Source organism: Pinus tabuliformis, chromosome X (assembly GCF_031772625.1).
Source record: "Pinus tabuliformis cultivar Carrire ecotype Pingquan chromosome X, CPIR1, whole genome shotgun sequence".
Lineage (NCBI taxonomy): Eukaryota > Viridiplantae > Streptophyta > Pinopsida > Pinales > Pinaceae > Pinus > Pinus tabuliformis.
The window spans coordinates 519,073,689-519,145,777 of NC_142308.1; the positions used below are offsets into that span (position 1 = coordinate 519,073,689).

At 35.7% G+C, this 72,089-nt stretch overlaps 1 pseudogene; it reads left to right on the forward strand.

Moving 5' to 3' along the window:
* The first annotated feature begins 25,761 nt into the window (after positions 1-25,761).
* Positions 25,762-28,231, forward strand: LOC149140967 (L-aspartate oxidase, chloroplastic pseudogene; annotated as a pseudogene).
* Positions 28,232-72,089: the final 43,858 nt, after the last annotated feature.

Below are 72,089 nucleotides of genomic sequence, written 5' to 3' on the forward strand. Positions count from 1 at the left end.
GTAGAAAATATGGGATTTCATTAAATTCAAAAAAGTCTCTTTTCGCTCTTAGTGAAGGGAAAATTTTAGGATTCATTGTGTCAAAAAATGGAATTTACAATGAACCTGATATAATAAAATAAATTTCATCAATTTTCCACCATATAACAAAAAAATAATGCATTCATTTTTTGGATAGATCAATTTTGTCAAAAGGTTTGTCCTTGATTTCTCACAAATTATTTTTCCATTACAACAAATGATTAGGAAGACACAATTTTTAAATGGGTTCATCATGAAAAGAAAGCATCCATTTTAATCAAACACATAATTATCAATGCTCATTATTTAAAAACACTAAATTTCTCTAATGATTTCATATTATATACCATTACTTCCTCAATTTCTTATGTCATTGTTTTGACACGGATTAATAATCAGAAAATTGAAGCACCCGTTTATTTTTTCAGTTCAAACTTTCAGGGTGCTGAATTGAACTATTCAGAGGTAGAAAAACATGAATTTGCTGTATATAAATTTGTAAAGAATTTTAGACCTTTTATTTTAACAACACACACAAAATTAATAGTCCATTCCTACCAGTGAGGCAATTACTAGTGCAGAAATAATTATGATAAAAGAGAGATAATTGGGTAACAGCACTGCAGGCGTACGATATTGAAATTAAACTAGCCAAAATTGTCAGAGGGTAAGGTTTCTGCAATATTCTTATAGGAGAATCCAACATACCAAATGAAGGGGACATAGGAAACAATGGACACATTTATGACGTAAGTGCAATTGATTCTAAGTCCCAATACACTGATTTAATTTTTTATTGGAAAAATGGATATGCTCCTCCCGAACTCAATCATAAAAGAAAAAGAGATTTACGATTAAAAGCAAGTGATTATGATATTTTTGATAATGTGTTATTTAGGAGAAATTGTGATTCCATATTGTTAATATGCATTGAAAAGTCTAAAGCACAAATAGTTTTGCACGAACTTCACGATCGACCAGCAGGTGGACACTTTGGAGGAGATACTACTGCACACAAAATCTTACATGTTGGATACTACTAACCCACTCTATTGAAATATACCCATTCATATGTAAGGAAATGCAAAACATGCCAAACTTCTTTTGGAAGACAATGGAAACCAGACTTCCCTCTGCAGCCAGTTAACATCGAACAATCTTTCTAACAATGGAGACTGGATATCATAGGTGTGATCATTCCTCATTCTTCTAAACAACATAGATATATTTTGAATGCTACATATAACTTCACTAAGTGGGTGGAAGCAATTCTGCTAAAGGTGGTCAATTCTGAATCTATTATTGAATTTATTGATCAATTTATCATTACAAGATTTGGTTTTCCTTTTGCACTTATATTTAATAATCCATCTTATTTTTTGGGTACTAGTATGGCTGAATTTTAAATTAGGAGAGGTTTTAAACTCAAATATTCTGCTAATTACTATCTCCAGGGAAACGGCTTGGTAGAAACCACTAATAAAAATTTCCTTAGAATAATCAAAAGAATTTTTGATCAAAATCAAAGAAACTAGCACAAAGCTTAAATATTTTCTCTATGGGCTGATGGGATAACTCAGAATGCCTCTATAGGCACTTCTCCATTCAACTTGTATATGGGAAGGAAGCCATCATTCCATCACATTTAGCTCTTCCTTCATTATTCCTAGTTCAATTTATTGAAGAAACACCTTCCTCTTCCTTGCAACTAAGAAATTCACAAACCCTAAAACAAGAAGAAGAAAGGGAAAAGGAAAAACCCACACACACCAGACATCAACAGATGGTGAAAGCCTCTTTTGATGCAAGTTTAGTCACACAAATATCTTTCCACGTTGGAGGTCTAGTTCTCAAGTGGGACAAAGCACATGAAGAAAAAGGGAAACATACCAAATTTCAAAAAGTATGGCTTGGTCCATTTCAAATTGTGGAACAGATAAGCCCATCTACATTTATACTTCAAGATTTATTAGAAAATAGAGATTCTCTTCTTGTAAATGGGCTCATCTGAAAGAAATTATTTTCTTATCTATATATATATATATATATATATATATATATATATATATATATATATATATATATATATATATATATATATATATATATATTGTAAAAGATCATTTCCATTGTATATCCTGCTACAATTATTTTCCTTTTACAGATTTTGTTAATAAAAATTTAAATAGTACTCTATTGATTTCAAACATCTCTTGATATTTTTTTATTTTTCAATTTGAAGGTAGGAAATTTTTTTAAGAAGTTGTTACCAAAATTGAAAACTATATAAAATTATAACTCTCAAATTTTTTCCACTAAGTGGTAAAATCTTTAAAAAAGCTCAAAAGCTTATATCCTTTTACTCTACTTTCAGTGAAAAGGGTTATCCATAAAAAGTAAAGACTTTCTTACGACTAAGCACTTCCAACTTGGATTTTTCATCCAAAACTCTTAAGGAGTCAATGATCCTGCCCATCCATTGAAAATGGATTTTTTAGAGTGCAATTCTAAAATATTATAAATCTAACAAGATAAGAGGTCTCATCATGAGCCTACTTACCATGATCATAGGGAACCAATTAAACTAACATTACCACACTCAACACCAAATTGAGGTAATGGCTTATGATTTTTAATTGTAAGACAAGGGGTCTTATCATGAGCTAGCTTGTTCAGTTTTAATTATTACCGATGAATGCAATTGTCGTTATCTGGCCACCAAACTAGGACAATGACTTTTTAGCATAAAAATAAATAAATAAATTACCTCTAATTATTGCGCTATTAAATGGATGGGACACTGGATTGTTGTTGGTTAAAATGTAAAACTGAGGAGGCTAAAAACACTTGATGGGAGTTGTGGCTCTACTTATGACAAACAAGTACATTACAAACTAAATCGTAAAAGTACCCCTACTTTATTTTTATAAATTGATTAATGATAGATGCAAGTAAATAGATGTTTTTCATTCATTAAAGGTTTTCAAAAAAATTAAAATTCAATGAGTTTTATAGTCAAAGTAATTTTATTTACCTCAATGTTTTGAAAACTAGTTTCCACTTCCTAAATTATCTTTACAGAATCTTGGAAGAAATTCATCATTTATCAGAGATAACTGGTTCTTTTAGTGAATTGCCAATTGTTGTACTGTTCAACAAACCCCACTTTAATATATTATAAATTTCCTATGAAATTTATTATATTAAAATAGGGACCCCTTAGTTTTAAAAAGCTTGTGATTTTATTTCTTTAAAAAAGAAAATAACAAAAAATGGAAAATAAACATAAAAAATGTTAATAAAACCCTATAATAAAAGTTTAATATTTAGGATTTTTGAACTAAACCAAAGTATTAATCCTTGATTATAAAAACCCAAATTTTAAATAGCTCCCGAGACCTAGATCACACTTAAGCTTTTAAAGCCCTAAGTATTAAAACATAGGTTATTTAAACAAAAGAATCACAATAATCTAAGTTTTTTTCTTTACCTCTGCCCCACATTGAAAGTAAACAATACACTAAGTCGAGACCCCTACATTAATTCCCTTGCGATTGCGATATGATATCGAACCCGACGAGATCATAAGCTTCACTTCATTAAAATCTTGTGTCTGCAAAATCACAAGAACCATTTCCCAAGTCTCATTACCAATCTATTATTAGAATGTGATAACCTGAACCCGACGGAATACACTCCAGTTGCTAAAACCCTGCATCCATGAAATCACAAGTTCCATAAACTTGACGACCATGCCATTGACTGTGATATGTGATAAAGCCCTGGACCCAAGGGGATTATGCACTACAATTCATAAATTCCCTGTGTCTGCAGCTATCGCAAAAATTCCCAAAATTCATAAGTCAATACTCCTACCTCATGCCAATTGTCATATGTGATAAAGCCTTAGACTCGATGGGAGTATCCACTACAATTCATAAATTCCCCCTGTCCATGGCAATAAAAAAAAAAAATCTAAAAAGGCTTAAGTCCATACTCCTCCCTCATGCCAATTGTGATATGCGATTAGCCCAGACTCAATAGGATTACAATTTTCATTTCATACATCCCCCATGTATGTGCAATCGCAAAAGCCACGGAACTTAATCCATTCTTCCTCCGCTCTGAACGTCGATTGCGATATGGTTTGAGAATGCCCCATTTCGACTTTTTATGGAGTACTCTCGTCCTAAAATGTGATTGTGATTATTCTGACTTCTATCCCCAGTCTAAAAGCAATTGTGATTTGGTGTTTCTTGCAATTTGGTCAAAATGGATAAGATCTAATCTTCCTGGATCTGCGACAGAGAAGATCTTGCCCCCCCCCCCCCCCGCGATGCTCAATTTTAATTTTCTCAAAGGGGGATCCGAAAAATGGTTTTTCTGTCTAGCCCTATATCTATGTGTCACTTCTTTATTCTTTCGGACTCCCCTCTTCACAAACTACTCACCACTTTGAACCCCCTCTGAAACAACTGTAAGCGTCACCTTTCATCAGTGTCTGTTTTGCAATTTGTGATAAGACCCCTTCCACTGCCATATCATCTTCCATGTCATCTTTCCACATGGATCTGCCACATCATAGTGATTTCACCATCACATTATCCCACATATCCCAAAGCGCAAGTCTTTCAACCACTTCTTATAATCTTCCACTCCATAACTGCGATTGTGATATCTCTTTGTTTTGCAATTTGTGATAAGACTATAAAGTGTGCCCCTCTTATCACAGACCTCACTCTACATTCCTCTCCATGATCATTGTTTTCGGCATTTATTATGCTCTACATTTTTCCTGATTTCCTGCAAAACGTGATTTTTTTCAAATAAAACTTGCTTATCACTCTCATTTAATTTTTACTTATCGATACCTATTTTTCGTGTCCAGGATCATGACAGAAGAAGATAATTGTGCTAATAAGTGGTAGTTCAGTTCCAACAGATGGACAAACATCTAGATAATATGATGGAACAAACAAAGCCTATGAAGACAACAAATCACATTCATAAATTTCTACGAAAAAAATGTTTTTCTTTAAGTGTTATTGAAGGGATCTCTTTGAATTCCCTCAACGCTCTTCACAATACATTCAATTCTTTTTGTGCTATTTAAACTTACTTGTTCTATGAAATTAAGCACCTGAATTTTATGAATAAACACTTACAAAGCTTACACTATTGTACTTTCATTTTTTTTAATAGAACGACTGGAACACTGCTTTAAGAATTTTCATAAGGAATTTTTGGAAGTTGCATTTTTGTATTCTCGAAATCATCTTTGTGAGAAGGACTAAACAGCTACTATTTCTTTTATGAGATGAGCAACATGCATCTGGTATTTCTATCTTTGTACCTATGTTTTGTTCATAATTAAATAATGAATTTATCTTTTCAGTTTCCTTATTACATGGTATTTAAAGAACAATGTTACATGTATTCATTTCAGATCATGTTTCCATTTATATTTTTAAATACATGTTAAGCAATTTGATTTGATTTTCTAAATGCGATATGAGTTATACACATTATTTGATTAACTATTTAATCAAGAAAAAAATATTGAAATATTTTCATTTCCATTGGTGTTTGAGCAATTTATATTGTCATTTACTAAGGAGAATCATTATAGATCACATCTAGATAAAGGTTAAACATCCCAGATTATAGAGTAGATTAATGCACATGTTTTCCATTTGATTCATTGATGCAAATCCATCTATTTCACTCCACTATAAGCCTTACACATTCATTCAATCACCTTTTGTTGGGAAACTAGTCCCATTATCCCTAGTCGGAGCCACTACCTCACTGGAAAAGGAGTTGCCTTAAGGTGGGCACTGGGTGGTTTCCCCATGTTGACGCAGAAATTTTCAAGGCCTCAACACCTCCCAATTGGCAAGGTAATTAGCAACAGGAACTTGACAGATTGAGCTATCCCTTGAGGCTACCATGCGGGTATTTTATGATCATGTCATCAACAAATTTATTCTCGCAAGTTTGTTTCAAAGGGTAGGACTCTAGTGCTTTATGTTCAAAATTTTCCATGTATAAGTTTGCAACGATCGGTGAGAGTGGCAATCCCATTGGAAATCAAGATATCTTCTGATAATAATTTCCTTGGAAACTGAAAAAAGTGAAATGCACACAAATCTCAACTAGATTCACTATTTTAGCATCACAAACATTCTTAATAACTTTAATGGATTCGTGTAAATAATTTTGATAAACATGCACACACCATATCAAAACTTACAAGGATGTTATTCATATCCACTCTCTCTTTTTTTTATAATTTTTACAAAATCATTGGAATCTTTAATAAAAGAGTTAATGTTTCCAACAAGGGGTTTTAATATCTTCACAAAATATTTGTCTAATTTACACTTGTAGGAGGTAATGATATTGACTATTGGCCTAAGAGGGATACCCTCCTTCTGAATATTTTGGAGCCCATTATGCAAGAAGGTGTTAGCTTCTTATTCAACCTCATCAAGCTTGGATTCATTAATTTCCTTCATAACTTCATCTATCAATTTTGAGATGTGGTTGGTGTTGTGTTTCCTATGTCTACCACATTTAATATTTTAATTCATCCTAAGAATGTAGTCTACCTTTTCCATAACAACTAGCAGCACCACCTTTGTTTGCCTTTAGGACCAAAATTTTTTCGTTGTTGCTAAGGTATCTGAAAGTTGTTTGTTCTTCCTTATTTAAATTGTCATTTAGTGGTTTAGATTTTTCCATTAAGAGAGCACATTCTTCTCTTATTCCATCTTTTTCGTCCAAACAAAGGTTTTGAATATCCTTTTTTCTGTTATAAATGATGCTTTCCATTGAAATGTTTTTTGGGGGCAATGGAAAACCATAAACCTTTTTTGAGAACATTTATTTTCTCAAAGCTTAATTATTTTGATTATAGACTAAAACCCTTCCCCCTACATTCAATTCTTGGTTTGTGGATGCTCCTCATGTTACACGGATCCCTTCATTCATTACATCTAGAAGAGTTGATTATGTTTTTTTCATCGCACTTCCAATGGTTCTCCTTAATATTAGAATTGTTTAAGCTAATCCCATTTCCAATGAAATAATATTCATTATATATACTACTTGAATCTATATTTTCAACCTCGTTATTTCTATATTTTCAATCTAGTTGCTTCTAAGTTAGTTATTAGTAAAGAGAACCTGGTCATTAATTCCAATTGATTATACAAAATCATGAAGGTCCCATTTCATGTTTTTTCTCAAATAAAATCCATTGGTATGATAATCAATATCAGAATCAGTTACAGTGGTTATTATCAACTTGATTGTTAAGATATAATCACTTTTAGTATGTCCTCCTACGTGGCTCCCACGTCACCATGTTTCTCACCTAATTGGTTGCGAGCTTCCCACCAGTATTTTTAATTTAATGACATTCTATTGGTTTTCAGAATTATTTTGTTCTACATCATTAATATATTCTACATCAAGATATGTTTATATGGAACTAACTTTCTCATCAAGGGCTTATAACAATACTTTTTCCTTCATATAGTTGAATACTACTTTTACAAGAGGGGTTTTTTTCTACCAAAACAACTAATATATTTCTAAATATATGGCATGACATCTAATATATTTTCCTCTTAAAAACTACTGTGAATTGGTTCAAGATATTTTGGGACTAGTTTTAAAGAGCTTTTTGATCATATTTCTCATAGCACTAACATTGAATGTAGTTGAGCCATCTGGATTTTCTTATTGCATATTTGTCGGTGTTGAGGGAATAAATTCATCTTGGTGGGGTATGATATACTATGAACTTATGCACTTACATGTATGAATTCACTTGTTTCCATTGTCATGCATATGTCCTATAAGATAAATATCTTACATTATGCCTCCAAGAAATCGACCACAGAACAATGTTTTTGGAAACATTATTTATTCAAAAATCTAAGCTATCAATGCTTAGATCTAATCAAATCATTTCTAATCAACAAGAAATTTTTAAGAATAAACAATTATATTTTATCGAAGATTTTGTTGAGAAATTAGAATTTTTTTATATTAGGTAAATTTATGTCATTTGATAATTGCTTGTGAAATTTGTTGGCCTATTATTTCTTTTAATATGTTCTTTCCATCAACAAATTACCAAAACATATTATAATCATAATAGATAAGGAACACAAGGTGTAGGCCCTCTAAGCTAGGTCGAAAACCCCATAAGAGGGGAAGCCCACAAAAATTCCTCTTTCTTATAGAATGAGATCAAACTAAGACATCCAAGGCCCTCAAACAAGAATCTGTTAGAAAGTGTAACTAGGTTCGGTCTTCATTTAATGTATTTGAGTCATCTCTTAATGTACTTGTCAAAAGAATAAAGAAAATTATTATTATTATTATTATTATTATTATTATTATTATGACTTATTAAAGTATGTGTTTCATGATTGGGTCACCATTTTTTAGGTCAATGTCCCCATCGGGACTTCTATCATATATTTTGAGTTAATAGAGCCATTGTACTTTTAAAGAGGCCCTTGATAGGCTTCTAAATCATGTAAAAAGGTTAAGTATGGATTCAAATATGACTTATGTATCCTCCACACCAAATCAGCATAGAAGAGATCAAGTCAGCCTAAGGACTGATCCAAAAACGGATCCTGGATAAACCTCTTATGTCTAGAAGACTTCATGCAAGAGGTGAAAGGTGCCAAATGGAAAAAATCCTTTGTAAATCAGAGGAAAATGAAAATCGCAGGTTGCCCTCAGAAATAATATCATTGCAGAGATCTCCTCAGTCTGAATCCAACACAACTTGAATGGGCAAAAACAGATTTCAAATGAAGAAGTTATGATGAAAAGATTCTCCCCTTATTCCTTTGAAAATGAGGCAAATTCTTTGAAAAATGGGCTTAAGGCCTTAATGAAGAAAATCACGTCACATAAGGCCAAGGCTTAATGTTGGGTGGAAGGCACCCCTGATCCGCAACCTGTGATGATCGAATCACTGGGTCGGATCAGAGGCAGACAATGTATACAAACAAAGGTCCCGAGCCGATGCGACTTGCAACTACAATCGCTGATATCGGCGGATCGATGTTGGAAATCCCAAAAGGAAAGGTCCCAGGCTAGTGCGACTTGCGACTGTGATCACAGATATTGGCAGATCCCTGTTTGTGATCCCAAAAGGGAAGGACCCTAGGCTTAGTGACATACAATATGAGATGGCCAGACCCGATGGGGGCAATAAGCCAGATTTGATATAATTTCAAATCTGAGAAGTGGGATTTTGCCATGTTTTTAATGTATTTTTGATACAAAGGGGAAAACCTTGGAACCAGGCCAATTTCAGTATTTGATGTGACTTGCAAGTAGACCCGATAGGAGAATAAGGTGGATTTCAGGACTTTTGAAGTCCAATATATTGTGTTTTATGTGGATTTCCCATGTTTTCACAATGTTCTCTGTGTAAATAGAGAACGACTGTTACTATTGATTTCATGCGCCGATTGCCCTCATTTGTGGCAGAAACAGGTGGTTTCTTCCCTGTGTGCATTATATAATGATTATTACAAGGCCGAACTTTTACAGACCGAAAGGGAAAACCAACAGACAACGCAATTTGGTTTTTAAGCTGTGAATGTCAAAGACTATGGGTTATTGGGCTGTTGAAAGGTGGCCAAGTTCTTGTTTGCTGCTAAATTGTTGATGGTGGCCAAGTTTCAAAAGCTGAGCATAAGCGGGTAGCATAGTAGCCAAGGAACTAGCGCAAAAGTAAAAGATTAGCTGAGGGAGAGTTTGGGGTCACTTGAAGTTCAAGTGAAAATCCAGAGAGCGTGAAGGTTAAGGAAGGCAGAAAGAAGCCAAAGCCGAAGAGCCAAGAGCCAAGAGCAAGAGCCAAAGAGCTGAGAGTCAGAGCTAAGAGCTACAACTAGAGCCAAAGAGCCAGAGTTAGAGCCAAGACCCAAAACTAGAGGCAAAGAGCTAGACCCAAGAGCCAAGAGCCAAGAGCTAGAGCTTCAAGATCCAAGGGAATTAAATGGTATCTAAACCTATTGTTTTTGTCTAGAACAGCAGGAGTTGGGCCAAGAGCTTGTAAAAAAGACTAATACCATAATCCTAGAGAGCCTAGTTGAATTAACTAGAGCTCACGGAGATGTAGCCCAAGAGTTTGGGTGAACTCCTAACTAATTTGTTGTCTTATGTGTCTGTTTTTACTGCTGCATTATTTATTATTATATGCATTATTATATTAGTTTAAGCACATTCACATATCAGCACAAACAACAGATTTTAAAGCAAATAATTAGCTAAAAACAAATACAAGCATACACCCATATTTTCAAGCATTTCTTAATTCCGCATTGGTTAATCATTAAAGACTTCGGAAAATTCAAGCTTTGGAAGTGGGAGAGGTTCTTGTAAGCTAGACAAGAAGCCTAAGAGACCCATTTTCAGATCAGGTGGTATCAGAGCTTAAGTTTGATTAACCCCACCTTCAAAGAAGGATTATATTAGAATGCTTGATTGACAGAGCAAAGACTGCTTGTCTGAAAGGTGTTTGAATAGCAAGAGATTGATTGTATGATTGTTTACGGACTGACTAATTACTGAGTTTGCAGAAGGAAGAAGAGCTAAAGGCATTCTTCTATTCCAAAGGATCTCAAGGAAATCCAACACACAAGAGGTTTATTGCAAAAGGTTGCTTAAATAAGCTCTTTATTTATCTTGTTGAAGTTTTTTTGTTCATTGGCATAATGAAAACTTCTTACAAGTGGGTCCTCAAATTTTGCGTTCTTCACAAGATTCCTTGATGGAGACATGAAGCAAGAATTTTCCACCATGATGGATATGGTGAGAGAAACGTATGAGGATGGAAGGAAGAGCGGTATGCTTAGAAAGTAGCTGAATTCCATGAACGAAGAGAACCAGTTTCTTGCTGACAAATTGCAGGAAATGGAGAGGCAACTTCATATTGCAAATATGAACCTAAAAAGGATGCATGAGTTGGAAACAAAACTCTTTGTTAGCCAAGAAGCCTTAGTCAAGTACCAGCTTGAAGAAGAGGTAAGCCATTCCGGTTTGTCTTCAAATTCTTCTTAGAATGCTTGTATTGGTTCTTTTGAAAAACACACTAAAGGCATAGGTTCCAAGCTAATGTCCAAGATGGGCTATGAAGGAAAGATATTGGGAAAGCATGCATAAGGTATTGCTGAACCAATAATGGTTGAGGAAATGCCTAAATATTTGGGTCTTGGCTATGGATAGTCTTATGGAGAGAATTCCAAAGCTGCCATGAAATCCTTTGAAACAGTCCAAAGAAGGAGTTTCACTTCATGTCATCTACCACAGAAGTTGTATCCAAGAGGAATAAAATAGATTGAAACATCAATTGCAGGATGCAGGTTTTTAGAAGCACACACTTGAACTAGAGACTTAGGGAGGCTTTAACAGCCTTGAAGAGTTTGATGGTGTTCCAAAGGGAGCCACTTCTTCATTTTCTTCACCTCCTCATGAAGGCAATAAAGGTCAAAGAGTCAGGTATAAATCTGGTCCTAATTATATTCCTTTTGATTAATTTGCAAAGCATGATAAATTTCCACATATGTATTGGAAAAGAGTTGCATGTTCCTTTTGTGGTTTGGATAACCATGATGTTTCTAGATGTTGGAAGAGAATGGCAACATACAAGAAGCAGAAGAAGGAAAAGAAGGAAGAAGCAAAAGGTCCATTGGACAAGGCAAATCATGCTATCAAGAGGATGCACATGCAGTGCACTTACTGCCATAAGCAAGGGCATCTTGCTACAAAGTGTTGGACACTGAATCCAACAATGCTTCTACCAAATCTTAAGAAAGTGGAAAGAGAAGATGGCATAAATGGAAGTGAGGATTCCATGAATGATGTGTCTCAAAATGATTCACATGTTGATGTTGATGCATAGGCAAAGGTAGTACCTTCGAAAAGGATTGGTAAGGAACAATTAGAGTTCTTATCCGATTAAGATTGCATGTTTATTGATGCATCTACATTATACTTCATTACAACTTCGAAAGTGCAGTGTGCTTAAGTGAAAGTTGAAGGATGAAATGCATGCATGAGCACAAGGATGTTGATGATTTCCTTGTTTTTGAACATGTATGTGCAATTAACTTGCAGGGTTGATTACTTTGACATGCATGTGATGCCATTTTGACTTGAAAGAAGTTGATTTGGTCTCCAAATGGGGATAATGATGAAAGTTTCATCTTTTGAAAAAGAGTCCTAATGGTCTTTTTCTACATGCTTGACTTAAGGGTCATCTGTTTATAGGAATGTTTTGTGGGTTTTTTGTCTAGTCCATAATTTGTATGCAGATGTAAGACATGGAGGTGTTCACAAGATGTGAAAATCTGTTTCTTTTGTTGACGCAAGAGTTAGCCCATCTAGCTGTTGTCTATATGTTTGTTGTTGTTAACAGTTGTTGTTGGTAGCTTGTCAAAAAGGTACAAATGAAAGTTTTGTGGAGTAGATGTACTTCACATTTGTTGAGCCACCTTGGATCAATGATCAAGGAAAAGAAGCTTAAACTACCTTCTATGACCTTTTTAGTAGAAGTTTTGTAGGAGGGCAAGGAGGAAGACAATTCTTCTCAAGAAGACCAGCCCATCTAGAGAAGGGAAGTGGTCAGAAACTTTGGTTCAGAGGCACTATGCAAAGGCAAGTGTAGGACAACTGAAAGAAGAGGGTGAGTCATTCTCATTTACTTTTCAGATCAGTATATCAATCTTTTGGAGACCAAAAGTTCTTTTAGCGGAAAGGCATGATCCAAAAATGGATCTTGGATAAACCTCTTAAGTCTGAAAGACTTCATGCAAGAGATGAAAGGTGCCAAATGGCACAAATCCTTTGTAAATCAGAAGAAAATGGAAATCACAGACTACCTCCGAAATAATCTCATTGTAGAGATCTCCTCATTCTGAATCCAATGCAACTTGAATGGGTGAATACGGATTTCAGATGAAGAAATTATCATAAAAAGAAGCTCCCCTCGTTCCTTTGAAAATGAGGCTAATTCTTTGAAAAATGCGCTTAAGGCCTTAATGAAGAAAATCACATCACATAAGACCAAGGCTTAAACTCGGGCGAAAGGCACCCCAGATCAGCAACCTCCAATGATCAAATCAGTCGGTCGGATCAGAGGCAGCCAGTGTATACAAGCAAAGGTCCCGGGCTGATTTGACTTGCGACATCGCCGATATAGGCGGATTGTTGTCGGCGATACAAAAAGGAAAGGCACCAGGCTGGTGCAACTTGCGACTACGATCATTGATATTGGTAGATCACTGTTGGCGATCCCAAAAGGGAAGGACACTAGGCCTAGCGACATGCGATATGCGATGGCCAGACCCGATGGGGGCGGTAAGCCAGATTTGATATAAATTCAAATCTGAGAAGTGAGATTTTGCCATGTTTTTAATGTATTTTTAACACAAAGGGGAAAAGCTTAGAACCAGGTCATTTGCAATATGCTATGTGACATGCAAGCGGACCAGATAGGAGTATAAGGTAGATTTCAAGACTTTTGAAGTCTGATTTATTGTGTTTTATGTGGATTTTCTATGTTTTCACATCATTCTCTGTGTAAACAGAGAACGACTATTACTAATGATTTCAAGCATCGATTGCCCTAATTTGTGGTAGAAATAGGTGGTCGCTGCCCCTGAGTGTGTTATTCAATGATTATTGAATGCCAAAGGAGGGATTCGAGCAGACATGGCCGAAACTTGCAAAGCCCAAAAGGGAAAACCAACAGGCGGTGCGATTTGGCTGTTAAGCCATGAATGTCAAAGACTTTGGGCTACTGGGTTGCTGAATAGTGGCCAAGTTCTTGTTTGTTGCTAAATTGTTGATGGTGGCTGAGTTGCTGATGCTGAGCATAAGAGGGCAGCATAGAAGCCAAGGAGGCAACGCAGAAGCAAAAGAGCAGCTGAGGGAGCCTTTGGGGTCACTTGAAGTTCAAGTGAAAAGCCAGAGAGCGTGAAGGTTGCTGAAGGCAGAAAGAAGCTAGAGCTGAAGAGCCAAGGTCTAAGAGCAAGAGCCAAAGAGCCAAGAGTTAGAGACAAGAGCCAGAACCAGAGCCAAAGGGCCAGAGTCAGAGCCAAGAGCCAAAACCAGAGCCAAAGAGCCAGAGCCAAGAGCCAAGAGCTAGGAGCCAGAGCTTCAAGAGCCAAGGGGATTAAATGGTGTCTGAACCCACTGTTTTGTGTAGAAAAATAGGAGTTGGGCCGAGAGCTTGTAAAAAAGACTAATACCATAATCCTAGAGAGCCTAGTTGAATTAACTAGAGCTCACAGAGATGTAGCCCAAGAGTTGTGGGTGAACTCCTAATTAATTTGTTGTCTTATGTGTCTATTTTTAATGCTGCATTATTTACTGTTTTATGCATTGTTATATCAGTTTAATCACATTCACATATTAGCACAAATAACAGATTTTAAAGCAAATAATCAGCTAAAAAAATACAAGCATACACCCATATTTTCAAGCATTTCTTAATTCTTCATTGGTTAATCATTAAAGACTTGGGAAAATCTAAGCTTTGGAAGTGGGAGAGGCTCTTGTAAGCTAGACAAGAAGCCTAGGAGCCCCATTTTCAGATCAAGGACAATATTCAACCTCATATGGAGCTTATAAATACATGCAAGTCAAATTCCTTTGGAGCATCACCTCCCAGGCTGGTTCGATATCTAAATAGTAGTTGGAGAAGTGCGAAGTAGGACGAAGTGGGTCTAAGGAAATGAAAGGAAGTGTGATTTTGGGGAAGTCTAAGGAGAATAATAAAATCAAACTTTTGGTGCCTCTCTCTCTCTCTATTTCATGCCCTATTTTGGGAGATCAAAGTCTTCCAAGTTTCACTAATGTCGAAAGTTTCCTAATGCTAAAAGCTACTACCTATTCAAAGTTGTTGGAAAGAGGTCGAAGATCTGGGAGGTTGACCTGGTGTGGCGAGAAAGTTTGTTCTTTGTATAGTGTGAAGAGTCTCAAAGAATATTATTGGAAGTAATAATTTTCTTTATTACTAAAATGCTATTTAACATGCTAAGCTAGATCTGTTTCTTCAGCTTGTCCTGACGACGAACCACACTAGTTGGTTCGAAACGTGTCGATAAATGAAATTTTATGTGATTTACGCTGAAGAATCTCTGATAAAAATAATTTTCTTGACTGGGTTTCCCCTCGATGGGGGTTTTTCCCTTGGATAGTGCCTACATCTTCTGTCTTTTTTTTGTGATATTCATACACACATAATATGGTAATTTCTTGGTGAAATATAATATAATAAAGATGTAAAAATAAGATAACACATTGACAAGAAATGATCAAGAAAGGAGAATCAAACCCTAATATAGCTTATTTGATTTTCCAACATGGTATCAGAGCTAAGGTGAGGAAGAGTCTAACATCACTTTATTGCCATGGATTCTCCCTCTTTGAGGAACTACATAACAGTAGGTATCAAAACTGCTGGAAGCTGGATCAACAAGGTCATCTACAACTTATTCAAGAAGGTTAAAATTCAAGGATCCTTGGATGCTCTTACAAGTTCTCTTAATGATGACAATGCATGGATCACTGATAGAGGAGAATCAAGACACATCAGAGAAGAAAGTAAACGAATTCATACACTACCAAAGGAGCCATCTTCTCATGCAGCAGAATTGGGTGAAAACAAGAGCTATGATGTTACAGGCCTAGGATCAACATCGCTGAAGCTAGATGATGGAACGAAGTTGTACCTCAATAGAATTCTATATGTTCTAGGTTTGAAAAAGAATTTTCTTTTTATTTCTATTTGTTGATGGAAAATCACTGGTTTGGTGAAAAGACTCTAGCATTGATAAAGCTAGGGTTATTGGAGTTCATGAAGGGAGTCTTTATAGACTCATTACACCAACCTTGTCAAGCTTTAGTTCGTATGGAAATAAGTCCCATTGAGATGTGGCATAGGAGGTATGGTAATCTACAATATAAGGTCCTCCCTACTCTTAGTATACTCGTTCATGGTATTTTGAATATGAAGTTAGATCACGAAGGTGTGTGCAATGGATGCTATTTTGGAAAACATACAAGAAATCCATTTGATAATAGTGACTCTAGGTCTAAAGAGATATTAAACATCATCCATTTTGATATGTGTGGGCCCATGTCTAACAAATCACTTTGAGGTCATCTCTAATATGTGACATTTGTTGATGACCATTCTAGAAAGACATGGCTCTAACTCCTCAAAAAAAAAATGAAGTATTTAATAGGTTCAAGGAGTTTAGGGCTAAAGTGGAAACCCTAACTGAAAGAAAGATAAAAAAATCTGAGGTTTGACAATGGTGGGGAATAAAATTCTAATGAATTTATTGCATCCTCTAAGACGGTAGGCATTAAGAGGGAGCTCACGTTTCCATATTATCCTGAACAAAATGGATTGGCTGAAAGGAATAATAGGTCAATTGAAGAAGGAATTTGAGCTATGCTCCTTGATCAAGACCTACCAAAATTCTTATGGGGAGAAGAAACACTAATAATCGTATACATTCAAAATAGAATTCCTCATAAGAGTCTTGATAATACAACACCCGAAGAAGTATTCATTGGAAAGAAGCCAAGTGTGGATCACCTGTGAATTTTTGCAAGTCCAGCATATATCCATTTTCTGAAAAACAAGTGAAAGAAGTTGGATTTTACAAGTATCAAGGGAATATTCATTGGATATAGGATCTCTTAAAAAGCATATAAAATCTATGTTAAGGAAGGAAGATATATTGAAGTAACGAAGGATGTCATCATTGATGAAAATCTAGCATACAAGAAATCAAAAGGTATTCCTATTGAATTTGATGATGAAGAAGTTTCCATATTTGAAGAAGAAGAAGTTCATCATGAAAACTCTACTACAAATCTCAAAGAAGGACCGAGTCAACCTATTCAATTGGTGGTCATTCCAACCACAAGGAAAATTCCAAATTGGTTAAAAGCTAAATTAGAAGATGTTGAAGTACACAAAGCTGTGAAAGGAACCTTCAAGGAAATAAAGAGACCATAGATATATTCTAATTATGTTGCATATATGACGAAATTTATTGAATCCGAACCATCTATATTCAAGGAAGATACGCATTAAGAGGTTTTGAAGAAATCAATTATCAATTTTTTGTAGATTCAACTGCTTATGTGATTTTCTAAAACATAATAAAAGAATCTACTCTACTTTTCAATAGAAACCAAAATTGATCGATGAAAACAATAATCAGAAAAGGAAGAATATCAATCATACATAACAAAATATTTCTCTGCAGAAAGAAATTGCTAAAAAACCCTGCTATCTATATTTCATTAACCAAAATATCTAAGAATAAAATATAATGCTTCTTCCACGTGAACAATTCCTACACTAGTAAAATCTAACTCTTTGCCTCATAAGCCAACTTAAGCCAACACTTCGCTAATTCTGCTTCCTGCGAAGCCCCTAGTTCCTCCAACATTAGAACTATTTTAAGTGACTATAACTCAATTAGACTAAGTTATCTAATCACAAATCAAAAGAACTCAACCCAAGCCCCTAAAATTTAGGGATCACTCTACATGACTCTAGATAGACTTCCAACTCTAATTTACTAAGCCAACTAAGTCAACTTAACTTAATTAACTACTACAAGCTGCTACGAGAAAAGAACTAACTCAAATTTACTGATCCAACTAAGTCAAATTAACTTAGTTAACTACTACAAGCTGGTATGAGAATAGAATTACAATTTAATTCCCAATTTAATTCAAGGAAAAATTAAATTAGAATTTTCTTCATGTTATTTCTAACATTTCTTGTTGCTATTTACAAAACTGCCTCTCAACAAGAAAGGAATTCAACTCTATCCAGAGACGATACCTTTGGAATGTTCTGCTTGCAACACTTATCTCTAGTGTTGTTGCTACTGCAACTTCTGAAACAAAAGAAACATCCAAACTGAATCAATATGATGCATCTCTCACTAGAGGCTCTTATTGCTACTAGCTCTGCCTCTATCGACTAAAAAATGTGGGCTTCTGCTTACTCTGCATTTGTGCCAATGACACTATATTCAACTTTTCTCTGTGCTCTCCAGTATCTAACTCCTGCTAGCCTCTAATATATGGCTTCATATGACTTCATCGACTGCCACTGATCCATCCTGCTACTGTGTACTATGGGATCCTATAGAAAGGTAATGATCAATGAGACAAAACCTCTCAATGTACCCTGCCCAAATTTCTACACTCGTGGGACTTTTACTTCACATCACCCCACCTCTCACCTGGGGGTATGGCTGCATGTGCTCCCTTTTCTCACTTGGCCCAAAATTTCCCTCCACTGGAGGTCTTTGCTTGAGTGGATGCCTCCAATTGGTCTCCTATTTACTTATCTAATTGTCTCTGCTCAATAACTTTTTGATGCTGCATGTTTTGAGGTAATCCATGCTTCCGATCTGATTTTAAATTTCCGATATCTCCCTCATCTGAACTCTGATTTAGTCAATTTTATTTTTAATTTGGGTAGTTTTTGCAAGGAATCTAGATCTGAAATTTGTTTTTGAAAAATTTTCACGAAAGTTTTAAGATCTTCTCTCCAAAATCACCACCCAAAAAAATTCTTTCTCTCATGCCATGTAGGTATGATATTAATTAAGTCAAGCATATTGGCTTCATAGTCTCTGATTGGGGTGGTAGCGAGACCGATGGAAGAAGCACTATCGAAGGATGTTTTCGTCTGGGAGCCATTATGATCTCATGGATGAGTAGGAAGCAAGATCCCATTGTGTTGAGTAGTATTAATGAAGAATATGTGGTTGCATGTAAAGTAGGAAAGGAGGTTGTTTGGTTAAGGAAGCTTCTGAAAGATTTGTTTGAGAAGTCTTTGGGTCCTACTGTGATTAATTGTTACAATCAAACTTGTATCAAGATGTTCAGAGATCCCATGTTTCATTCTAGAATGAAGAATATTAAAAATAAGTTCCATCTTATTAGGAACTTGGCACAAGATGGGAGCATGAATTTGGAGTATGTCTCGACAGATTGAATATGTACGTACATACTAACAAAGGCTCTTCCTAATAATAAGTTTGAGTATTTGAGAAACTTCTTGGGTTTGATAGACATTGTTGAATGTATTGATGATAAGTAAATGGAAGTGATTTGTTGAGGCTTTGCAAATGAAGCATTTCCTGCGAGGACATATGGCCGACACTTTGTGTTGATGTCTACGTCCCAAAATAGGGAGTGTGGCATGGGTCATAGAGCCTTGACAATGGATATGCACCTAGGTCCTTGGGTTGATGGTTAGAAAGTAATCCTAATGGTACCTAGAGGGTATGAAAGCTTGAGTCCACCTTATTCCAACTTGGATAGATTTCCCTAGTCAAGAATCTAATCCATGGCACTGTAATGCTAAAATTGTTGAGAGACCAATGGGTAGATTTCCCTAGTCAGGAATCTAGTCCATCACATTGTGTTGGCTAAAGTTCGTCAGTGTTCAAATAGTTTGAGATCTTCTATTATATTTGTGTATGATGAATACCTCCCTAGCTACGAGGGAGAGTTGGAAATTGTAACTACATTCGGTCTTCACATAATGTATTTTAGACATCTTATAATGTACATGTCAAAAGAATAAAGAAAAAAAACTATTATTATTGTGAGTTATTAAAGCATGGGTTTCAAAGTGCCCATATAGGAATTCTAGGATTTATTCCAAGTCAATAAAGTCATTATACTTTTAAATAGACCCTTCTTGGGCTTTTGAATCATATAAAAAGGTTGAGTATTGAGTCAAATTTGATTTATGTATCTTCCACACCAAGTCGGCCTAAATGAGATCAAGTTTGACTAAGGACATTATTCAACACATATGGAGCCTATAAATACTAGCAAGTCAATGTCATTTGGAGCATCACATTTCAAGTTGGTTCTATATTTCAAGAGTAGCTGGACATATGCAAAGTAAGACGAAGTGGGTCTACAGAAGACAAAAGAAGTGTGAGTTTGGGCAGTCTAAGGAGAAGAAGAAAAGCAAACTTTTGGTGCCTCTCTCTCTCTCTGTTTCGTTCCCTATTTTGGGAGATCAAAGTCTTCAAAGTGTCACTAATGCCAAAAGCTTCCTAATGTCAAAAGATGCCACCTAGTCGAAGTTACTTGAAAGAGGTCGAAGATTTGGGAGGTTGAATTGGTGTGGAAGGAAGATTTAACCTTTGTCTAGGGTGAAGAGTCTCAAAGAATGCTATTGAAAGCAAGAATTTTCAAGACTCGACTTTCCCCTCGAGGGGTTTTTTTCCCTAGGATAGTGCCTACATCTTTTGTCTCTTGTTTTGTGATCTTCATACACACATAATATGGTAATTTATTGATGAAACATAATTTAATAAAGAAGTAAAAGGAATCCAACACACTAACAAGTACTTATCAAGAAAGAAGAATCAAACCCTAATATAACTGCTTTGATTTTCCAATAGAATCCACCCTCCAGGTAGCCAAGTCAAGCCCTCCAAATTTTCCATCAATATAATCTTTTGAAAGTGACATTAATCACACAAGCACATCTTAGAAATTTCTACATCAATTTACATGGGTTATTTCACATAAAACTCGCTTAGGAAATTTGCATCAGATTTAGTATTTTAACATCAAGAAACAAGCATCATTTCAGAATTTTATCCTCATGAATCTTCTCATCACTTTTACTATTAAGACCGGGGAAACTTTGGATCACTTTATATCAAAATTCATGATAGAGAATCACCTAATTTCTTTCCATTTGATGGAGGACTTATGCCAATGTATAACTGTTCTCATATGAAAAAAGACACATTTTTTGAGTCAGAGGATTTGTAATTAGCTTCTTAAGGTCAATTAATCCAAATTATATTTTCTAAAAAATATTTTTCCTTTTTCTTTGCAAGAAGTCCAATTAGGACTTTGACTCTTTAACTCAATAAATCCTATAAGCATGAAGAACAAACAACAGTAATTCGTTTTTTTGCTTTTTACATAGAATACATAAGTACAATTATGAAGAACTAATATAGTTACACTTTTCAACATATTTTATGATCTAATACTAGTTCGTTATTCATGCTTAAGGTGTTATTAATCAACCCAAGAATTTTCTTCCTTCTATCTATGAGGGGGTTGATCCATCTCAAAAAATATGATATAATAATTAATACCAACCTATTCATAGTGATATGTTCTATCATATGGTGGGTCATTGTGGACATGAATCCAAAAAAGCGGATGCTGTGTGTGTTGTAGAGGCATAGATAAAAGAAACATTGAATTTTTTTACTATTACTTGATGGAATTAATTGTCATACATATCCACAATTACACTAAACATAATTTGTTAGAGAACATATAGAAAAAATACATATGAAACATATACACAACATAGTAGATCAAAATGTACAAATATTTATATTAAAAAAGAGTGATCTATATAGAATGTTAAGATCAATGTGATGAAGGGAAAGCTCTCTAGAAATTAAAATTCCCAATAAAAGACAAACTTTTGATGTTGCATACATTAATAAATACCCCTTTCAATGATATAGGATATGTCAGTTGTACCTTCAATATCCAACTACATCTCTTCTTACTTTGACCCTTCTATTATGAGATCTGGTCTCAAACTCAAAGCCTCACCAATAAAAATTACATTTGGGTGGGGATTGGCATTCACTCTTATCTTCACACTTGGTTTCACTTAAATACTGAGAAACATCAAAGTAATCACATTCTCAATATCCTATGGCATATGGCTAGAGATGAATCAATCTATACTTTACACCGAGCCTGCTCTAGCCATGAAATTTGTTTCTCATAGGTTGGCCATTTTTCCCTCACGTGTCTACACACAAAGTTTTCAATTTTTCATGCACCATATTAAGCTCATTATTCCGACTGACTCCCAGTGGGATTTATTCAATGCTGAAGCACAAGGCTCACCATCATTGAGGGGTGTTTGTGACATCCATCATCTATCCACAAATTCACAAATCGGCCAATGGGAGGGCACCCAACAAATAATTATGTTGAGCTCATGGATGTCAAGCTCATATTACACCTTGCACAGGAAAACATAATTACAAATATTCACATATATGGGGACTCACTTTTTGTGATAAATTGGATGAAAGGTAGTCTTTCAACTGCTTATAGAGAGGTGCGACACTACCAATCGTTTTCTTTTACCAATACTTATGATTGTAGACTACGCCTAACATTCCACTTTTCCTACTTAGTTTGTGTTTCGCAACCAAGTATTATTAATGTGTTCCTTTATACAAGTGAAAGCCCATAAAACTCACATAAACAACATTATACAAGAGAAATGCACAACATTATAAAGGGAGGGGCAACTCCCTGCATATGAGTTTGCCCGAATCAATATATTATACAATCTTCACTTTTACAAATCTTGGGAAACCCCAAATTTACACTTAGCCAATTTTCCAACTTCGGAAAACTCGGTTGCCCAATGTGTCGATGCCTCCGCACAGTCGCCACATGACTCACCAACACTTCGTTCACCTCATCGCACAATCGTGTTGTTTACCCAACTTGGGCGCGTCTCGTCGTAACGAAGTTGCCACACACGGGCGCCCCCGCACGAGTCATACCTTCGTTCACAATCTCAACACTTCACCGTTTCCTCCATTTCGTGGTGCACGACGTGCCCTACCCGGGTCGCCCATCCGCAAGATTCTTCGTTCCAGTGTGCACGGCATGCCCTCACCCGGCCGCCCACCCGCACGTCTACCCGTTCACCCTGTTAGACTCAGTCTTGTCAGTCTTCTATCAAAGTCGAATTCACCAAGGTTCATTTCTCGTCATTTGCAGTCATCAAATACCAGTTTGGTCAAAAAGGGTCATTTTAATCCTTGAGTCCAGGGTTTTGTCTCCAGAAGTGTTCACTAATGCCTGCAGGCCAAAGAGAGCTTCAATAAGGTTTCACTTCAAGATCCACATTATTAATAATGCTGAAGGACAGTTCTTCTTCAAAACTCTGTTTTAAAGAAGAAATTATTAAGTTCGTTCAATACATGGTTGATAAGGTTTTACAGCTCTTCAGGCAGCCCTGCCCATCTTGCTAGGTTCAGCAGCCCCTATCCCTGCAAAAGCACAAACAGACAGAACATCATCAGCACAAAGAGACAAAGCAAGATCATACAAAACGGAGTTTGCATTCAAATGCCAGAATGCCCAAATTATACAACTTGGTTTGCCGAATCAGAAGAAATCAAGACAGTGTTGTTTGCTGAGCTTGGCTGATTGAAGCACGTTACAAAAGTGAAGGCTTTGAGAGAGTCCCCTTTTAGAGGATTTGTAATGTCTATGTCATGTAAAGCACCCAATAGCCAGGTCTATAATATTTATAGCATAAAAATGCTACATGAGTAGCATAAGAAGGAAAGTGTGTTGATAAGGAGCTACTCTTTGTTTTACACTTTCTCCAATGAAGACAATGACAAAAATGTCTGAAGAGACCAGGCAGATAGGAAGGTACATTAGAAGGAATCAAGACCTTTTATTCTTGATGTAGGCCACATTCCTCATAGTCATAACTCAAATATTTGGAATTTGTTAATAAGAGTGAATATAAGGCTGCGAATTCTGTTATTTGAAACAAAGTTTCAGAACAATTTTGAAGAATACTTTAACACACTCTATTTGGCAAGACAAACCTTTTTTTATTGTATTTTGCAAATGAAGAATCACAAAAGTGAAGTCTCTAAGGAAGTGATGAAGGAGAAGATAGCCAGACACTATTTTGTGGAACAAATTTTAAAAACGATAAATACTGGAAGAAGCAGAGAAAGAAGCGCATGTTGTCAATTGTTAAAATCCAAGACCTGAAGACTTTATTGATGTTTATAAAGGAGATATTTTAAATGAACTTCCCTATTTAGGAACTTACACCATGATGTTAAAGCCAACACCCCTGCAAGAGACACTTTTCAGAAAAATACATGAAATAGTTCATATGAAAAAGTCCACCTGTTGAAATGTGGAGTTGGAGATGATCGTCTCAATTGCTCCATACATCCTTGTCTTCTCAAAGATCTGGTATTCATTGAAAAGTACTGGGGGTTTATCATGGAGAGAGGGAAAAACTGGTGATTTTTTCAGACTAAGACTGTGTTATGAGCCTGCGCGGCGCGTAGAGCACATGGCGCGGCGCACATGGGCCGCGCGACGCACTGGGCGCGATCATACAGTGCAAAATATACACTGGCGTGGCGCACATGGAGAATGGCACGGTGCACAGGCCTGAAAGCACTAAATTTTGCCTTTTTTCCCTCAAATTGCATAAGGAATTCACCACTTAGCGCTGGAGTTTCTAATCACCCTTTCTGAGGCAAGAGAGGGTTGCTCCGTTTTGGGATATTCAAGAGTAGATTGTTAAAGATCAGTGGGGAATTAGCTGGAAATGTAAACAACGATAACACCAGAGATCCATCATTCTCATTCGATATGCTCGATGCAATCTTTAAGTCTACTGAAGATGAGGAAGGAATGATGGCTTAGAAGAAAAGTAACAGTCGATAAGAGAATAATACACTCATGAGGAATTCTAGTTATAAACGCGTTGCCAAAATTGAAAGGCAATGTAATGAAGATCCAGCAAGGATCAATAACAATGAGAGATGCATGTGTGGAAGATCTCTCAAGATAGGTGTTTTCAATGCTGAAAATTAAGAAGCCGAAGCCACATATGGGAAGCATAAAGAATTTCATCTATCCTTTCAGTCTGCAATGTCATCTGCAGCATCGTGTTTTTCCAATTATACTAGTGATTCCACCTTCAGCAACTCATATTTATCTTCAGATGCAGTCTCTATACAGATATAGTTCCTCCATTTGTACTGCTAAAACAAAAGGGAATTCTCATCATGTGGGTCGTGAAGGCAGAGCATGGAAATGGGTTGTTGGCGATCGAGATTTACATGGAAAATCATCAATTGGAGATGGATATTTTCGAACTACTGAGATACCTTTCAACCCTGCAGATCATACTAAGATGAAGTTAAAGTCCAAAAGGCGTAAAGATTCTAGGAAGCACAAGCACCCAAACTCTCCAGGCAGGAGGGTCGCACGTTTTCTGAATTCTCTGTTCATGATTGGGGGCACCAAGAAGCCAAAGCTTTCGTCATCTTCTTTTAAGCGACTCCCATCCATGTTATTCCTCTGAAAGAAAACCCATCTCCATGTATTCATCTTCTTCTTCAGTCTAATCCGTTACATGCAAGATGTCATCATACTAGCAAATGACAGTGATGTAATTGCCAAATGTTGAATGTAAAATGATTCATTTGCGTATTCATGATCCAAATTGAATGAAAGAGGCGTTATGTCTTAGGTGGCAGTCACTGCATACTTTGGCATTCGATCCAAAGAACATATGTGGCGGATTTGACCCAGACTTTTGCATTAAAATATTGGAGACCTTTTCCCTTCTGTAAAGTGGCAAACGCATCTCCAGAAATTTGATGGCGGTGTACAAGAAAGAGTTCAAGGCAATGAGTGGTTATTTGACAGATTCAGGAGAGGCAATTTTGAAGCGAGTGGAGCATTTTATTCAAAGCTATTGGGTCCTATGAGGGTAAATATTTCAAAAGCGGTCTCGCCTACATCAGCGCCAGATGGAAAGAGTCAAGCGCGAGAAGGCTCAAAAAAGGAATGGAGGTGGAGCAATCAAATAGTAGTCAGCTGGCTGCTCAGACTATCCGCCGGGCAGATCACCTGGTTCATGCAACAAAGCTGACAAGGGTTAGCAAGCAACACAGTAGTGTTGCTATAGCCATTGTTAGAGCTGAAGAGGAAATGCACAGAAATACTGTGAGGGCAGAAAAGACTTGGAGTAAATGAAGAAATTGATCCTAGAGCTAGTGGGGGGATGAATGGTTTCTTTTTCCTTTGCGATGGAGAAGCATGCCCCCCCTATCTTCACTTCGCCTATCAAGGGGATGGAAAATATCACAAACAATCAAGTGCTTTCTGTTATTTACAAGTTCCCACCAACACACAAACACATTACAAGGCCTCCTACTAGAGTAATAAAACCAAAGAAGTCTGTATGCGAGAATGATGTAAATACACCAACTCTATGGCATGAAGATAATGGGAGGAAGGCACATGATCGAGAAAAGGCCACACCATACTGGACCTGCCTCAGCTCCTCATCTAGGAAAATCTGCTCATCGTCTTATTGCCAACAGTCTACAATTAAGGAACAGCAGCTCACAGGAGGTAACACTTAGTGTGCAGCATGAAGCTCGTACTGGGGAGGTACCAACATGATTTATAGTCCTAATTCATATCCAAAACGAGATGATAATCTTGGATATGAACATGGATATCCTTCAGATAGCTCTCAAAAATATAACAGTAGAGTGTACAATGGCAGTCAGAGTAATGAGCAGGGTTATGTTGTATCTGCTTTCAATAGTTATGGTGAAAGATGTAATGACAATCAGAATCATCGTCATAGCTATGGTAGTTCTTCACACCATCAGTTCCAGTCTGGTGTCCCTATCGATGAGTACTATGGTTACCAAGGACAAAAGGACATTCAGCAGCAAAATGGCAGAATAAATTCCCACTCATATCAGGATAGCATGACACAAGTCTTCAATACAGGGAACTCTTCCACAAGATTATCTATGATGAATGCAAAGCATGTACTGGAAAACAATGGCCAGTTATCCATTGCAATGCACTCAGGGAGGAATAAAATGCAAAAACAACTTTCACTACTGTCCCAGACATTGCTGAAGAACTTCACCTATAAGAAAAGGATTGAAAGATATACATTGGGGATATTTGAAAATATGCGATTTCAGAGCCCTCAGCTTTGCATGGCCTCCATAGACAATGAAGAGAGAAAATCCCCAAAGGCAGTTCATGTATCCAAGTCAAGTGCCAATTCAATTAAATATTTTGATTTTTTTTATCATTGGTAGTGGAGTGGCTGGTCTTAGATATGCCCTCGAGGTTGCAAAACATGGGTCTGTGGCAGTCATCACAAAAGCTGAACCACATGAGAGTAATACAAATTATGCACAAGGTGGTGTTAGTGCAGTTTTTGCTCCTTCAGATTCTGTTGAGAACCACATTCGGGATACTATTGTTGTTGGTGCATACTTATGTGATAAAGAGACTGTAAAGGTGGTATGCACAGAAGGCCCAGATAGAGTTAAAGAGTTGATCACCATGGGTGCATCCTTTGATCATGGTGAAGATGGTAGCTTACATCTTGCTAGAGGGGGGGGGGCATTCTCATCACCGTATTGTTCATGCAGCAGATATGACAGGAAGAGAGATTGAGCGAGCTCTGTTGAAGGCTGTTGTTAATAACCCCAACATCACCATGTTTGAGCATCACTTTGCCATAGACTTGCTTACGTTTGAGGATGGATCAAATATTTACTGTCACGGTGTGGACACATTGAACACCGACACTAATGAGGTGGTCCGCTTCATTTCAAGGGTAACTTTACTTGCATCTGGTGGGGCTGGACATATTTATCCTACTACCACAAATCCTCGTGTTGCAACTGGTGATGGTATTGCGATGGCACATAGAGCATCTGCAGTTATTTCAAATATGGAGTTTGTACAATTTCATCCAACTGCATTAGCTGATGAAGGTCTACCAATTAAACCTCATACACGAGAAAATGCATTTTTAATAAGTGAAGCTATTTGTGGGGCTGGTGGTATTCTTTACAATCAAGCTATGGAAAGGTTCATGCCACAGTATGATTCCAGAGGAGAACTTGCACCTAGAGATGTGGTGGCACACAGTATTGATGATCAATTAAAGAAATAGAATGAGAGATATGTTCTATTGGATATAAGTCATAGAGCCAAGGAGGAAACATTGTATCATTTCCCAAATATTGCTGCTGAGTGTTCGAAGTATGGCCTTGACATAACAGAAAGTCCTATACCTGTAGTGCCAGCTGCACATTATATGTGTGGTGGGGTTCAAGCTAAACTTCATGGAGAGACACCTATAATGGGTCTATATGTAGCTGGTGAAGTTGCCTGTACAGGACTTCATGGTGCCAATAGGCTTGCAAGCAACTCATTACTTGAAGCACTTGTGTTTGCACAGAAAGCGTTGAACACATCAGTATTGTTGTAAGCAGTGCATAAAGGAGGAGGCTTTGAATGACACAAAAGGTGAAAAAGTCGAAAACCAAGCGGTGAAAAAGGCACAGGGAAGGCAAAAAGTCAGAAACCGAAAAGCCAAAATCTAAATCAGAGGCATCCACCAGGGCAGAGAAACAAGATTCGATTTCCTATTCTTCACTTCAGTTATGATCTGCAGCTACAACTGTCATCTTTTTATTGATTATCAAAAAGTTTCAAGTGAAATAATGAAACGCTGTTCTGTCAATAGAACAGATGGACGGTTCATTTCATATCCTCAGGATTTTAGTTGTAACAACTCCCTATTTTCATCGATCTGTTTTCCCATTCCTGAAGTTATTTATTGTATGAAAAATTATGTGTGAGAGGTTCTGAGTTCTGGCAAACAGTGGGAGAGTTGTGAAGGAAAACTTCACTGTACAGTTTTTTGACAGGGATTTAATGAAAAGATACAGCTCTGACTCCTGAGATTCATGTGGTGTGAATTCAGCATCTGTTTTTTCCTTTGTTTCATATGTAGCTTGTTATGTTTCCATTTCATTTCATAATCATCTCTAAATGAATACTTTTAAGTGTGAAAGGCAGAATCCAGTTTTCTGCTCTGCCTTGGGAAGGTATTCATGTTTTGTGTTTTCTTCTGTTTGATAAGGATTCATCTATTGCCCTTGTCAACCTCTCAGTGTTCTTTTCATTCCATATAATGTCAAAATTGAATGCTAAATTTATTGCATGTCTTTCCTCCTGAGATGATCTATGTCTCAAATTTAATTTCCCTGCTCATGCCATTCTCGATCCCATGTTGCCCAGAAAACCCAGTCATTTATCGAATTTCCCCTTTTTCTATCCATTTACTAGCCTAAAATCAGTTCCCATTTTTAGTCATCTCGCACTCGATTTCTCATTTTATCGAGATTGACTTGAGAGAGCCCTCTCCTCTCCTCGTAGGGCTAGCTATGAGGGTGAGCTTGGTTTGATGTTGCCTTGAACCTGCCTTCCTTCAGCCTGAGGTAGATTCGAGCACTAACACACCCAACATTGTTCACCCGAGTCACCACACGCCTTCACCCGAGTCACCACATGACTTCACCCAGTTCACTCGAATGACCTCACCCAAGTCGCCACATGACTTCGCTTGGTGGTATCGGAGCTAGTGCCGGGGAGCTGGTGTTGGTGTTGAAGCGTTAAAGCTGATACACACCTGCACTTCGTGTTAGGTGGTATCAAAGCCGGTGAACTGAATCAAGGAGTTGATTCTACAAAGACCAAAGACTTGGCAGGGAGCTCAAGTTTTGCAGGTGACAGGTGAAATATCAGGGTGATTCAGGTGAATGGTGAAACAGGTTTAGCAGAGGTGAAGCCTAATGCTTGGGCCAAGCTGAAAAACAAGACATGACAGGTTTGGAAGAATGCAAAGAGAAGCTCTTGCTCACCTTATACAGGTTGAAGCGGATGAAAGAAGAGAATCCCCGGAGTCGAGAGAAGCTTGAAGTCTTGGAAAAAAATGTTGAAGACAAACTTCTTCAACTTGGTTGGAAAATGGAGCAAGATGAAGTTGGAGATTGTGCCGACAGGGAAGAGGAAGCCATGATGATTGAGGATGTTGCAGATGTGACAACGGTGGAGGATGAACTTGAGATTGATCAAGTTGGACCAGGATCGTGCAGTTTGCAGACATGGATGGATGAGGATACTCATATGGAGGAGCCTCATGATGATGATGTAAGTATTATTGATGCTTGTGTTTCACTTGAGCATTTGGTAGATGGAGCAGATGCAAATAAGGGCAAAATCAGTTTGTCGATGCTAGGGAGGATCTTACCATGGATGACTACGATGAGACCTTGTATGGAGAAGCAAGGATTGTTGACTATTGTAGGACTTGTTGGGGTTTTTTGTGATCTTATAATAGAAGGTACAAGGGCCTGTAACTTGAGGTATGATGTTACTTGGGTGGACTTCTCATGGCCGAGACCAAGAGCAAGTCTTGGTGGAACCTTTAGTGGGGAAGCCGTGATGGAAGGGACTCGTGATGATGATGATATGGTTGGGTGACCAAGTTCACTAGACCGAAGATTGCAGGCCTGGATGAGGATGACCAATTGTTTTGACGAGACTACTTGGTTGGACTACATGGGCAACTTAGTCATGGACATCAGGTTGGAGACATGGAGCATGGCAATCTTATGTAGGGACATTATGCAGGAGCACTTGTAGAGGTGTCACTTATGGGCATCCAATGAGGAGTGCAAGGCAAGGACATTGTGTAGGGGGATTTGTTAGTGTGACATGGAGACTTATTATTTATGAGCCGATGGAGAGGTTGTGCACTCTTGTACAACAAGGCCATGGACTTGGATGGAGTTGTGAGTATACTATGGAGCATTCCTACTACATGGAGAGTTGAGGCATCTTGCAGAGACCTTTGGGCCAGACTTGCATACTTGCTGAGATGTTGATTGGAGATGACTCATGGAGCTCATCATGACATGAGGTTGTGACTTCTAGGGAGACTTCATATATGGTGGACTTGGAGGATCTGATGCATTAAGGAGCTGAGGTCAGAGAATTTGATGTAGAATGGGATGCATACTTCCAAGTAATGTATGGGTGTGGCTTGGAAGAATGACTTGATGTGGAGGATCGATATAAGACACTTTGAAGTGTTGGAGTTACAACGATGATGATGCCTTGGTGGCAACACTTGGGAATGGGTTGAGCCGAGACTAAACCACTTTTGACACATGGGAGCCAATTGATCTATGATCGTGGGAAGCACATGGGAGATGAGACAAGTAGATACTTATTTCTATGGCAGACATGAGGGATGGCACATTGCAGATATGATGAAGGTTACTTCATGGACCTAGATGTGGCACATCGAGAGTCAGAGTTTGATGAGATGGTCTCTTCATATTGAGGAGGCACACATATGGATGATGATGTTGGGGGAGATGTGGCTAATTTCATGCAACACATTGGTACCAAGCATCATGGACAGCATGTTGCAGATGAGATGACTACTTCATGGACCTGAGCATGGCTTACTTATATGGAGATGGATTCTTGATCGATTTGAGGATGTGACGAGATGTTCTGAGAAATGAATAATGGTAGCATGAAGATGTGCACTCTTATGGTTTGAGCGTGACAGTTGGATTAGCTACCCAACTAGTTCAGACATGGGGGCCGTCATGTACAGAGATGTGTTAGCATTATGTTGGAGTATCATGGCAGCAATTCACATGGGGATGACACATGATGAGGTTGACACGATATGTTGCAGGAAGCATGTAGCTTGAGATGGGGGGACCAGCCTTCCATGATGGGGAAAAGCATGTGGAGATTGTGACAGGGTGGTTGATGATCATGGATTGAGATGATTTTTGATGTATGACATACTGATGGGGTGTATACCTTGGTATGGTGATCTTGGTGACAGATGGTTGTCGGGATGAGATATTGTCGAGGATGAAAATGACTTCCAGTGGGGGAGGATGTTAGGACCTGTGGTCCATGCGACGGGCAGGGAAACTCCACCGTGCGAACTGCATACAAAATATGAAATGAAATGAGCCAAGAAATGAGTTTATAAGGTGTTGGGCGAGTTGAGGGGGTGGTCCCATGAGTTTGGCAGGCCGACCATCCTCTTGGGCGAAACAACACATGTTGAACGAGGCGACTTTGGCGTTTGGTGTGGGACGGCTGGGTGACACAACACGCCACCCGCACATATATATTGGAGGTCGTTTGGAGACAAACGACCATCATTCGATCAACATGAGTTCGAATAAGGAGTTTTGTAGTGCGTGGATGAGCCTGCATGACGGGTAGTACTCGGGTGTAAACTCGTTCAGAAAAGTCATTCGGACAGTCGTTCGAGAAAGTCGTTCGGACAATCGTTTGGGAAAGTCATTCGGACAGTTGTTCGGGAAAATCGTTCGGACAGTCGTTCGGGAAAGTCGTTCAGACAGTCATTTGGGAAAGTCGTTCGGACAGTCGTTCGAGAAGGTCGTTCAGAAAAGTCATTCAGGAAGGTCGTTCGGGTAGGTAGTTCAGGCAGAACTCGGGCGAGGTCGTTCGGGCGAGGTCGTGTGGCGACCTGGGTGAGGTCGTTCAGGTGACCCGAGCGAAGTTGTGTGGCGACCCACATGAGGCCGTTTGAGTGAACTGAGTGAAGTCGTGTGGCGACTCGAGTGAAGGTGTGTGGTGACTCGGGTGAACGAGTAGATGTGGGGACATGTAGACAGGCGAGGGCGCGTTGTGCACGTTGGAACGAAGAATCGTGCAGACGGGCGACTTGGGTAGGGCGCACCGTGCACGATGAAATGGACGAAACAGTGAAGTGTTGAGATTGTGAACAAAGTGTGACTTGTGCGGAGGTGCCCGTGTGTGGTGACTTGGTTACGACAAGGCGTGCCCAAGTTGGGAAAACAACACGATCATGCGACGAGGTGAACGAAGGGTTGGTGAGTTGTTCAATGACTATGCAGAGGCGCCAACAAGTTGGGCAACTGAGTTTGCCGAAGTTTGAAAATTGACTAAGTGTAAATTTGCGGTTTCCCATGATTTAACTTGTACTTGTAAAAGAAGATTATATATACTGATTCAAGCAGACTCATATTGCAGGGAGTTGCCCCTCCCTTTATAATGTTGTGCATTTCTCTTGTATAATGATTTTTATGTGAATGTTATGGGCTTCACTTTTATAAAGGATAAAAGAATAATACTTGGTAATGAAAAATAAACTAAGTATGGAATGTTAGGCGTAGTCTACAATTGTAAGTATTGGTGAAAAGAAAACGGTTGGTATTGCCACATCTTGCTATAAGCGGTTGAAAGATTACTGTAGGTGTAGGGGCGTGACAGGGGCGGTTGAACAATTTCTCCATGCATCCCTTCTTTGAAAATATTGAAAACATGCTCTCTCTTTACAAATGTATCTTTTAACCATGTTTATAGGCACTAGAATAAGAAGAGGACACACTCTCAACTAGGATTGGTCTTGAAGATTGTATAATATATTGATTCGAGCAGACTCATATTACAGGGAGTTGCCCCTCCCTTTATACTGTTTTGCATTTCTCTTGTATAATGTTGTTTATGTGAATTTTATGGGCTTTCAATTGTATAAAGGAACACATTAATAATACTTGGTTACGAAACACGAACTAAGTAGGAAAAGTGGAATGTTAGGCATAGTCTACAATCATAAGTATTGGTAAAAAGAAAACGATTGCTAGTCTCGCACCTCGCTATAAGCGGTTGAAAGACTACTGCAGGTGTAGGGGCGTGATAGGGGCGGTTGAACAATTTCTCCATGCATCCCCTCTTTGAAAATATTGAAAACATGCTCTCTCTTCACAAATGTATCTTTTAACCATGTTTATAGACACTAGAATAAGAAGAGGACACACTCTCAACTAGGATTGGTCTTGAACCCCAACATTTTGAATATCAAAAAAATAATAGATACTCATTAAGAAGAATCTTCCACGTTCATTGGGCCTAGTTGTATTTGAAGCACCTTAAGGGTATTCTACTTTTTGTATTCCTTTTTATTTAATATAAAATCATGTTTATTTCTCGACTTTAATTTTTACAAGCATGTTGATAATGTTTCCACTAATAAGTTAGTTAGAGTTACAATTTAAATTTCTAATGAATGCATAAAAAATCAATTATTTGATCTTTAGAGTTACAATTAAAATTGTTAATTAATGCACAAAACAACCAATTATTTAGAAGTTGACTATTTGAAAGTTTCCAATGATTTAGTTAGCCATACTCATTTTGTTTAGTGAGAATTTCTATATATTAATGATGATATTCTACTTACTTTTCTTAAGAAATTGAAGTTGTTGATGTGTAGTTGTACGCATATTGATCTATCAAGTGTGTTATCCATTTCAATGCAAGTAGCACTCTAATCTAAAATTAATTGTTAACAAAATTATATGCACGTAATCCCAATTTTAATAAAAACACTATATGGTTGTCAAAACCTAGAATAATACAGAGCCACATGTCATTACTCATGATTTTTTTCCACCATTAATTGATTTATTAGGTTATCACTTTAATTACTATTGACTTAACTTCCTATCAACTATTCATCCTTGTTCCATCATATTAGAATGCTATGGTACATGTATTTCCCTATGCATATCCATTGGAAGAGATATTCCTTATACACTACTCAATCCTCATGGTGATGATGATGTCCTTTAACATCCTTTCATCCAACATGGTATTGGGATCTAGAGAGTGATAGAGAATACAAATAAAACTAGGATTTAATTAATAAAGTAAGATTCATGGGATGTTTGTTTCATAATTGTATAAAAAAAATATTAATATGAGAAAATGAGTTCTCTTCAATCTTTTCAATCTTCTCTACATTGCATAGATTACATATCTCATTCCTAGATGATTTTTGAAAGAAAACTTCTATAACCGATCAATGAAGTTTTCTAGAAAATACTAAAAACAACTATCTATTGTAAGTTAAATGATGTGTAGAATGTTGAATCAAGAGTCAAATTTCTTTAGTTTGTACAGAAATTCATCCAACCCAACCAATTTAGAGACTAAACTAAAAGCATGCAAGCTACTTCAACGAACCATAGAAAAATTTAAATTCATATTTTCTTTAATGTAGATTGAAATCTGTTTCTTAAATAATTATTGACAATTTTCAAAATAATTTCCTAATAGGTTATGCTATGAAATTAGTAAATCCAAAAGTTTGCATAGTAGACCAATAAATCATAAAGTATCAATATTTAATTAAATGCAATTAGTACCTTAGAAAACCTAGAAGTAATGGCAACTTCATAAAACAGGGTCTCTTCAATATTATCATAATCCGATAAATTACATATGTTATTTCTCCGTTATTATTTAAAAAGCTAACTTTTATACCACATTTTTTTCATATAAGACATACAACATTAAAATGTGAAAAAAATAAAAAATAAAAAATCATTCCAATACATAATAATTCTATTAAATATAACTATTAACTTAACATTATTCATTATAATTATAATAATAATACATAAAATGAAATTACAAAAGAAATCATAAAATTTATGAAATACTAAAGAACTCAAATCACACATTGAAAATGCTATTCCTTATATCTTTATTTTATTTTAAGTTTTGAATTTTTATTATGAAAAAAAAATATTACGATTTTATTTTTAAAATATTAACTAAACATTAAAGAAAATTGCTCAATACAAACCATTGTTTTATTAAACAAACATGTTAACTAATATAGTCAACAAAGACCATGGGTCACTTCCCTCAAGTTCAGTGGTCCAAAACAAAAACAAAAACGGCTATTCATATTATCAACTTAATCTCCCAGAGAACAAAGGCAGATGTCCTAGACCTTACAAATGTCCTTACTACAAACCAAACCTGAAACCTCAAGAAAAGTCAAAAGTATGTAAATCTCTACAAGCAGGAGGAAATCAGCTGACAAGTTTCTTTTATTTTATTTATTACTATATTATTCTGGCTGGCTTCTGAAATTTCAATGTTTTCATTAACTTGTTCAAACTTCGATATTAACCGAGGTTGTAACATCTTCTGTTCCGCTTCCAAAGAGTATCTTCTTTCTTACCATCAACTTCATTGAGCTTTGAGCTCTCCCTCCTGGAATGCTTTTGGCTTCTAACCATCGATTCTTGATCATCTTCAATGGGCTCTGAAATCTCCTTCTTATCATCGTTTTCAGTTTTCATCACTATTTCGGGATCATCTTTAGCCTCCAAAGTAATTTCTTCATCCTTCCCACTTCGTTTTGCAACATTCTTAACTGATATCACCAGCTTAGAATTCTCAGATACTTGCACATCCAGGCCCACAGGCTTCTTATTTTGACCACTATCTGTAGAATTTTCGATCTTTTTCAATTGGGAAGCATGTTTCTTACCTGCAAGATGTGATTCAAGTACAGCTGGACTGCTAAACACTTTGTTACATATCTTGCAGTATGTGCTTGAAACTAACAACATTCCAGCTTTCGGGGATGACATGCTTCCTTTTTCCTCCTGCTCGTTCTTGGCTGATATCACCAATTTAGAATTCTCAGATACTTGCACATCTACTCCCTCACATTTTTTACTCTGACCACTGCTAACCGCTAAAAGCTCTGTAGAATTTTCAAGCTTTTTCAATTGGGAAGCATGTTTCTTACCTGCAAGATGTGATTCAAGTACAACCTGACTGCTAAACACTTTGTTACATATCTTACAGTCTGCACTAGAAACTAACAACTTTTGACATTTTCGGGATGACATGCTTCCTTCTAGAACCTCAGATTTCCTACTCTGGCCACTGTTAACATCTAAAAGCTCTGCAGAATTTTCAAGCTTTTTCAATTGGGAAGCATGTTTCTTACCTCCAACATGTGATTCAAGTTCAATCTGACTGCTAAAGACTTTGTTACATATTTTGCAGTCTTTACTGGAAACTAACAACTTTTGACGCTTTGGCGATGACATGCTTCCTTCTTCCTCTTGCTGTTTTCTTTTTCCAAGAAAACTGTCAATGTCTTGGACCTGGTCATCCTGCCTTTTTCGTGGTTTTGGCAGCTTTCCTAACATCATCTGGTGTTTTTTTGTCAATTTATGTTCTGTATGGAGAGCTTCCATGGTTTTACCATGGACTTCACAAAGAGAACACCATCCCACTGATTCTAGCCACTTCTTTCGATCTCTGGAGGCTTCTTCTAGTTTTCTAATCATAGACTGGTGTTTCTTTCCAAATGCATGAGATTTGTGAAGCGCTTCTTTGGTGACAATCAATATCACAAAGTGAGCACCACCCAGGTCTTTCAAAGTTTTTGGAATCTGTATAATTTTCTTTGGCTTCCACTTTAATCTCAGATTTATCTGTAAACTTAGGCTGCGATTCCTGATTTGTCTTATTTAACTCCTGATGTGAAACCTGAAACACCATATTAAATCTAACCGTAATTAGAATATTACTCATACCTTTGATAAAACCCATTGCTATATGTTAAAAAAATTCTTAAGGTAACATTTGCTTCGAATTTCTCCATAATCTGTTTTATATATTTTAAATAATATACAAACAATACACCCTAAATGAAAGCATAAATATATACCCATCTCAGTTTACGTCAATATTTTTAAAATGCAGATCGATATACATTCTGATTTTCTTTAATCCGTCGGAATGAAAAGTTAAAAAAAAAAAAAAAACTAAAATTTAAATTAAAAATGAATATATCAAACCTTGATTTCGACTGTGTAAAACGTTAAATAAATTAATTTAATGCACGATACGTTTGCAGGTTTAAAAAAATCAGCCTTAGTATATTAACATAGAAATCACCTCTTTTTCTGGCTGAACTTGTAAATTTTGTTTAGGTTCTAATCGGCTGGCAAGCTATTACTGTCGTCATCAGTAGAGGAGGAAGACGAACTGCCCTCTGTTGTGTCTGAATCCATTGGTGGAGCGAGCATGGGGTCTCTCTGGGAAGATGGTGTAATCCTTCGTACCGGTCGCTTCCCCACGCGTGCAGTAGAGGAAGGTGTTTCCTCCGTTTCTCTTGCAATTATCTGCTCCAAATTATTAGAAATGGTTTCAGGAAACGGTTAAAAAGTCTATAGAATAAAACTAATAATAATAAAAATAGAAATGGTTATATATACTAAAGTCAATATTACGAACAGCGGATGAATATGAAATAATAAAAAATATTTTTGAAATTTAAAATAATTTTTTAATTCATTTTCATTTTTATTTATTTATTAAATTATTTGAAAATATATTTTAAAAATAATGCAATTGGGGAGTCTCAAAACTTAGGAACAAATATAGCAATCAGGAGTTCTCAAGATAAAAATTTATGCAAAGGTTTATGCACTTTATGTAGACATATAATATTACCATTATATTATCATCATAAAAACTTTTACCTGGTATTTATTCTTAACATTTTCTTATCATCTTTTTTAACACTCTTATCATCTTATCAGTCACCTATTTTAAGCGACAAAACAACATCCAAGGCTAATGATTTAGAAACTATCTTTGGTAGAATTAGAAAATTAGTCTCCATAAAGAGTTACGAGAAAATTAGTCGAGTTAAAGAATTGTGAGATTGGATGGTTCTATTTAATGTAGGAAAAGAATAAGTTTGCAGATTATCAAGCTAATTTGGTCACTACTCAGTTTCTTAAGACTTAAGTTGATTAAGGAAAGTACAGTGTTACGCATAATCTTATTCAAGATTGACAAAAAATGGTGGGTGCCATCATGGTTATTTACTCACTAAAGGAAAATAATTTACGGAGTCTTGTCATATGTTGTCATGGGGCATCATGGTAGCAATATTTTCAGTACGGGATTTTCTTTGTATTAGAGGGCTCTATGCACCCTTATTGTGTTAAGTATAGACTCACTCATAGTGGAAATCTGAAGGATTTGTATTAAAGGGCTCTATGCACTCCTATCGTGTTATTTAGACACCGACTCATAGTGGAAATCTGAGGGATTCTCTTTGTATTAGGACTATGCAATCTTATTAGTTTAAGTAGAGACTCACTCATAGTCTAAATCTGAGGAATTTTCTAAATTTGAGGAATTTTGTTTGTATTATGACTCTATGAAATCGTATTGGGTTAGGTAGAGGTTATCTCATAGTGGAATTATAAGACTCATATTTGTGTGTAGCACACAGCTTAAGTGGTTGTGCTAGGAATTGACTTTAATAGAGAAGAGATTTGCAATGATGGAGTGTAGTTTTGGTGGAGTTCTCTTACTAAGCATTATACTTCTTGTTCCTTTTGCTCGAAGATTTTTGAGAAACTTTTTCAACAATTTATTCTTGAGAATTCCTGAAAATGATTTTAAATAATTATACTCTAATTAACGAAATCTCCTCTTTTATTAACAAATACTTGTATATCTATGTTGTTAGGCACTATAAATTGCATATTAGTTAAAAGTGAAATTTCATAAACTTTCAAATTTTAATTATCTCGTGGAGAAAATCATAAATGTAAATCTTTTTCAATCCTTAATTCCAGAGGTGTATGAAACTATCTAACCTAAAAAGGATATGCAACTTTGTAACCTATCTATAAGCATTACCCATATATTTTTTATATAAATAAAATTGAAATTTACCAATCTTGGTTATATATAGTATCGTTACGATAAAAAATATAAAAGGGAGTGTAGAGAATAAAAACCTGTCGCTGTAGCAGTGGCAGATGTTGAACTCCTCTTATAAAAGGTTCCCGTCGCAGGCTTGTGCTTTCTCTTCCAGCCAGATCATGGCTGCGATATCTCGGTTCTATAACCCCCATTCCATTCCAGAGGGGCATGCCAATGGGTTCTCTGTATGGCTCAGGCTCCCTCACGGATATTCCGATCGGCTCTCTAAAACCATAGGGCGACAGTGTTGCCCCGCCGTCAACCAAATGCGTTCCAAGCATGTCAATGCCCAAGCGTCCAAAATTGTCGCGCGTAAAAGATCCATATGGTAGGGGAACAGCTGCACGAGTAGATGGCAAGAGCTGGGGGTGGGGAGGAACCCTAGCTTCACGGAGAGGGTGTTCAACGAAGTGACTCTGCCCTGAACTTCCACTGCTTCCTCTTGTCGGAGCTTCACCAGCACGACCATATCTGTTGTACTCCATTTCGTATTGTTTGGACTGCAAATGGCTGAGCTTCGTTGTCTATGTTACCGCGATCGGAAAGGAAGAACAGAATAACCAGAGAACAGAGAATAAACCGCAACTCAGATTTGAGAGTTTTGATATCTGAGGAAATCTCTTCTATTTAAACGCGTGAGTTAGAAAAGGAGACGAACAACGGGTTTCATTTGATGGGTATTTAGGGTTTAGGTCATCTGCGCAGTGATCAATTTAGACTATAAATAGGTTTAAAATGGGGTGAAGTTACAATGGATTTCGTCTTGATGTTGCATAACCGACGAAACAAACAACGGGTTTCGTTTGATGACTATGGGTATTTGGGGTTTAGGTCACCTGAGAATTTGTTAATTTTGATCGTAATTTGGACCATAAATAAATTTAAAGGAGTGAAGGTCCCAGGGCTGTGTAGAGTGTTAATTAAATAATAATAAATAAATGTAATTTAATAGTGATGTATGTTGCTCTATTAGTTTATTTAAATGTAATAATTTATTTTGGTTAATTTTGACCATAAACAAATTTAAAGGAGTGAAGGTCCCAGGTTGTGTAGAGTGTAAATTAAATAATAATAAATAAATGTAAAACTTAAATTAGTGATATGGGTTGGATTATTAGTTTAAATTAGTGATATATGTTAGAATATTGGTTTATATTAAGTGTAACAATTTATTTTGATTTTTTCACTTTTATAATAATAATAATAAAATTATTTTGAAACATAAAATTAGGGGATTTTATTTAATAGTTTATTTTATTATCAATATACAATTTTGATTACTTTATTTAATTTAATAAATTATAATTTAAATAATAAAAAATAAAAGTATATTTAAAATTAAAAGTATATTTTAAAGCAAAATGTTTTTAGTGAGATTTTTTGGAAGTTTTTCTAGTGTCTTTTTCCGGTCTAATTTCTCTAAAATTCGGCAGTTATTTATTGAAATCACAAGTTTGATGGATAACCCTCGCACAATCAAAGTTCCATAGCGGTTTTTAAGGGTGCTTAATCCATACATACACTCAAAAAACCAATTTAAATAACATAAATCAAGATTTCACCTCAAATCTTTCACTGAGATTAAGAAAAGTCCAAAAAGTCCCAGTAAAGGCAACCCCATTTTAAAGTAAAAAAATGCAAGAACTAATCAGTCTGGGTACAATTATTTGGTGAAAAATTTAATTTTGTGTGGTGATTTTATTTATAATGAGTCATTTTGAGTATTTCAATATTTCTGAAATAATTTAAAATTGTGTGCCATAATTATTTAACATATTATTATTAAGGAAAAAAATTTAAGAGAAAATAAGATTTTGACTATAAAAATGTTATCATTATTTTACATAATGTTATAATTTAAATTAAAGGTAAATGGACGAAATCAAACCATGCTTGTGGATTCCTTTTTTCCTTACCAGATAATGTTTCATTGTGATTAAATCTTTTGTTGAAAATTCTTAATATATGGATCTTTATACTCGGCTTAAACTATAAAATGAAATTTCCATATTTAAATTGATCTATAAAATTTTTCATTTTTAACATAATTCATTAGAAAAGAAAATATAAAATAAATTAAAAATAAATAAATACAAAAAGAATAAACATTCATTAGTGGATTATTTCTTCCTTTCAACTTTTGTACACTTTGGATAGTGTGCGCATAATTGTGTTATTTTCTAAGAGAAATGTGTTATTTTCTAGGAGAAATTTATCACCACTAAAAGAGTAGTCGGGTCACTAATTCTTGGGTTAAATTTTTCAAAGTTAATACGAAAAATAAGAAATAAACTATACCCATTACAAGTTGTTTTTAGTGCGATTTTTTGGAAATTTTCCTAGTGGATTTTTCCGGTCTAATTTCTCTAAAATCCTGTAAGAATTCATTGAAAACACAAGTTTGATGGTTAACCCATGCACAATAGAAGTGCCCTAGGAGTTTTTCACGATCTTGAATCCATATATACAGTCAAACAACAATTTTAAATAACACAAATCAAGATTTTGGGCTCCCCTAAGGCCAACCTCCTACATGTGGATCAATAAATATCAGTTGTATCACATATATGCTTTTCTCCTAGTCGAGTAACAAACTCTAGAGCTATGTTTGCAACCCTATGAACTCTCTTAAATTTATGTAATTTCTGTAACATCAAGAAATTATAATATTTTAGATATTGTAAATTAGTCTTATACAAGGGAAATGGAAAGGTGGAAGTGAAAGCTCCTTCCTCAGAGGCTATTATAGAGGAAATCGAGAAAGAAACAATAAACTAGGAATGACATGACACAAACCACATATACAGAAAATTAAATAGCTTATTTGATCATATGTCTAAGGAAGCTTTATGAATCATGATACAGACTTTGGAGATCACAAAATAGGGAAATTGTAGATCACAAAATGCATGGATGATCAAGCCTTTAAGATTATGGTCACCCTATTTTAGGACATGAACTAGTTTTTCGTTTTTCAAGTAATTTTTAGATATAATTTTCTATGAATGAAGTGGTTTGATACAATGTGAACAAACTTCTCTAGGTTCCTCACAATATATATTTTTTATTAAGGATTTTATTTAAATACACCTTATATTTAAAAGGGATCAAGAGTTAATAATTATTTTGTTTTTCTTAATGGCACTATCAAATTTTGATAAAGTTGGTGTTTTTTAAATAAGAGTGGACTTCATGTTTGGTCGGTAGCTTGAGTGGTTGGTTCCATGATTTGTTCTTCCATCCACTCGAGTTCAATTATAATGGACATGTTTGGCCCGTTGTGATGAATCTCAAAGAATAGGCACCCCTATCCATGTGACATTTCGTATCTTGCTAAGTCATAAATTATTCTTCTAACTAGCTTATTGGGTGTTGGGTAATAATGGATGATCTAGTCTCATGGGTGTTGGCCTCTCATGATAAGGCTAGAAAAGTAAGCACCCTATGAGACACAATCCAGTGTGGTGGGGTTGAGACCTTTTGGCTCTTGTTAAGTCATTAATCATTAGTATGTCTAGATTGCAGATTCTTGGATATACTCTTAGTGTTTTAAGGGTTACAATAATATTTGTTCCTATGCCGTGTCTAGATTATTCCAAATATTTACATTGTTACCATTGTTAAAAATAAAGAGACATTTGTTATCCTCTTCACCTAATTCAAATCCCATAAAGAGACATATTGACCCCTTGTGATAAGGCTAGAAGAGTACACGACCCCACAGACAAAATCCACTTTGGTGGGGTTAAGACCCCTTGGTTCTTGTTAAGTCATAATTTATTGAGATATCTAGATAAAAGGTTCTTTAATTTGATCTTGGTGTTATAGTAGCAATAGGAAGGTTTAATCGTGGGCCTTATCCAAATTACTCCAAATATTTACAGAGTTTCCATGGTTAAAAATAAATAAATAATAATTTATTTCATTTGCAAACATATGTTTCACCATTGGAGTTTATAGATTCAAAACCAAAGGTGATAAATATTGTACATGTTGATTAATTAATTAATGTTGTCTTATTCTCATGAGACTTGAATAGTAAGTTTCTGACTAGTGTGAAACTACCAAATTGTTGATAATTGATGGGAGTGTTTGTAGATGTCTCGGACCTTGGCAAGTTGGAAGTTGCTATTAGTATTTTCTTGTGAGCTATCAATACTAGATTCATCAAATTTTTCGTCAATAAAATTCATTCCATATCTTGTACAATGATCAATTTAATATGTTTTAATTGTGATTAGGTAAAATTAAAATGGGATAATGATGACAAATTATAACCCAAATTTTAAATGGGTTAATAATTAATATAGCTAACTAAAGTAATATTGACAACCTATAAAATTTTTTTGTCTATATGTTAAGAAACCATAGAGCTTCATTCAATGAGGGGTTTGATGGGAAATTCAAAAGAGAGTTTTCGTTAGAGAAAAGACCCAATTAGAAAATTTACCATCTGGTGTACACAAGTTATCCATATTTGGCTAGATATCAGTTAATACGATTTCAAGGTTTAATTGTCATAACCCAATCCATAGTTTAAGGTTTTCTCAAATGTAATAAATGAAATGCAACTACTCCCATATATAAAATGTAGATTGATTCCCATAATAACCCAATAAAACAAAAGAATTAGACATATCACCATACATATATACTACTTTATCCTCCTTAGAAAATTTCCTTGTAAATAAAAATAAAAATATAAGTTAAGTCAATTTATACAATAAAATTTTCAAAAATGGCAAGCTAGTGTTATGCTCTGTATATTAACAAAATTAAGGAAAAAACAAGAGCAATCTATTACATGTATAAGATACTAATTTACATCCTAAAAAGACATCTTACAATAATCCCAAAGCTAATAATATAGTAAAAGAAATTCAACGCATCTAAGTTATAGAATCAAAATTAGTTACAAATAGATTAACCAATAATTATTTCTCATTGTTTTTTCTCATACCGACTTTTCCAAAAATATAACAACAAAAATCCTTTATCTTTATTATATTTAGCTTATTTCTAAATTAGAAAAAAAAGAGATTCAACACTTTGTTCCTTTGGGTGGATTTTCATTTCCCCTTTGATAGGTGGTGTTTCTCCATCCCACTATATTTTTCTATCATGTGAGTTTCAGTTTCTTCGTAAGTTATAATTTATTTATTCATAATTCAATTTCCATTATTGGTTGTTTGGTTTTTTTTTTTTTAATTTACTATTTAGTGTACACTCTTTATTACTCTAATACATTTCCTAACCGTTCAAATCCTTTTTAGAAGAATGTTCCACTTAGCGAGAGGAGGATTTTGTTTTCTTTCAAATGTACATGCAATGATGCATGCTAATGAACTGACATCAGTATGCATGCTTATTCCAGAAAATAAATCAATTATTCCATCCAATTAAATCCTCAAAGTAATTTACAAAATTGGTTTTTATAGTGAAAGGGGCCAATTTGAGAATTAGGATCAAACAAGAAACGCTCACATCAATTATCAATGACGATATTCTCAATTTGGAAACTAGAATAAATCACTCGATTAGAATAAGTTAAATGGCAACCTAATGAAATTTAGTATTTATCTCAAAACCAAACTAATTTTGAAATTGAGCTATAACAATATTTTAGCAATCCTCGAATGGGGTCAATCTCGATATAAATGGATGGCGGTATAGCCTCCACACCTACAAGAACCAGTTAGCAACGTCGAAGCTCGTCCCGAATATGCTTATTGATTGTTGATGTCTACAAAACCATTTCATTAACAAGTCTTAAAATCATTGAACATCATGAAGAAGAATAGTGGTGATGGTAATTATGCGAGTTTTTTAAGTTTTTTATTCATGTGGAAGAAGTTGATACAAGACCAACAGCCCAGGGCATTCTTCATGAAAAGTATTTATGCTTGTGGTTTGTTAGTTGCTAGCTTACTGAATCTAATCGTGGTGGACGGAAATTAACTTGTTATTCCTTATGCCGCTGAAGGTGGAATAGCATTTATTTTTGTCGGGTTCACATTGGAATAAAGGTTGGCCAATGGGTTCTTTAGTATGGAGGGGCATATTTTACTTACGTTGCTGTGAAAAATCATCATTTTATTGGTGACCTTCTATAATTTCTTTATTTAGGGTTTGGTATATTATGGTTTTTAATTAGAAAATCTAATATCACCTCTAACATGTGAGCAAAGGAAATAGTGTTGTTTTTGTTGGGAGATGTGAGGAGGCTCTAGTCTCTAATGTATTGTTTTGATACTGACATTAAAGTTTCAAATCTTTGTGGTCATCTTAGTATTTTTTTTTATAACTTTAAATTGTTTTATGTTTACTTGAATTTTGGCTTATTGATTTTGACTTAGAAAGTGAAGTGGCCTTACTTTGTGAAGACTTATTTTAAGGCCCCCTTTAATATTTGCTAAAAGAGTTGCAGGGAATGATGATTCGTTTTCTATACTCATTTATTTATTGTGTCTACTGAGGAAATCCAAATGTGTCATTATTCTATATGGTGATATTTTACTTCGAGTTGTACGGAAATGCATTAACTTCAGGGTAAAGTTATATCATTTCATGATTCTAGTTTTGGTATATTAAGTTCTTTTACGAACAAATATTCTAGTGCATGTAGCATGTAAGCAAATGATAAAGTATTATTATTATTTCGAGATGTGAGGAGGCTTTGATCTCTCGTCTATTGTTTTCATACTCACAATGAACAATGGACTCCCAAGGACTTGTATGATTCTCTTTCCTTATGTTTATAGTTTCCAAATGTTACTCATCTACTTGAATTTGGGTTTATTGATTTTTTCCTAGAAAGTGAATTGACCTAACTCTGTGAATAATTATTGTAAGACTCCTTTTTGGGTTTGCTAGAAGAATTGGAGGGAATGGTGGTTACTCTGATATGCCCATCTTATTATTGTGCCAACTTATTCAAACTCTGATTTGAGTTTTCCCCCTCCTAGATTTAGTTATATGTATATTTTTAGTGGTAAAGGGAGGGATGCTTTATTGAGACTTATTGGGGCATGGATTTTGGGAGAATTTAAAAAGATTTTTGTTTACCCTACCATTTATGATGGATTTTGAATCCATATTTAATGGATATGTTGTTTCACACCCTACCACCTGTGGTCATCTAGTTATGTTCATTTTTACCTCACCGGTATAGTTGTGCAATTTTTATTCCTTGCGCAAATTCATGGAAATTGGGCTTCTCGAGCGTACTATGTTTTATGGAGGAAGTGGGTTTACAGAATCAAGACACCATCCTCAACTAAGTGTGCTTGGCTAGAATTGTTTATGCATTATCCCCTATCTAGAATAGATCAACACTTATAATTTCATGGGGTGCTAGGCTCTTGATAATTTAGAGATAAATTGTTATCTTCTCCCCTTCTTTTAGACTGTCCAAATGTTATCCCTTGCTTCAATGCCACTTCTGGACACAATTTTGAGGAGGGGCAAGAATACTATCAAAATAAATCCCTAAGGGTGCATGCTTAAATTCACCATCATTTGTAGGACATTAATGGATGATACAAGGAACTAATGTCATGCACTATTCAGAAATAAATTCCAAAATTTGAGGGAGAGGCATCCACACATAGAATCAAACTCATAGACACTAAGGTATTGGTAAAATGGGTTGATTGGATCCCTAATAAAGGGAACATCATGGGACATTTTAACAATTACATGAAAATGATCGGCTTGTACTAGAAGATTAAATTTATATTGTAGGGCATGTTGGTGGACAAATAGGATCACAAAGAAGATGCCCTCAATTCATTACACTTCCTTCATTGTCATATAAGAGTGTTGTACTACACATTGGACTATATAGAGCAGTGCTTTGGTATCCCCCCTATGGTGGGAACTGCTCAAGAAGGCTCAAAGAGGCCTATTCAGATTGTAGTCTCAAATTCAGACCCCTCATAGTAGTGTTCTCATGTCTTTCTTCTGTGTGACTTATGTTATTACTTTTTCTACACAATGTATCTCTTGATAGAGCCACTTTTATATTTTGAAATTCGTATTTTTCTCTTATTTTTTGTACATTGTGTTTTTTGTGGAGATTTTTTTCTTGGTTATGTTTGGGTCTCCCAAGTGAGAGGTTGGCAAGGAAAATTCTTCTCTTTTTTTAGTCGCAATTTTTTACAGGAAATACAAATTTCACCTTGCAAATAAAGAAATATATTAGCAATAAATTTTAACATTATATAGTTTAGAAAAAATACTTTTAACATTTGATAGGTAGTAGGAGGTTGATTTAAAAAATGGGACCAATCTCAAAGTTGGGACTTGTTTGCACAAAATTTACATTAGGAAGGAATTGATTTGGTATTAGATGCCTATTATGAAATCAACCTAAAATACTTGGGTAAGAGTTCAATGTTCTAACAAAAGATAGAAGTTCAAACAAAATTAAAATTAAAATTAAAACACATCATGCAATATCTTACAAAGAGTACGAATAAAGTTAATGAGTATAAGCCAAAACCCTTTCTTTTTAAGAAATTATAAAAGATATACCAATTGAAATAGTACATAAATATTTATTTTGAAACCACTTATGGTATAAAATATTAAGTTTAATTCTAACATATGGCAAGATAAGCTTAGTATCCTCCTTTTCCACTAACCATATTACGAATATCAAGGAGCCACATGTACCTATCATGATAAGTGTCAACTATTTTAGCAATTCACTTTTTTTTTTTCAACTAATGGTATAGAAATCAGCCATAACCTTTTTTAGAATATAAATAAACAAAAAAATTAAACATATCACCAATATATAAAGAGGCCATCACATCAAAAAAAGAGGACATAAACTTTTTTTGTGGAAACCGATATAGGAGAAAACCACAAATTATTCTTCTTCTTCTTTCCTCAATTTATTACATAGATTTGTAAGAACCAATCTATTAGATTCCCTTATCCCCCAAGATATGCAAGAAAATACTTGCAGCGGACTACGACATTACTAATGAACCAACCTCAAAAATACACAAGGAGTCGCTCATTGTAGCCTGCAACTTGATTGAGGCACCAAACTCGATGATGAGTGAGCTTCGATTTTATCTAGGATTTGAAATAATTGATGATCCAAGAAGCCACCTATTTCTTCAACTCCTTGTACACCTATTTTAAAAATATTTCAAACCATATCCACCAACTTTTCATTTAAAAATTATCTTCCAACTGTTGGTTTCATATTATTGTTAACAACATGCCCTATACACACTTCATTCCAACTTGCTTATGCCCTATCAAAGATCTATTACAACTTGTTCATCAATATGGTCATATACAACTCATCTCAAAATGTGCTTCAATAACATCACTAAAGCTTTTGCATAAGCTTCTAAGCTATAAAATAGAGAATCTAGTCATCAAAATATACATCAACAAGGATTCTCATGCCTTTATAACAATGCATCAACAAACTCTGATTGTCATGCTTCTTTTGGAATTAAATTAACTCAATAATGAGTCCAAAAAGCCCCAAAAACCATATATAAATCAATAATAAAATTAATCATTCTACAAAAAGGCCCTTTAGAGTGCTTTCTAAAAAACGAGATATTTCGGGTAACAACTCTACAAAATGCTCATTTCTAATAACTTATGTATTCAACGAAACACATATTTGTGTGAAAACTAAAAAAATCATTTTATGGCATATAAAACAAGTTTTGAACCCACAACCTTGGCTATACCATCAAAATATTCTACCAACTAGGCTATGCAATGCAATTTGTCATAGTATTATCATAAATTGGATTTATCATGCACGATCATACCGTAAATGAAATGGGGGGCTTGACCATGTCATCTGTCCCCCCGCAGGAATTAAACACCTTCATAGTGAACAAACATTCACATTCTAACTTATTCCTCTCATCATCTATGTGTGATGTTGACATCTAAAATAGTCAACCAGATAGGTTGTGTAATATGTGCCAATTGTGGAACAAACCCCCAAAACAGGTTATATATTTAGAGAAGTGAAACATTACACTAATCACCCTTATTTAATGACTACAAAGCTCAATGCTAGGATCTCAAGCTATGTCAATCAATCCTTTGGCTACAAATATCAGGCCTCCTCTTTCTGGCTATGTGACTTGGCCCTCTAGCTATAGAGCTTAGCCCGTCGCTCTATGTCTATGTGACTAGGCCCTCTCACTATGGAGATTCTACCTTGGCTATAAAACTATGTGACTCAACCCTCTGGCTACGGAGCTTAGGCTTCAACTCTTTGTTTACATGACTTAGCCATATGGCTATGGAGCTCAGTCTTCGGTTTTTTGTTTACATGATGCAACCCCTTTGCCTACGAATCTTAGCTTGTGGCTCTCTAACTACGTGACATGGCCCTCTAGCTACAAAACTCCAACCTTCAACCCTTTTATCTATGTCACTGGAACTTCATATATTTGTTTATGTGAATCACCCTTCATACTGTAAATATCAAGCAATGTAACACCCGTCCATTATATGTAACACTCTACTGACCTGAGCTAAGAAAAGTTAGGCATGATATGTAACAATGAAAGAAAATACTTTATAAAATAATTTAATCACTTGGAAAAGTGAGACACCAAGAGATGAGATTATTTCCATATCCCATTGGTGAATGGGAATGGATAATTATTTCTTAATAAGACTTCTAGATCCAAATATAGATAATCTTAATAGATTTGGAGAAAAATATCCATTAAACTACTTAGCTCGAGAGAGATAATAAGTTAAGAAAAAATCATAACAGCCTTGCAGTAGATAAAGGCAAGCTTTTATGAGGAAAATCCTTGTTGGAGATAAAGGCGAGCTTTTCTGGGAAAAGCCTAGGCAAATGGATGAAAAAGATCCATAAAAGTGGGACGCTGCTAATGGAAACCATATCATGAAAGAGGGTATTAAATACCCATTGAAGAGATCAACAAAAGGCAGTTGATCCATGGCAAGAATTCTCATCTCGGGGGTGAACTGGTGGAAGATAGTTCTATGTTGGGTGGAGGTGTTCGGTTTACCAATTGACATCCTTTCAGATAATCTGGTTTACATGGGATGTTTTATATGTTGAAACCTTACTCTCTATGTTGTCAATTCTCTACGCATCTAAAAGAAATGCCTTAGGTTGTTCTTGCATATGAATTGATTGAATAATGTGCATGTGACTGCTATGCATAAGTAGAATTGTTTGTGTTAAATTTGGGTATGAGATTATTATATATGGCGCATGTGACAACCATTACATATAAATTCAATCCAAGTTCAGATATGTAAAGGAACATAATGTGTGGATATTATGGAGTATTTGTGCTATCTCGTCTTTTGTTTAAGATGGTGAATAATTATGCTTGAGATAGCTACGTAAATTGGATAACTATGGTTAAGGCTTGAAAGTGTATAGCCTAGGGTTCAGGTTATCTGTGCCATGCATTATGCATCATGGGTGAGAGAAATTGCATCCAATAAGGCTCTTTTAACTAATTGTGCATATTACATGAGATATACATGTTAGTAATACATTTGACTATGGTAGTAGGACCATGATCATGTTATAGGCAATGCTACCTATAGTATATTTATGATAAAGTTTCCATTTATGCTGGTCTTATGTTAGCAAACATTTGTAGCCCACTTGACTTCTTCTATGTATACATAGATATGCATCACAGAAATGAGTGTGGACATGCCACTAGATCATATGAGCATCTATGGGGAACCCTTGGGCGATCTCAATAAGGTGCAGGCCCATGAAATCATTGTATCCAGAAGATTGAAACCAAATACTAACTAGCTGACTACCCGTATTGTTAAAAAAATATAGCATTTGGGTTTCAATTGAGGCATTACAATCTGCCTTTGGTTTTTTTTGACTCACAAGTTCTGACTCTCATGCATTGATATGCTATCAACTTCACTTGGTGTTGTGCAACATCAGTGCTAAGAATAGAGCAACCATGATACTTCATGCACCACTGGGTACTAAGGCTTGTGTTCGAACTAAGAAAGTAATGTTTTTCTTTCTTTCTTTCTTGTTATTCAACTCACGATTTAAAAAAAAACAACTTGCACGCCCCTAAAAGGTCGATCGAATATGGTAGCTTTAGGAAGAGGTTTCTACTACTAGTGGATTTAAATCATCACCACACCAAGAGAAATTAACAGAGAAAATCACTGGATTGTTGTTTCTTTTCCAAATTCATAGTATCAACAACTATTTCCCTTTTGTTTCAAAAAGTCACCTCTTCGCTTGCCTTATCAGCTGAATAATAAACCATTAAACAACTTGTTAATATTGATGGCTATGTGGTAGTGGTAAACAAGAATGTGCTATGCAAATATAATTAGTTTGATAAAATTATATCTAACAATCTATTCAAATAAATTGACAATTGTACAGTTTGAGATGCATATTTCCTATCAAAATAAGTTTAACTGTCATATTGCATTAATATTGTTGTTTGGTTCTAAAAAAGAGAACATAACAAGTATTTCATAAACTAATTTTATAATGGATAAAGAGGTTATATTCTCTTGTCTTCCAGTGGTCATTTAATGCCTAAGGTGAGGTGTAAACATGTAAATGACCTATATTCACACCCTGGTACACATAACGCCTAAGAACTTGGAGGGTGTGGAATGGAGAACATTGTAACCTTCACTTATAATTGTGCATAGATGTGGGTACATACATGTTAATTTTTCGATTATCTTTTGATAAAAAAGAGAAGCCAGGAAAGTAGATGGCACAACTAGGCTATGTGTGGAGTACTTTTGAGTACCAAACAATTGTTTTCTAAGCTAAAGGCAAGGTTAAGATGGTTATTAAACTTCAAATATAACATTTTATTCCATAGTAGACTAACTATCACAGTCAATAGTTGCTTTATAATTAAGAGGAGGTCATATTCCACTGTTATTAAAACCTTGTCTATGAGATAGATTCAATGCCAAAACTCAATGTTATGGGTTTTGTAAAAATATATTATGCATCTATTTTATCATTTGCTAAAAATTCCTTGCAACCACAAGATACATGAAAAATATTAGCTAAATAAAAGGACTTGAATACTTTCACACAAAAAAAATTCAATTATGCAGAAGTTGAATAGGTCCATGAATTCCTTATTCTCCAATCAACAAGCCAAACATGGTTTGATTGGACTTACCTAAAATTGGTTTGAATGAAAAATTACAGGAATTTTTGGCATAATACTAATATGGTTGAAAACATGTGGATGAAGTATATGTCATGTAGGTGATGCTATGGGGATCTAGTATTGGGTACATGTGTACAGGTGGTACTGTGTACAAACGATAAATACTGTAATTGTATGTATGCATCAAGTGAAAGATGATATATGACATGTATAGTGGTATGTGTGTCATGCACACCATGTGTGGGTGCACATGGTTGAGGATAAGTCACTAGATGATTGCCTAGTGTGGAAACCGATCCAAAGTGCGTACAAAGGAAAGACAAAGGTGGAAACTAAGGATAGGTATTAATATTTTGTTTCAGTATTAGTATACATATGACACATGGTCCTAATTTATGATGGTTACATATTGGTTATGATTTTTGATGCTTATGTGTGAGATAACCTGTTATGATATTTTATACATGTTGATTAGTCAAATGTGCTAGTTCAACTTATTGTGACTAATGTAGGAAAACTACAGGAATAAAGGGTTTAGAAAGAACACAGATGCATTGTAGGAATTCATTGGAAGAACATGAATTTCCCTCACCCATGATGCATTCATAGCATAGATAACCTAAACCCTAGGCTATACACTTTCAAGCCTTAACCATAGTTACCCAATTTCCCTAGTTGTCTCAAGCACAATTATTCACTATGTGACAATCAAGACTTGACCATATTGACCATATTGGTGAAAATATTAAGGATGGAATTCCTAATCTGATGGCATGACCCATGTTTGTCTCCACCAAATTCAATCATCAAATTATATATAAAAATATCCATGCCATGAAGGAGAACATCAACGAACTTGCGCAAGAAAAGATTATATGTTTTAATTCAAGAAACATTGGTCTGAGGTTGAAGTTTTTCTTTGGTTAGTTGTATGATATGGTTAAATTATAGATAGTGGCACTCCCAGAATAGGTGACATATCATCTTCTAGGTAGCACATAGCATTCCTAGGTTTACCATTTGGGGTTAGTTGAAAAATCGTAGTTTGTTGGGGTTTGTGTTTAATATGGTATCGGGTTTGTTTAGAAACTGTAACAATAAACATATATATATATATATATATATATATATATATATATATATATATATATTCAAAACAAACAACAATTTTTTTAACCCCAAAATTGGTGGTCCACGAATTTCACCCTAGCACCCCTCAATCACCATTGTACTAATTTTAATACACCAACGATGTGAGCTAATGACTCATTTTTTAACTCTACCCAAACCAAATTATTTAAGCCTATGACATTCAACCATTGTGTGGGAGGGCTTCTACCCAACCACACAAGAGGCATGACCCATGGAGGAGCCAATAGGTGGTAGTGAGAGAGGGCCCATGGATAGAAGCCAACTATAGTTGTTTTTTCATTGCATATGGGAACTATTTTTTAGGCACAAAATCTTCCAATGAATATTTTTCCTACATACCATATTCTACGAAACATAAGAGCTTAGAGGGGTGTTGTGATGAAGGTGGAAAAAACATATGAATTTTATATTCGTTCTTCATGATTTTCTAAGACAAGTCCACTAGTATAGACAACATAATTATCAAAGAAGCATAAATGATGGATCATGGAAAAAAATAGATATGTGTCATTAAATATTGGCACAAATTTCAAGACATAGTTTCTCTTTTCATAAGTTGGCCGTTCTTACAGTCAAAAGTTATAGAATGATGAGAAAACATGTTGGTGTTGTATTTGTTGTGTTTTGTGCATCTTATGGAGAATTTTTGCATGGAAAGCAATGTAAGTCTCAGTTAATGTTAATTTTCCCCTTTCATGATTTGTAAAATGGAGAACATGTATGAGAACATATATTTGCAGTTATGATTGAGTCTAAGCAATAGATTCAAAGAGGATCTATGCCATTTTATGTGATAGACTTTAGCCCCCTTCATAGGAGAACAACTTTTCCACTTTATGTGAGAGTTCAACCCATTTAACTTGAAGAAAGAGAGAATATTTTATGTCACATGTTTGTGAGAATTCACTCCTTTTGTATTATAAAAGGAGAATGTCTCTTTGTAGGAAAGACATTTCCACATGAGTGAGAGTTCAATCCTTGTGTCGATGAAGAAGAGCCTTATCGAAGAGTAGCTAATGTATCATCTACGTAGTTATGTGAAGCTTAAAGACATAGCTCCGACGTTGTGAGTAAACTTCGTTATTAAGTTCAGGTGCATCTGTCTATATTGTCATTTCTTCAAGTGTTTCATTCATCAAGTGTGATGCACTTATGGTGATTTCATGCTTTGTATGAAATCCATTTTAAAGTCATTAAAGTAAAGATCCTCGATCGTGTTATCATTAGAGCAGTCTTGTTTGACGTGAATTGTGAGCATGGACACTTACTAGATCCAAGTTGAAAGAGGGCAAAGGGAAACTTAAGCCCTTCATCCTTGAGATTAGATGTGAAACTCAAATGAATAAAATGGATAATAAAGAAATTCATAGAGACAATGACAAACCTTTCCACAAGGATTTCTACTAGATGGAAGATATGGTAGAGAAATTGTTTTGCAAATTATGATAAGAGATTGGAAACTTAGGAAGAGAAGAAAGTAAAATCACTATATAATTCTTATGTAAACCAGGGATTTAGAGGAGACCCTCATGATATCAGCCTTCATATTCATCTTCAAGTTCAATTTCTTCTTCTTCTTCCAATCATTCTCATCATTCAAACCATCGTCACCATATCATTCAAGCAGAGAATGTTAAGTTGAGAAGACTTCTACGAGAAGCAAAAGAGGAGAAGTAGAGATTGTAGCTTTAGTTGCATGCCATGAAAGAGGATTTGGTAAAGTAGCATTGTAATGATGGATTAGTGAATACATCCTCACCTAATCTGGAATCATCAAACTAGGTACACATTGTTACTAATTCCCAAGTTTCATGTTCTTTCCATTATGAAAATGACTTTGGTGATTTTGAAAAGAAACTACATGCATTGTCTTAATGCCCATGACATTGTGAATCCATCAAATTGGTAGAACTACCTCGATATGTAGGATTAGGCTATGGAAAGGAGGAAGATGGAGCATTCTCCAAGAAAAATGATGAAAGAGACTCCAATGCCATAGAAGTAGGAGAATCTTCAAGTAATGAGCTTGAATTAGTTCAGGATAAGAGAACATGACAACATTCAAATGATCATGATTTCAAGTAATCTCCAAATGGACATGAGAATTTTAAGGGAAAATCTAAGTTAAGTTCTCCTCACTAGAGTTTCACCAAATAAAACCATCGAAGGAAAGTTATGTCAAATAGGAAGGAAACACAAAATAAATAGTCATCTACACATCAAGAGAAATAGAAGGGAAAGAAAGTATGGATGTTGAAAAACCAATGCACTTATTGCAGCAACAATGGACACCAGAGAGCTATCCATTGGAATCTCCATCCAAATCTATGGCCAAAGAAGGACCAAAATTTTATAAAAACATCTATGAAGAAAGAAACCCTTGTGTAAGAACCAACATATGAGAAAGTGGAGCACATTGTAACCCTCCATGAAGCCACACAGGAAGAAGGATAGCTACAAGAAGAGAACCCATGAGCCTGGTTAGGTAATAGATGGTTAGCCTTTTAAGTAGTTGAGAGTGGATACCATTGTAAACCACATGTTTCTTCTAAAACCCCATATGTGGGGAAAAAACCTATAAAAGTGATGAAATATATAATATCGCTTATGAATGCAACATAGTGATATTTTAGGCCTTTTCTAAGTAGTGAAGGGTAAGGGTTTTGTTATAAATCATAGAAACCATGTTTGATGATTCTATGAAAACTTTCAGGGACCAAAAGTCCTTCTATTGGGAGGATTGATCTAGGAGGATCCAAAAAGGCTCAAAAATCAAAGTCATCAAATCTTAGTGGAAATTCCACCAAGTCCTAGAGCACACTGACAGATTTCCAACTGGGCAAATGAAACCTCAAGAAACGGGTAGACATATTAATTAGTTGAGAGTGGCTACCACTGTAGATCACATGTTTCTTTTGCAACCCCCTATATGGGAAAAAAATGTAAAATTTATGAAATGTATAACATCACTTATGAATGCAACATAGTGATATTTCAGGGCTTTGCTAAGTAGCGAAGGGTATGGGTTTTTTTGTAAATCATAAAAAACATGTTTTATCCTTGGATGAAAAATTTTGGGGACCAAAAGTCATTTTCTTGGGAGGATTAAGCTAGGAGGCTCATAAAACGCTCAAAATTCAAAGTCATCAAATCTTTGTGGAAATGGCACCAAGTCTTAGAGCAGAGATATTTCTAACCATGTGAACAACAACTAAACTTCGTATGAAGAAATTATTACCTGATGAAGTTGCAACACAATAGGAAAAAGATGGGCCCTAGAAGTGCCACATGGCACTCCTAGAATAGGCCACATTGCACCATCCATAAGGTGTCATGTGCACACACCCATCCATGAGGTTCATCTTGTTGGTCTAGTCAGCATATAAGTGGACCAATCTAGGGCACCATGTGGCAGGCTCTAGTTAACCTATTGGGTTTAGTTGAATGAGTGTAGCTCATTGGTGTTCATGTTTAATATGGTATTGGGTTTACTTTAAAATTGTAACGATATATATATATATATATATATATATATATATATATATATATATATATCTGTGTGCTTGTGTATTAAAAAAAAACAATATTTTTTTTTAACCCTGCATTGGGTGGCCTGTGAGTTTGACCATGGCATGCGCCAACCACCATTGTACTAATTTTTATGCAACATCCATGTGATCTAGTGGATCCTTTGTTAACTCTTCCTAAACCAAATTATTTAACCCTATGACATTTGACCATTATGGGGGAGGACCCAAGCCCAACCATAGAGGAGGCATGGCCCATGGATGAGCCAACAAGTGATAGTGAGAGAGGGCCTATAGACAAAGCCTATGCACATGTGGTCCATGCCCTAGTACATGCACAAGTTTTTGGGAAGAGAATATTGCAAGGGATATATTACCTGCATGACATAGTCTACGACATAAGGGTAATTTTGAGGTTTAAAATGGGCCTTGTAAGTAAATCATAAAATAATAGTAGAAATATTAAAATAAGATTAGATTACATCATTAAATTTTAGAGGGAAAAAAGAAAAAACTATTTTTTCAACTCATATTTTCAACTAATCTCCTTATGGGTTTACTCAAATTTCGAGGGGAAACACTCGTTGGATGGAGAATTTGATTCCTAATCCAAGGAGTAGCCATGATGCATATTTTTAATTGACTCTACTACACGAAAAATGATAAATACATGAAAAACGTGATTTCAAGCACGTTTTTTCGTGTGTTTCTCATTTTTCATGTAGCAGGGTCCACCAAAAGTATGCACCATGGGTACTCCTTGGATGAGGAATTAATTTTTTTGTCCGATGAGTACTCCCACTTGAAATTTTAGTAAAACCTTTGGGAGATAAGTTTAAAATATGAGTTGAAAAAGTAGTTTTATTATTTTATTATTTTTTAATATTTTTACATTTTTACTCCAAAAATGGTGAATCATCTCCCATGGTTGACATTATCATATTGAATCCCACTGGTTTTTATAAAGTTTATTTTTGTTGTACAATTTTCTTAGGAGACCTATTTTAGACCTCAAAATTCCCCTAATGAGGTAAAGGATCTTGAATGGGTCCTACAGTGAAGGTGGCATAACGATATGAAGTTTATAGTCATTCTTCACAATTTCTTGAGAAAATTCCACTAATGTTGACAAAATCTATATTTAAGCAAGATCTTTGAGGGCTTATGGTAGGAGCCCATATGTGTCATTAATTCTCTACATGAATTTTGAGATAGAGATGCACTTTTTAGAATTTTGTGTTGGAAATAATACTGAGAGGGGGGTGAATCAGTATTAGCAAGTTAACAATATTTCCTTTCCATATATATATTTATATACGCTACTTCTGTTAATGAAACTTGTGTGTATACGCAACTGTGTTTAGAGCAACCAGCGTATACCTTGCAAACTTATAATTTAGTTAGTTGATATTTAATCTAGGTATCAGAAGCATATAACCAATAATTACATGCAGTAAACAGAACAGGAAATCACACACATGAACAAAAGATATAAGGTGGAAACCCAATGTGGGTGAAACCCACCTACTGCAATCATCTCTATCTTTCTTTAATAAGAAACTTCTTTTTACAAATTTTTTACTGGTGCAACCTTATACCAGTATGTAGGCTTCTACCTATAGAAGGCTACAACCTTCTCTCGTTCTCCAGCTTTTCCTGGAAGGGAGCTGCAACACCCTTAGCTCTTGTACTAGCTGATGTGTTTACTAGTACGTAGGTGCTGACCTATAGAAGGCTCCAACCTTCTCTTTTCTTCCAGTGACCATGTTTCATAAATTTTCAGACTGGATCCATCAATAACATCAATCAAACATCAAATATATCTGCATCAACCAATCTCCTTTGTACCAACCAAAACTGAATCAAACAATCACTTTACTGAATGTTGTAACTAGAATATAGCAACAGTAACTAGAACCCAATCTGGAACCTAGAATAATGCAATAGCAAACAAATGTAGCTAAAACTTATTTTATGAGACATACGCTACTTCACTGTGTCAAACTTGCATTCATATGTTGTTAAATGAAGGCAAACCTGTGTATACAATGTTTTGAAATGCCAAACTAGCATGTATATGTGACTTTGATATACTAAGCCTGTGTACAGATCTGTAGAAGATGATTTAACCTTTACAACTATTTAGACATCAGTTATACCTAGTTCATTAGATTTATAGATTATGACATGCGCCAATAAAAGATCAAAACCACACAAACATATTTCTCTTCAAGCCTTAAGATCTTTACCCATCAATAGAACTTATCCTTCTTCAAGCGCGTAGGTTCCTCCTTGATTTAGATCCAGCTATGCACCATAACGCAATGACCAGTATTCTATATCTTTCTCTTCATTAGATATTCAATACTTTAGTGCCTTTGCCTAATGATCTCCTCCTCCTTTTATAGTCTTAGGCCTTACTCAATACCACGGTCCAAAACCACTTAGAACCAATATCTTGGACCAAATACCTGGGGTCAACACGTCGGACAAGATACCTTGGACCAATACTATTGATCATAATACCATGGACCAAATACCATGGACCAACACTAAGTTTTCCTACGTGTACACACATTTCCTTGCATGAAAGTACGTGTATACGTATACACACCTTTTGGTCTATGACCCCACATGTATACGCGGTTTCGTCAAGGGGAACCTGTGTATACCTCTTTTTCCTTCATTCTGTGATCCTGAACTATGATATGTCATCTGAGTGAGTTGCCATCAAGGACAACACCTATGTCATAGCACCAAACCTGTGTCATAATGCTAAAAATCTCCCCCTTTAGACTTGATGGTAACCCCAATTCACTCTCCCCCTTTGTCATCAAGGGCAAACAGTTATGCTCCCCCTGAGTACATGCTGAATTCTCTAATATGCTGAAGTGTGTTGTTCATGCTCCCCCTGACTGTAACAAGGTCTGCAAAAATATGTTCTACAAGAAGAACATGACTCTATATATCATAAATGACCTTCCTATCAACAAAGACTCATGCATACATCCATCTTCCAACCAAGTGGGGATATACCAAGATTGACTCATCCACTCAACCAAGTGGGGATACACCTAAAGTTTATACATGATAAAACAAGAACATTACATCATCCATCCCAGGCATAGTGGGGAAACAAAATAGGTCATTACATGACCTTGATAATAAAAGAGATATATAACATAGAGACAAAATATCTAAAACAAGACTATGATAGTCATTAGCAACTATCATCAGTAGCATCTATCAATCACCATCCAGACCAACAATCATCATCCCCCTCTGCACCAATTCCACCTGAATAAAAAACAACTATAAAATTGTACCAAGATCTTCTAAGATAATGCCAAAAATGCATTATTAGAAGTATATGCACCCCCTAAACCTGTGCCAGATGATCACTGTTAGACCCATATCAGACTCTTTTCATCCTAAGTCTGGCCCATTGATATTCTTCAAACTGACATATATGCTACTGTATCCACAACGACTGATGTATGTACGCGGATACGCTTCATGAAACTCACGCACAACCACTGTTCTCTGAAACAAATAAATGTCAATGGCAAGATGATGCATCAATTACTCCCAACTTCTATCTGAGGTATTCAAATGTCTCTCTGGGCAGTGGTTTGGTGAATATATCAACCACCTATTCCTTGGAGGTAACATACTCAAATTTCACCTTTTGTTCAAGCACTTGTTCCCTATCGAAAATGATATTCGATAGGTATGTGCTTGGTCCTGGAACGCATGACTGGATTCTATGAAATACTGATTGCACTTGCATTATCACATAGAATAGAGATGGGTGGAGTACATGTGATTTGAATGTCTTACAATGTTTGCATCATCCAAAGGAGTGGTGTGTAGCAAGATGTAGTAGCCACATATTTTGCTTCAGATGTAGATAATGCAATTCAACTTTGTTTCTTGCTGAACCAAAACACTAGTCTGGAACCCATATAGAATGCACCACCACTAGTGCTTTTTCTGTCATCCATACTTCCTGCCCAATCTGCATCTGTATATGCATGAAGTGTAATATTTGTATCTCTAGGATACCATAAACCAAAGTTTTGTGTTCCTTGAAGATATTTGAAAATCCTTTTGACTACCTAAAGGTGTGTTTCCTTTGGATTGGCTTGGAATCTTCCAACTATTCCCACTGCATGCATGATGTCTAGTTGGGTACCTATTAGATATAACAGACTACCAATCATGGATCTATAGGTTGGCTGATGTACTGCTGCTGATTCATCATTTGTGCTGAGGCTACATCCTGTTACCATAGGGGTACATACTGGTTTAGAGTCTTCCATGCCATATTTATTCAAGATCTGCTTGAGGTACTTGCTTTGTGATAAAAAAATACCATCTTTATTTTGTTGAACTTGTAAAACAAGAAAATATGTGAGCTCACCAAGCAAGGACATTTCAAATTCTTTCTGCATTACCAAAGCAAAGTTCTGACTCATGGCTTCTTCATTGCTACCAAAAATGATATCATCAACATACACAACAAGTATTAGCAATTTATCATTGTGAATTTTTATATATAGATTGCTATCAACTGATCCTTTTGAAAAACATTATTGATGAAGGAATTTGTCAAGATGATAATACGAGGCCCTTGGAGCTTGTTTTAGACCATAAAGAGCTTTTCTGAGTCTGCATACAAGTTTTGGATCATTTCCAAGGATGAATTTGTCTGGTTGCTCAATATATACTTCTTCTTCTAGGTCTCCATTAAGAAAGACAAATTTCACATCCATTTGATATGCTTTGAACTTTTAAAAGCTAGAAAGAGCAAGGAACATTCTTATGGCTTCAAATCTCACAACAGGTGCGAAAGTTTCTTCAAAGTCTATACCTTCTTGTTGAGCATACCCTTTACAAACAAGTATGGCCTTGTTTCTAATAACTTCTCCATTTTCATTTATCTTGTTTTTGAATATCCATTTGGTTCCTATGACATTCTTACCATTAGGTCTAGGAACCAATTCCCAAGTATTGTTCTTTTCAATCTGCTCAAGTTCATCATTCATGGCCTTGACCCAACATTCATCTTTGCATGCTTCATTTATATTTTTCAGTTCGAGGGAGGAAAGAAATGCTAGATAGCTTGAAGCTTCTGTAATAGTTCTTCTTGTATGCACACCTACCTCTTTCTGCCGCAAAATTTGAGTCTCTGGATGATTCTTCTGAAAATACCTTGATGGAGTGTTTTCTTCTACCCTTATCTGTTCTTCTGGTGCCTCACTAGTTTCTTCTTCAGAAACCCAACAAGGCTAATGGGCTCCAAGGTACGAGCACAACGCCGTCGATGTGAAAGATGTGCTGAAGTTTCACATTGACAAGGTTCGTCCAATCGGGACCCAATGATGAGAGATCCTGTCGATAATGATGAGAGATAGTCTTCATCTTCTTCATAATCTTTGGTCTTTACCTGCTTTGGATTTTTGCCTACTTCATCAACCACAACATCAATACTTTCAAAAATTTTCCCAAGTCTTTTATTATAACACTTATATCCTTTACATCAGGAAGAGTAACCAAGGAGAATGCCTTCATCTGCTCTAGGTTCAAACTTGCCAAGTTTTTCATCAGTCCTTTTGATGTAACATTAGCTTAAAAAACGTTGAAGTATTTTATAGTAGGAGTCTTACCATACCAAAGTTCATGTGGAGTTTGAGTGTTATTTACCTGGACGTTGCTTTTGTTGAGAATAGTGACAACCGCAAATGCAGCTTCACCCCAGAAGGTTGCAGGAGTTCTAGACTCATCTAGCATACCACGAGCCATTTGTTGAATAGTTCTGTTCATCCTTTCTACCACTCCATTTTTCTGAGGAGTTCTTGCGATAGAGAATTCCCTTCTTATTCCATGTTCTTCACATAATTCGAAGAATTCATTCGAGGTAAATTCCCCTCCTCGATCAGACCTGAGGCATTTGATTTTGCGATCTGATTCATTTTAAATCAAAGCTTTGAAGGCTTTGAACTTTTCAACTGCTTTGTCTTTATGCTTTAGAAGTCCTATCCAACACATTCTTGAAAAATCGTCAATGAACAATATAAAATATTCTTCTCCATGAGGTGACTTTTTCCTTGATGGTCCACATAAATCAGTAGGAACAAGTTCAAGAGGCTTACTAGCTGATCCTTACTTTCTAGGGAAATGTGTTCTGGTTTGCTTACCAAATTGACATGATTTACATATTGTATTTTCTGGAATGCAGATATCCAGAAGATCATGAACCGCCTGGTATCTGCATGCTTTTCTTATTTGAGGGAAGCTTAGATGCCCCAGTCTTCTGTGCCATAGCCAGTGTTCATCATTTTAGCGTAGATAACATTGTTGTTTTCCTCCCTTGAGTATGTAAAAGTTGTTTGGAGCTCTTACACCTTTCACCATTGTTTCTCCTGTATCAAGCTCATGAACAACACATCCATTTGATTGAAATACTACTTCATTTCCTTGATCACACATTTGACTGAGACTTAATAGGTTATGCTTTAGACCATCGACATACATAACATTTCTAGCTTTAACCTTTTCTTTTAAGACAACATAGCCTTTACCTTTTATGACTGCAGGATTTTCATTACCAAATGAGACCTTCTTTTCCATTTCTAAGGCATTATATGACTGAAGTATTTTTTTATCACCTGTCATGTGTTTCAAGCATCCACTATCGATATAACACTGATTTTCTTGTCCTTCTACATACAAGGCTATTCCACATCTTTTTATTTGTGGTTCTTTCTTTCTCCATGTTTTGGGACACAATGAAGCTTGCTCCTTCTGAGATGTTTGCCGAAATTTACTCTTGCATTAAGAATCTTCATGACCGAAGTTGTTACAGATAGAACATTCTATTTCATTTTCAAGAGCAAAAAAGTTATTGTAGGTCCTTTTCATGATCCCAATCAAATTCCTTTGATTTCATGCTTCTTGAGTCATGATAGTCTTGTAAGCAACACATTGGGCAACTTTGTGTCCAAAGTTGACATGAAAAACATTGGCCATTAAAGAAATTCCTGCGATTATCAAATCTACTAACCTAATGATTATAGTTTCCATTGACATTTATTCTTGAAGCAAATTGAGACTAATTTACCTGTGGTTGGTTATAGCTTCTGTTCATCCTTGAAGTAGATTGAAGTCAATTTACCTGATGATCTGCTTTATGCCTTTGCTGACGATTTTCAACCTGTTCACTTCTCCTTGCTAGATCAAGATAGCTTTTGGAGGTTGATGGCTTCTATGCTTGAGATGCTTCTTTAGTATATCCAAGACATGTCTTTATCAGAGGAGAACGCTGCACTTTGATAATTTCATCTAAAGTTTCTGATCCTTTTGCAAATCTAAGATTGAGAGCTTTTGTTTTCTCAATATCTTTTCTTAGACCCACAATTTCACATTCTAACTTTTGATTGTGTTTTTCCTTTTCAGCAAGTTGGAATGTCAGAGTATCTATAATCATACTCTTTTCTTCTAAATATATTTTAAGTTTAGAAATTTCTTCATAGAGACCATCTTCATCTAAAGCATCCAAGAAATCATCTTCTTCAAAAGCCATCAAAAGTCTATAATCATTACCATATTCATCTTCATCACTATTTGATAAACCATCACTATCTTCATGGATATAGTAGCTCTTCTTACTTACATTCTATTTTCTATTCCATTTTGCTGGTTCCTTACCTTTATCAAGCTTATCTCTATGAGGACATTTGGCTACATAATGACCAACTCTTCCACATGCAAAGCATTTGAAAGGTAGTTTACCTCTGAATCTTCCAGAACCTCGTTCAAGGTTTTTGAGAAAGTTTGCTTCTTCCTCTCCTTCTGAAATGTGTCCTCATTCATTGAGTCTTCCTGAAGCCTTGAATGCAACTTCTCTCATATCTGATGGAACTCCTTTTCTCATTTCAACAAAAGTTAGGATTCTGTGCAGCTGTGTCATAAACATATTCTGAAGATCCTACTTTTCTTATATGAAACAAACTTTCAATTCAAACTTAGAAGACAAGGATCTTAAAACCTTTTCAACTGAAGCAACTTCTTTTATCTCTTCACCCAAGTTTTTCATGCGATTAAAAATATCACCTATACGTAGGAATTAATGAGCTATACTTTCATCATCGTGCATTTTGAGAGTTTCATATTGAATTCTGAGAGATTGTAGTTTTGCACGTTTTACCTGATTGTCTCCTTCATAGCTTAGAACGATCTTGTCCCATATTTCTTTGGTGGTTTTGAGCTGCATAGCCTTGACAAATTCTGATTGTGACAGACTCTCCAATAGTGTATTGACAACCTTGGCATTTGTTTCATATTGCTTTTTAACTGCCATATCTGTAGGAATTGCTGATGGAAATGTATATCCTCCTTCCACAATTTCCCAAACATCTATTCCAAGAGATTGAAGATAGGTTGTGATTCTTACCTTCTAATAAACGAAGTTTCTCCCATCAAAGATTGGTGGTCTAGTGGATCCCTCTCTTTCATAGTTGCCCATGATGATAGATCTTCCTTCAAGTGATCAAGCTTCTTCTGAAGGACCTGCTCTAATACCAATTGTTGGAAATAATACTGAGAGGGGGATTTAAACTGTATTAGAAATTTAACAATATTTCATTTCCATAAAGAGATTTATATATGCTACTTCTGTTAATGAAACTTCTGTGTATACGCAACTGTGTTTAGAGCTACCAACGTATACCTTTCAAACTTATAATTTAGTTAGTTGATCTTTAATCTGTGTATTAGAACCATATAACCAATAATCAGATGCAGTAAGAAGAATAGGAAATCACACACATGAACATAAGATATAAGGTGGAAACCCAATGTGGGTGAAAACCACCTACTGCAATCATCTCTATCTTTCTTTAATAAGAAACTTGTTTTTAAAAATTTTGTATTGGTGCAGCATTATACCAGTACGTAGGTTTCTACCTGCAGAAGGGTACAACCTTCTCTCATTCTCCAGCTTTTTCTGGAAGGGAGCTACAACCCCCTTAGCTCTTGTACTAGCTGATGTGTTTACTAGTACATAGGTGTTGACCTACAGAAGGCTACTACCTTCTCTTTTCTTCCAGGGACCATGTTTCATAAATTTTCAGACTGGATCCATTAATAACATCAATAAAACATCAAATATATCTACATCAACCAATATCCTTTGTACCAACCAAAATTGAATCAAACAATCACTTTAGTGAATGCTGTATCCAGAATAGAGTGACAGTAACCAGAACCCAATCCACAACCCAAAACACTGCAACAAAAAACAGAAGTAGTTAAAACATATTTTTATGAGACGTACGCTACTTCACTATGTTGAACCTGCATTCATACGCTATTAAATGAAGGAAAACCTATGTATACGCTATTTTGAAATGTCGAACTAACGTGTATACGCACCTTTGATATACTGAACCTGTGTACAGATCTGTAAAAGATGATTTAACCTTTACAACTATTCAAACATCAGTTATACCCAGATCATCAGATTTACAGATTATGACATGTGCCAATAAAAGATCAAAACCAGACAAAGATATTTCTCTTCAAGCCTTAAGATCTTGACCAATCAATAGAACTTATCATTCTTCAAGCGCTCAAGTTCCTCCTTGATTCAGAAACATATATGCACTATAATGGCTAGTATTCTAGATCTTTCTCTTCATTAGATATTCAATACTTTAGTGCCTTTGCCTAATGATCTCCTTCTCCTTTTATAGTCTTAGGCCTTACTCTATACCATGGTCCAAAACCACTTAGAACCAATACGTTGGACCAAATACCTGGGATCAACACGTTAGAAAAGATACCTTGGACCAATACTATTGATCACAATACCATGGACGAAATACCACAGACCAAAACTATGTTTTCCAACATGTACATGCTTTTCCTTGTATGAAAGTGCGTTTATACATATATGCACCTTTTGGTCTATGACCCCGCATGTATACGCGGTTTTGTCAAGGGGAACCTATGCACACCTATTTTTCCTTCATTCTATGATCCTGAACTGTGATCTATCATCTGAGTGAGTTTCCATCAAGGACAACACCTGTGTCATAGCGCCAAATCTATGTCATAATGCCAACACTTTGTTGTGTTTATAGTTTAAAGTGACAGAAGGACAGATCGAACCTGCTCATGATATTTTTGTTGTGTTTTGAGCATCCGATGGAGTTTTTTGGCATGAAAACCAATGTAAGTTTCATTTTTTGTTGATTTTCCCATTTCATTATTTGTAAAAGGGAGAAAATGTATTTGCAAATATGCTTTACTCTACACAGTGATTTCAAAGAGGATATACGCCACTTTCTATGAGAGAGATTAGCCACTCTAAGGGGAGAACAGATTTTCCACTTTATGTGAAACTCCAACCCCTTTAAGTAGAAGAAAGGAATAATATTTTATGCTATTTTTTTGTGAGAATTGATTCCTTTTGTATTCTCGAAGGAGAACATCTCTTTGTAGGTGAGAAATTTCCACAAGTGAGAGTTTGTTCCTTGTGTCAATGGAGAAGAGTCTTATTGAAGAGTAGCTAATCAAGCAACTACGTAATTGAGTAGAGCCTAGAGACATTTCTCACACGTTATGGCTAAACTTTACTATCAAGTTCTAGTGGAACTGTCCATATTGGTATTTATTTATGTGTTTAATTCCTTATGTTTGTTGCACTTATGGTGATTTCATGCCTTTTATGCAATTTGTTTTAAATTCATTGAATTTAAGGTCCTTGGTGAAGGACACTCACATCCATTTTTTGAGATATTTGAAACTTTCTCTTACTATTTGCTTAGTAAATATATCATCAATTTGTTCTTTAAACGGAATATCTACCAATCTAATTGTTTGATCTACAAGATTTTATCACAAAAAATGATACGTGATGTGAATATTATTTTGTTTTGATTTCATGAATGTTTTTTTTGAAATATTGATTGCACTTATATTATCACACAAGATATAAATAGGTTTCTCATTATGTTACTAAAGGTCCTTCAAAATTTACTTCATTCATAGTACTTGAGTACAACATGTAGCTTTCGCAATATACTCTGCTTCAATAGTTGTGATGCAGGAGCATTATAGTTTCCAAGCCATCAAGCTTTTTGAAGAAAACCTCCAAGAGATGTTTCAGTATTGTAAAGGAATTCTAATTCCTTAATTGTAAATGTTCTTAGTTTCTTTTAATTACTATAGAATAGTTTTACAAAAGCTATGGATAAGAAAAAAAATTCCATAAGGAAAAAGAAAAGTTGCGTTGAAAATCATGAGATATTTATGAAATAAATCATTAGAGCTTTAGTGAATAAATCATTGCTGAAAATAGCAACAAGAAATGTTAAAAATAACATCTAGAAATTCCAATTTAATTTGTCCTTGAATTAAATTGTAATTATTTTTTCATAGCAACTTGTAATAGTTAACTAAGTTAAGTTGACTTATTTAACTTAGGAATTTTGAGTTGGAAGTATTTATGTATTCATGTATATGTTCTATCTAAATTTTAGGGGTCCAGGATGAGTTTATTTGAGTTTTAGTTACATAACTCAATTTGACTGAGTTATAGATAGTTAAACTAGTTCCAACTATTTGTGGAACTAGTAGACGATTAGTAGTGAGTTCATGCACTAGTACATTCTCAAGTGCTTTTCCAACTAAAGATTCAATCATGAGAAACTCATGCATTCCAGTTCAGAGGCAGACCAAGTTGAGACTAGAGTGCAGGGACAATGTATTATCAATTGTATGGTTTTCCGAATTTTACGAATCATGCGTGCAATTAGAGAAGGACCTAAGTTTGGATTGCGTAGTTCTGGAGGAATTATTTCCCAATTAAATATGGGCTAAATCTAATAGGAATTTTGCAAGGAAATAGGGGCTTGGAGAGCAACAGAAGAGGCTAAGGTTTGGCTTGAGCTAGCTTGTGAGCATAGACTTGATCATACTTGTGTAGGGATTGTTCTAGTGAGAACAAGCATTGTATTTTATACTCAATTTTTTTATTAATGCAATATAGATAGTAGGGTTTTAGATTTGTGGCTTTCCCCAGATAAATATTTTCTTATGTGCCATTCATTATCTTCCTCCTGTTACTTATTGTTTTCATCATTCTATTGGTTTCCGCTATTGAGAGTAGACTAGATTCTTGTCTTGTCTTTTAGTACATTACATGAGATGTTGAATCTACATGAAAATCTACATGGTATCAGAGCTAGGTTATAGTATAGTAGAGGATATTTCATGTTTGGGGTTACAGGTGAAATTGGAAATTGCAGTTCACACTTCAGGTCAGTAAATGTATTTCTATGGTTTGACACTTGAGTATGCCTTGGAAGGAAACTCGAATTACATAGCCTAGAAGGAGACGATGGAGGTAGTGTTGGAATATACTTGCCTCATGGATTTCATTGATCAAGACATTGCGAAGCCTATAGCATTGGATGCCAAAGATATGGTTTAATGGAAGAAGTGCATGGAAAGGATGAGGTGAAATATCCTTGAGGGAGTTTGAGACCATGTTGTCTTGAGTCTCCATGGCAAGGAAACTTTGTATGCTATGTGGAAAGCATTGGCAGGCCTGTTTTGGAAAAATAGTGACCATAGGAAGTTGTCACTAAAGGAAAAGCTTCGAAAAATCAAGATGGAGGTGGACGAATCAATTCCAAATTACTTGACCAAGTTCACCCATTGTTGGGATGAACTTGGAACTGTTAGAATCACTATTTCCAAGGATAATATGGTGAGCCTAGATCTTCTAGGACTTCCCAAGGGTTGGCATAGTTATCAAGACTTTGCCAATGGGAGGGAGAAGTTGCTAGATTGGGAAAAATTGTGGTTGGATTTGGTACAAGAATAGTTTCAACAGAATGCCAGAGATGGGACCTATTCCAAGGAAGTGAAAGAGAACTTTTCCTTAGAGAGTAAGGCAAACAAGGCCAAGGGAAGGAATTCCCAACGTAAGGTAGGTGGAAAGAATATGAACTTGTCGAAATTCAAGTGTTTTCACTATCACTAGCATGGGAACTATGCCATAAATTTCCCATAGAATAAACAAAGCAAGAAGGTGCCTGTGATAGCTACAGCAGGTGAAGCTCTAGCTTCAAAATTCAAACTTGATTTCCCTATCACTGAATGCATGGAATCACTGTAATGGGAAATTTGTGGTATCTTGACAATAGTACCTCATCCAATATGATAGGGAACAAAGATCTCTTTAGTGATTTTGAGGTGAAAAACCTCAAGGAGAGCATAGAGTTTGGAGATGATGGGAGGTATAGAGCTATCAAGGTCGGTACAGTTACCTTTCAGAGAGACATTGGCTCCCCTCTCAAGATCATAGATGATATGTATGTTCTAGGACTAAATAATAATATTGTTTCAGTCACGATATTAGAAGACCATGGCTATGACGTGATTTTTAGTAAGGGAAAGGTTTTCCTTAGACACATCGCCATGTGACATGTGAAACAAATCGGTGCATGAGTCAAGAACATGTATGCTCTTAAGGTACAAGCTGCATGAAAAGCCTTGAGGAGAAAGGAAAAGGTTAGAGACTTGGTGGTTGAAAGGGAGAGTGAATTACCTCTTAACATGCATCCCCACAAGAAGCCTCATAAGCAATCTCAGAAAATTGTGGAGCAACACAATTGGGGAGGCAGATAGGAGATCGACTAGAGGCATCCACTCATGCAGAAACCTCCAGTAGGGGGAATTTTTGAGCCAAGTGGGCTAAGGAAACACATGCGTCCATAGCTCTGGGTGTGAGGTGGGGTGATGTACACTGATAGTCCCAGGAGGGAAGAAATTGGGTAGGGTCCATTAAGAGGTTTTATCTCTTGGACCATACCTTGCTATAGGAGCTCAAATTACATAGTAGTAGGATGGATCAGTGGTGGTTGATGTAGTCAGATATCAAAGTGATAGAGGTTAGAGCAGTTAAATATTGATTAGCGCAAGGAGTATTTGACAACAGTGTAGAAAGGCAGAGTCAATAGAAGCACAGAGTTTTCAGTCGATAGAGGTAGTAGCAATCAGAGATGGTGACAGATGCATCATATTGATTCAGGTTGGATTTTTTTTCTTCGGTTTCAGGAGTTGTTGTAGCATCAACACTAGGGAGAAGTATTGCATGAAGAACATTTCAAATCTTCATGATCGGGAGAGAGTTGAGTTCTTTTCTTGTTGAGAGGGAGTGTTGAAAATAGGGAGAAGAAATGTTAAAAATAACATCTATAAATTCCAATCTAATTTGTTCTTGAATTAAATTGTGAATTAAATTGTAATTCCTTTCTCATAGAAACTTGTAATAGTTAACCAAGTTAAGTTGACTTAGTTAACTTAGGAATTTCGAGTTGGAAGTCTTCCTTCAGTTATGTATATGTTCTCCCTAAATTTTACGGGTCAAGCATGAGTTTTTTTTATTTGTAATTAGATCACTTAGTTTTACTGAGTTATAGACAGTTAAACTAGTTATAATTGTTTGTAGAACTAGTAGAGGATTAGTTTAGTGAGTTGGTGCACTAGTGCATCCTTAGTTGCTACTCCATCCAACTAAATATTCACTCATGAGAAACTCATGCATGTGAATTCAGAGGAAGACGCAGTTGAGACTAGAGTGCATGGAGAGCGTACTATGACTTGTATGATTTTATGAGTTCTACAGATCATGCATGTAGTTAGAGAAGGACCTAATTTTGGATTGTGCAATTTTGGACAAAGGATTTCCCAATTAGATATGGGTTGATACTCATAGGAA